This window comes from Ruditapes philippinarum, unplaced genomic scaffold (assembly GCF_026571515.1).
Source record: "Ruditapes philippinarum isolate M1 unplaced genomic scaffold, ASM2657151v2 ctg4834_1_1_1_1, whole genome shotgun sequence".
NCBI lineage: Eukaryota > Metazoa > Mollusca > Bivalvia > Venerida > Veneridae > Ruditapes > Ruditapes philippinarum.
In genome coordinates this window covers 37,132-98,079 of record NW_026858530.1, presented here as the reverse complement: position 1 = coordinate 98,079, position 60,948 = coordinate 37,132, and the positions used below count along the sequence as shown (strand labels likewise).

The window sequence follows — 60,948 nt, the reverse complement described above, 5'->3', positions numbered from 1 at the left end:
TTGTGTTAAGAATGTAAATAAGAAAACTTAACAACTTTGAGGTCCACATCATCTATCCATGTAAATTTGACGCAATACATGTTAATCGACATAATCAATTTTAGTAAATATGACTCTCTTTTGAATGCATCCATTTAACATTGTTTGATAATGAATGAGAGTCCATTTTGTCCGATTGAAATATAGTTATCAGTTAATGTCTTATTAATGTATTTGTTCTTGACATTTAATCGTTTTATCAGTCGGTTCCTTTTCTTCAAAAGTGTCTTTTTACAGACATGAGATGGTGGTTTGCTAAGACAAACAATTTAACAACGGCGTCGCCTCGAACAATTTGTTGTTTATCCTAGCAAACTGTCTTACGTTTGTAAGAAGACAGACATTTGTACAACTCGTTCTTATCTATCATTATTCGTATAATAACAGTAAAATCACAGTAAATATTAAATTATACTTAAAATATCAATTAGAAAAATCATATTCTGATGACTTAACAGACATGTTTTTTTTATTCTGTAAAAACGTATGACTTGCAAATTTATGAATTCCCGTTGAATTAAGAGGAAAATATATTTCACTGGCTCTTGTACAAGTTGTTTACATCATGACTAATTAAATTGAACCATTTGTATAATTAAAATATACAGTATGGAAACTAATATGTACCTTCAACATCTTCTTATGAGCACAAGTACCTTCAAACTATTAGAGTGACCTGGAACATGTGTCTTACACACAACATGTCATCTTGATGTGGTAGACATTTGTGCCAATTTTTTAAACTCTTTAATGCATGACACACTTATTGCCCGGATTCGAATGTGTGTACCTATAATCTCTAATTGTGATAGCGCGAACCTTCAAAATATAAGTGTGACCTTGACCTTTGAAGAAGGGACCTGGTTCTTGGACGCGTCACAACGTTGTAATGAGATAGACATTTGTGCCCAAGTTATGTCAAAATCCCTCAAAACATGACAAAGTAACAGCACGAACCGACATAAGCCTTAGTAGTAGTAACACATCGTCTTGATGTGATAGACATTTGTGCCAAGTTATTTTAAAATCCCTCCATGCATGACAAAGTTACAGTCGGACTTGAATGTTTATCTGCAAACTCGTCTCGAGAAAATGAGTACCTTCAAATTATTAGACTATAATAATAACGTCTACCATTTAATGCTTCTTAATAAAAAAGACAAATTTGCAAGACGCCAAAGTCAAATTTCCCATAATGTTAAAATAAATTATGTAATATGCACCGAAATTAATGAAGAATAAAAGAAATGTTCAATAAAAGCAACATAATGAACAATTATTCTATTACAGATGAAATATACATATACTGATTAAAGGCATCCTCAAAACTCCAAACTTCTCTTTCGCTTGAAGTAATCAGATCAAACAATTTCATGAGCTCTCGAAGGCAGCATTGTCTACAATAAAGCAAACACTGTCTTTTAAAATTTTTTCCATCATTGTATAAGTCTGTATCTCTTATATCTTTGAACAAATTTATAAAGAAGTCTACGCATTGACGTCGAAGCATACTCAACAATGATTCGATCCGTTGATTAGACGATAAAACTTCAGTCCGCTGCATGGCCGTCCGTATATTCTAATCTCCTAAGTTGGTGTTGGTGCCCAAGCAGTATTTTGTAATAACCTGTAGGTCATTATTACTGGTTCCAACTTCAAGCCACGACTGTATCCGACTCCATGAATTGCAAACCCAAAAGGTATTAGTTTATCTTATCCATCGATATGCCAAACGAAGTTTGGACCCGGGCACGAGTACTTCCTCCGAAGAAGCCGCTTGCTTTTTCTTCTTTCCATGCCATTTTGATCTGCTATCCGCATTAATCTTATCACTGTTGACCGATGTGCATTCAGGCAATATTTAAGTTTTTGTCTTTTCCACATTTCTTTATAACCAAAACATTTACCACTCCCAGATAGTTCTCTAAGGACTGCACGAACAATATCTTCATTATTCGGTTCTACTGTTCGCCTATATCAATTTAGTCTCTTTATGATTTTTAATTGACGATAACTTTCTTTCATTCAATGAATCAACAGAAGACTAAATCCAATTCTGACAAACAGATGCACATAGATTAAACACTGATATATATTTTAAACAGTATTTTAAAATGTAAAGATTTGGTTTAGACCCGGGTCTAATTCAGGATAAAGCCTGATTTATGTGTTCTAGATCACCATATATGTTCTTTTTTAACAAACTTATATGATTTATTTTTCCTACAAATTCTTTACAGAATTTAAAATGAAAATAATGATATATTTAAAACTTATATAAGTTAAAGAGCACCAACCATTTTTTCACGCAATTTCATTACCCATTCAATATGGCGACAAATGACGTCACGGCCACGTGGCATATACGTTGAAGTTGAAATCGTTAATTCGTCAAGTTGAAATAATGAATTGGTAAAGTTGAAATCGCAAATTCATGAATTTAAAATCTTGAATTCACGAAGTTGAAATCGTGAATTCATGAAGATGAAATCATGAATTCGTGAAGCTGAAACCGTGAATTCACGAAGTTGAATTCGTGAAGTTGAAATTTTGAATTCATGAAGTTAAAATCGTGAATTCGTGAAGTTGAAATCGTATATTCATGAAGTTGAAATCGTGAATTCACGAAGTTGAAATCGTGAATTCATGAAGTTGAAATCGTGAATTCATGAAGATGAAATCATGATTTCTTGAAGCTGAAACCGTGAATTCACGAAGTTGAATTCGTGAAGTTGAAATTTTGAATTCATAAAGTTGAAATCGTGAATTCGTGAAGTTGAAATCGTGCATTCATGAAGTTGAAATCGTGAATTCACGAAGTTGAAATCGTAAATTCATGAAGTTGAAATCGTGAATTCACGAAGTTGAATTCATGAAGTTAAAATCGTGAATTCATGAAGTTGAAATCGTGAATTCATGAAGTGGAAATCGTGAATTCCTGAAGTTGAAATCGTGAATTTACGAAGGTGAATTCATGAAGTTGAAATCGTGAATTTGTGAAGTTGAAATCGCGACTTTCACGAAGCTGAAATCGTGAATTCGTGAATTCCGTATGTTGAGAACATGAATTGACGAAGTTAAAAATGTAAATTCTTGAAGATGAAGTCAGGAATTCATGAAGTTGATATGGCTCTACCGGTCTTTCGTAGATTATTCTGTTCTGCCACTGGTCTCATAATGCTGATCATTTCTGCCAATTTATCTTAAAAACACTGCAGTAGTTAAAATGTTATGGACAGACACGAAATGAAGACTTTCTTACATTTGACCTGTAAGTATGACCTTGACCTTGGGTGTAGCAATTCAATTAATGCGCTCTTCAATTCGTCCTGTGATGGTGATCACTTGTGCCAAGGTATTCAAAACAATTCAGATGTTTAAAAGTTATAGAAGGAACACGAAATGTAGACTATAAATATATATTTGATCTTTAAATGTGATTTTGACCTTGGGGACGCCATCCAATTATTGCGCACAGCACATTTTCTTATAATGGTGATCAATTGTGCAAAGTTATTTTCAAAAAAAAAAAATCAATGGTTAAAAAGTTCTGGAGCGGAGTTTTTAACATTTGACCTAAACGTGTGACATTGACCTTTGGGGTAGCAACCAATTTATTGAGCTCTGCACATCGTCTCATTATGGTGCTCACTTGTGCCAAGTTAGTTCAAAAACTTTCAGCAGTTTAAAAATTATGGAGCGGACACGAAATGTAGACTATTGATTATAAAATGAAGACTTTTTAACATTTGACCTTTAAGTGTGACATTGACAATGGGGGTACAACCAAATTATTGCGCTCTGCACATCGTAGTCTCATTATGGTGATCACTTGTGCCAAATTATTTCAAAACATTTTTTAGCGGTTTAAATTTTTAGAGCGGACACGAGTGTTTCGGACTGACAGACGGACGAACGTACCAATATTTGATATTCAAGAGGCAAATTAGCTCATTTACACCCGGATATAAGTCCATAAGCTCATAAAAACAAAACAAAAATGATCACAATGTGAATTTTATGAGTTTTTGTTCTTTATTCAACTACGGAATGAAGCTCATAAATCTAATATGTTAGCTTGAACAGACGGACAGACGGATGGACTGACAGACGGAGGCCATGCCTATAACCCAATTTTCCGCTACGCGGAAGGGGGTCAAAAACAAAAGTTGACAATTTTATTTAAAAATGTATGTCTAATAAACATGCGTTGGTTACTATATTTAACATCAAATAATCAAATAAAATACGTACTATGAAATTAAATATAAGGTATATGATTTAACAATTATAGGATAACATACAGGTTTGTTCATTTAAAGGGTATAAAGATATAATCTCTACATTATTTATCAACTTATAATAATATTTACTAAAATTTTTCTTCATACAAACATTTTGGAAGTATTCTCCTTTTTCCAAATATAAACTTATATTCTTGCAGCAGATATATAGCTTTACACACTTTAACAAAATTAATGTCATGATTTTTTTATGTATGTATATAGTTTGTTAAAGTGATTCCACATTGTCAGCCTTGTTTCTTTTCGCTAAGTGGGTCCAAAGTGAAAGTAGGCCAAAATTCATATGACAGCATTGCTCACTTGTAAAATGATGAAATATTTGCAATTGCACTAACAGGTTTATGTTTTAAGGACTATTATAAACAAAAATAAAAACAATAACAAGCAGAATATTTACCTTGAATATGCTAAATTCCTGAAGACCACGTACAGTCTGTTGCATAGTTTAATGCACATTTCATGAATGGCAAAATCCAGTTTAAGGTCTATTTTAGTGCAGACAAAAGCTATTTTTTGCAGGAAATGCAAACCAAACTTAAATGAATGTAAGGAAGTAGTTTATCTGACTTTGATAAAAAACATGGCCTCCAAGCTGTGTAAAAAAGTAGTACCAGAGATATAAACATCTTTTCTCTTCTTCTTGTTAACATGATAGCCAGACACACTTCACTGTCACACAAAAGAATGGTTAATTTATAATTTGAATCCTGTTTTCCTTTTAATTGCAGTTCATAAGTCTATAAATGGTGATGGCCTTCTAGCCTTTTTTTACAAACAATAATGGAGGACATGTGCTTAGACTTGTGGACTTCAGAAATAATTATTAAGCACATTCAAGGTAAATATTCTTATTGTTATTGTTTTTATTTTTGTTCATAATACCACTTAAAACATAGACCTGGAAATGTAATTGCAAATGGTTTAACATTGGCACAATTTGAGTTTTGTTTTGTTGGTATATGAATTTTTGCCTACTTTCACTTTAGACCCACTTAGAGAAAACAAACATGGCTGACAAAGCTGAATCACCTTAATGTAAACTGAATTGGTACTAGGTAACACAAACCAAACTGATTTATTGTCATTCACGTATATTGTCATTCAAAGTGATAACTTAACGTTTCGTGTAATGGTACTCTTTTTATTTTGTCTCGGAAAAGAGGTACCTGTACATGTCACGTTGCTATTTTTGACATGCTTTTTATCGGATAGCATGTCTTGGTAAGGCACATAAGATTAAAAAGCTGTTAGAAATTATTATTATTATTATTATTATTATTATTATGCTGCAATGTACCCTTCACTAGTCCTTACAATAACTGTATAATATGTATGTATTTGTCTCATATTTATTTTCTATACATTTAGCTAATGTTTTTGAACTTTGGATAGAGAGTGGAAGGATAGAAACTTTGCATGTTTGGTTAATATATCAAAATGTTGATATATTAATCTATCTATAAATTATTTTATAATTATTGTATTATCATTATGTACATACTTTTCTCAATATTTGTTTATTAAACCGTTAAACATGGCGATGGACATTGTGAAATGTTTTTACCAATAAAAAAATGAATCTTAAAATCTTGACACCCAAAAACGACACTTAAATAACAAAACAATTTTTATATTCTGCCTTAGGCTTAAACAGGTATTTGTAAAATCAATAACTGATATTGCACAATAATATCTAGTTTGCTGACCCCTCATATTAGATAATCGGTATAACCCTCAATAGAAGTGTAAAACCAGTTTAACACAAATAAACATCGGCAAAAACCTTTCTCATCCAGATTTAATTATGTTTACTATAGATCATAAATACATCATCAAAATCATAAATACATTCAAATACCTAGAGAATTCAAATTGTGATCAACTGCTGAATAATAAAACTAAGTTAATTTATTTGGCAAGTAATAAACGTGAATCATAAATAAACGAAATAATATTGTAATCTAAGTATAGCGAGCTTATAAAAAGACCCCGTTTGAAAGTGCCTTTGAGCTTTGGATCAAGTCAATGTCACTGTTACTAAAAATAGTAAAATACGTTCAGGACAATAACTAGAGTTAGGAATGAGATACTGTAATCAATTTTAATGTTTAAGAAGCCAATATGAAAACTTCAGTAGCTATTGCTTTTCAACTCTCTTTGGCCAAGGTCAGTGTCGCTGGTCAGTGTCGCTAATACTTCAAATAGAAAAACGGTTTCCGTTCCAAAACAATTGATAGAAATTAGACATTGTAATCAAAATCGGTACACATCAAACAGATATCAAATCTCGGGTGATTTTGCTTTAACACCCCCCCCCCCTGGGGTCAATCCAGGCCAAGTTACTTAAAATAGAGGAAATGGTTTCCAGAAAATACTACAGTTAGGATTGAGATACTGTTAACAAGCATGATATGTAACAAGCACAAAAAGGCACCGGTTGGGATAACGCTTGGATCCCCTCGGGTCAAGGCTACTCTGACTTAAAAACGCAAAAAAAAATCGTTTCCAGACAATAAATACAGTTTTGAAAAGGCAATTCTAGTAACACTTGGCACTAAGCAAGGTACCTAGTTTAGGAATGTTGTTGTACCCCTTAGTTTCAAGGTCATTCACTGTAATTTTAAATAAAAGATAGGCAACTATTTGAAATAATTATTGGTTCATAGATTGAACTTCATAAACTATAGGTCAGATTCAAATTTTGCTTCAGACTTCTTATTGTTCAAAAAGTAAAGGTTGATTGTACGGTTATGAATCACGTTTTGCGGAATCTCTAGTTATTTGTTGTTACATAAATATGTATATGACGAAAAAAACTGTCTTCATTTTAACATACAGCGACATATAAACATACTTTCAAATGGTGTTTAGTATAAAAGAATTAAATCTATATCCATTAAATTTTCATTGCTACAAAATGCGTAATATTTTACTTGTTTTGATAGGCATGGGTGAAATAAATGAAGTATAAAGGCGCTGCTTATCTTTGTTATCAATATCTTTGGCAATAAGTAGAAAATACTTGTTCTGCAGTACCTAGAAATTATTTTAGCGGAGATACGAACGCAATATCTCTGTGTAAAGAAATCATTATGTCGAGCGAAGGAGATATAATATTGTAGCCATAAAATAAAAAATAGTGCATACATGCCACCTTTATTCAATAGTAAACACATGATATGTTTAATGTGTATACCAGTAGCTATAAGATTTTAAACTTCCTGAAAGAAACACAACTTTAACTTATTATTAGAGTAGGAATGAATGTATGACATTACACTAAAAAAATGAAGAGACTTAACAGCGTCTATGTGTTTTATATTGGATTTATAGCTTATATAAATGCCGGTCAGTTAATATTTTTACAATAATATTCGATTTGTAAGTAAATCTTATTAATTAAATAGCAGTACAATCATTACATTAAAATGCAATTAACATACGTATAAGCCTGGTCCTGCGTTAACCGTTTGAATTATATTTATATATCGAAAACCAAAAACTATAAATTTCTTCGTTAATCGTCAGTTTTCTATTTCAATTACAATTGTAGGTCATATTGATAGTGAAGTTTTCATTATGCCAGTGCACATAGTATTGAGACTTTATTCAATTAAATCATTTTCATTACAACAAGATTAATATTATACAACAATATAATACTTATATTTATTATAGCATAACCTAGTTAAAAGAGTAAAAAACTCAACTCCCTTAGAATGTATTTATCATTTACATTAAATATTTGTCAATTGAAACGACAAAGAATGGGTGTTTCTGTCTTAGGTGTAAAATTATATTACATTGCACAATTATCTAAATGTTTTAATATCCAAATTATACACACGTTTTCTGAGTTTAATTCTTCATAAAACCGAATATAATGACGAAAATAAAACTTGAAAATTATTATTTCGTTACTCACAATATGGTGTGTTCTTTACCTTAGTTATGTTATTGACTTTATCTGTACATTATGTACATCAACTGTTATGAAATAGGCATGTATTAGGTGTTATCATTCTGATCATAATAGATATCATAAATGATAAAACATAATCTATTTTTACATCATAAGGTCGGTGGTAGTTTTATGGAAGACAATTACTGATAAAATTACATTCTGTACTTTTACATTATGAATTGTAGATTTTATATGCCTACAAATAATTGCGTTCATTGAACCTTTACACTAATTGTGTAATAATGTTTTCTTAAAATGTATCTTGCAGTGTTGTTTAGCCTTTATTTATTATGTTCAATTTGTTGTTCTTTGCTATCGGCCGCGCAAATAAATGCACTGCGCATTAACTATTTTATCAAAGCTAATACTTGCCACAGATTGTAAACAGCCATGCAAACGAACATTTTCCTTGTTCTGTTATCGAAAAAGCATCAAGCAGTTCCACAAAGGCATATTATATCAATAACATTAGTATATACACCCTTTGACGCTTGTCTCATGAATATTCGACAGTTTTCGTAAAATCATTCATTAGACTTTTCATGGATGCTCCCCAAACCTGCGGAAATGCGCGTTGGTAGAAAAATGACGTTACTGATATCAAAAGTGTAAAAATCTGTTTACTTGGGGTCAGGGGAGGATTTAATTAAATGTTTTATTTGTATATATTCGATGAAAGTTACCAACCTATACTATGAAGAGGATATTTGTGCGAAATGTTATAATATATATTTCATCGAATGAGCGCCATGTCCATATTTTACCCAGCGCATTATTCATCAATACCCCGTGGAAATCCCAACTCCAATGAAGCAGTAATCTGCCAAAATTGTAACTCCGCACAGGAAATAGTGCAGAAGGATTTTTATGAATCTATTGGCATTACACATTTGAAAAGTATAGATAATTTATTTTTGTCATTTTTAAAAAAAGTACATACATTAAAAATATTTACAATTAATATGAAAGCGAATTAATTTAAACTTTAGTCATGACTTGTGTAGAAAACACAAAACAAGTTAAAACAATTTCAGTTAAATCATTAAATGTTACCAATCTTTTCTCAACACATTTTGAATACTTCTTTGGATTTAATAAGTGGATTTTAAGTCCATCACTGTTACTGTCGGATGTCATGCGGATCCGTTTTTGTTTGTTTTTGGGTTAGAGTGGCGACATAACAGCACTGCCTGCTTTAGTTTAAACAATATTTTATTTCTATTTTACAACATAAATATATACAGTAAGCATATACAATTACACTGATATAGTTCGTGGATTGGAAAACAAGTCAAATGTGACTTATGTAAATTCCTTTCAACACATAATGTACTTGCGATAAAAGTATGCACGTATTTGGTTAGAATAAATAAAATTAATAATTTTTTTAGAACATTATTATCTAGAGTAGTAGAATAAGAGAACTTCTGTTTCAAGATTGTTTCATAATATTGGGAGATTACGCCAAACAATTTCTATTACAAAGTAAAATATTGTTTTTAACTAGTATTCAATTTTAGTAAGTTTTTTTTTTTCAAATGATTTTGTTTAGAATGTTTCGAAGAAAAAAAGAGACAAAAATATTTAAATAAAGTTTTGAATTTAGATAAAGAATAGAGAATATATGTCTGCACACAATATAATCGGGAAGTGATGGACAGAAAAAGTTGATATTAGCTAGTAAAACGTTTGGAAGCTAGGATAAACTGTTGAACTTTAAGAATGATTTTTTCGTTCGTGTTAAAGCTCAGGCGCTCGTCTCCGTACAAGAGATTGTTAAGTGTCAGGGGACATGGAAGCGGGCGTAAATACATGCTTCTGATGATATCATAACGAGGGCATGAAAAGAAAAAGTAATGCACTGTCTCTATTTCGCCACATAAACATAATGGAGACTGGATAATATACTTTCTATGAAGGTCAAAGTTCAGGGAGGTACAATCTAGACGAAGACGTGCATGCAATATTTGGCCTATACGACTACCTACATTAAATAAAGGGGAGACTTTTGTTTTGTTTTTATTAAGGCACCGTTTAAAGGCAACAACAGAAGATGAGTTTCTTGTATCTACAGGTAGTTAGTTTCATTCTCTTATTGCAGAAGGAAGAAATGATAAGCCATATATTTGTATCCTTGAGTTTACCTGTCAGTGATTTCTAAGGTGGTAGGACTCGTTGTGTTGGGGCAAGAGATCAGTGAGATAGTTTAGAGTAATTCCATTGTACATTTTAAAGAATAAAACTAGTTTATGTTGTTTACGCCTTTCGGCCAGGGTAACCCATTCGAGGTCGTTAAGTAATTTACTTATATTGCATAATTTTGTTGCACCTGTTACTATTCTTGCTGCCTCGTTTTGAACTGCTTCAATTTCATTTTTAATATTTTCGAGGAGTTATCCCATGTAACATCGGCGTACTCAAGGATAGGGCGGATAAAATACATATACATTCTTTTCAAGCTTGAACGAATGAAGAGAAATTTCAGTGATCTCATGATGCCTACTCTCTGCCAAGCTTTTCGCAGTATTATAGATATATGGGTCTCCCATTTAACATTTTCAGAAAGGGTAACACCAGGATGTGTGTGTGTCTGTGATTTTGTACACGTTTGATTGGAATTCCATTCATTTGAATTGGGGGATGGTTAACTTGTTTTATTTTTCGTGAAAATATCATGGATTCTGTTTTGGACGGAGTAAAAGTAACCAGCCAAGCCTTTGACCATTCATAAATTTTTTGAAGGTCGTCATTTAAATGCTTGGCTGCGTCTATGGGATTCTTTACAATGATATAAAGGCTCGTGTCGTCTGCAAAACGTCGTACGCTCGAATTTACATCGTCAACGATATCGTTTATTTAGATCAAGAAAGGCAGAGGTCCGAAGATCGAGCCATGGGGTACGCCGGCATTAATTGATGACCAGTTAGAAGAACAATTAGCGTATACAACGCGTTGTTTGCGATCAGAGAGGGAGCCGTTCATTCCAATAGAGGCAAGCTTATGTAAGAGACCTCGATGCCATACTCGGTCGAATGCTTTAGAGATATCGCAAAACACAGCGCGAACCTCCAAGCCTTCGTCAAGAGCCTTTCAAATATCGTTGTATATGTATGTAATTTGATTAATGGTGGAGTCACCTTTGATGAAACCGGATTGATAAGACGTGAGAAGGTTGTTGGTAATAATATAGTTGTACAAGTACTTGTGAATACATCTCTCCATTAGTTTACCTATACAGCTTAAAAGAGAAATGGGTCGGTAGTTCGCAGGCTTAGATGGGTCATTCTTTTTAAATATAGCAGTGAAATTGGCTATTTTCCAGGAGGTAGGAAAGGTACATTTTGAAAGTAATATGTTGAAAAAGTCAGCCAAAGGTTAAGACAGAATAGTAGATCCTTCTCTCAGTAATCGGGGATGAATAAAATCTGGGCCACAGGCTTTCGACGGGTCGATTAACGATCAAGCATCTTTGACATCTTCTTCTGTAATTGTAATTTGGGGAAGAGATGAGTTTGTATGCAAGTTCAGATTTGGGAGTTGTGTGTTTTGACCGTCAATGTTTGATTGTGTACAAAAGAAATTATTTAGTAGGTCTACCTTCTCTTTGTCAGTATTTGCAGAAATTCCGTTATCAAGGAGGACTGGGATTGCTGCTTTTGATTGTTTTTGTGTGAACGATTTTGTCAGTTTAAACCAGTTTTTCGTTGAAGTATTTGATGAGTTTATTTGTTCAATTAATTTATTTTTATATTCATTTTTACTTTTTCTTATTTGTTTGGTAACCGCATTTCTTATTGTTCTAAATTGTTGCCAAGATAATTCTGTATTCATCTGTTTTGCTTTTTGGGGGCCTTTTTGCGTTTTCTTAATAGTTTACGTATTTTGTTGGTCATCCATGGAATATCATGTGGTCTTATTGTTACTATTTTGTTAGGAATTTTGTTGTCTGCGGCATCTAATATGGTTCTAGTTATTCGGTTGACTGTTTCATCCATATAATTTTCAGTGTTTTTTTAAGGATTGCCAGTCTGCTGAGTTAATTTCATTTTTGTAGCCAGAGTAATCACCCCTATCATAAAGCCATATTTTGCATTTGTATGTGGTACCTTTTGGTTTTGAAAATTTCATTACTGATACGATTGGACAATGAAAACGAATAACATCGGAATGAATGGGTCTGCAGCAAAACTTGTTAAGATATGATTTGTGTTCTTTACAAACATTACATCGAGTAATGAGCAAGAGCTTTCTGTAAAGAAGTGGGTTGATGTAGTAATAAGTTGTTCTGCATTGTAAGAGGCTATAAGATTAGACAGTTTGGTTGAATTAGAATTTAGAAGATTTATGTTAAAATCGCCAGCAATCAGGATATTGTCAGATCTCTCGGAAAATGCTTGATCTATACACTGTTCAAGAAGAAGCCAATGCTGATTGTTAGAGTCTGGGGGTCTATAAATACCACCTAAAAGAAGTTTACGACTGTTTATATCAAGTTCCACCCATACACATTTGATACCACGTACAGATAAATCAGATCTTGTATGAAATCTTAAGCCCTCTCTGACATAGATCGCTACTCTACCACCGACTCTGTCTGTTCTGTCTAAGACTCTGAAGATTTAAACACATAATACTTTACCCACTATTTATAAGCTCAGAAGTAGAAGATGCAAAAGATGAGTCGGCGCTGGAGTTCCTTTCAACAGATGGACCAGGATTAGAATGAATATCTCCAGCACAAAGTAATATTATTGATAGCCATTGAGGAAGTATAAATACAGAGTAAAAAAGGGTGATGATATCCAATGAGTATTTGTCATGGCTTCCAGGTTCTGTCTGTGACACTGTCGTATTTACATGCATAAACGATAGCATTGGGGATGGTATCTAACACGATTAAATAAGTAAGGTATCAGAGACAGAACTGAGGATATATATGTTTTATGTGTCACATCCTCCACGGAAATACCGTGTGATGGTACATTAATAATAAAACTATAAAAATAAATAAAAAATGAATCAATGGTTGTCATAATAAGAGTGTTGGTGCAGCGTTAATGATTAAGATTACTACGGAAATGTGTCTTGAAAATTATAGAGAATTGTTTTTTTCTTTAGTGCCGATAAATGTAACTGTTTCCTTTAAACTTTATATTAAGTTTGTAGCAAATTGCATGATATGAAATAATACTGACACAAAAAGGGACAATTACTAACATTCACAAAATATGGCATGTACATAAAGACAAACAATAAGCATTTTTTACAAAGAAAATCATATACATGAAACCAAAAAAAATACAAGTAATTGAGTTAAGCTTGGATATTTTGATTTTTTGAAAAATGTTTTGTTTCTTGTTAAATTTGAATTAAAAAGAGATGTAAAGACTTAGTATTTTATGCTTTTATGCAAGTGAACTATTTACCAAAAAATGACTGGTGCATCATTACTTTTATTTTAAAGAAAGGACAATATTAATTAGTTCAATAAATATGAAGAGTCTGAAAATTTTATATAAAATTTTGCAGTATAAGTCCAATATCGAAACAAGAAATAACAAGTTAAACAAACAAAACACGAGACAAGATAAGATCATCATAACAACAACAGGGATTTTACAGGTTTATGAAACACGAATATATGTTTGATTCTTTTCCATGTGTCATATTTTAACGACATATATATAACGAGGAACTTATAATTTAAGTAGGTCGGAAACCTCATAAACAGGACAATTACAGTAGTTGAACTAAGTCAACGGAATCAATCCAAATAACAAAAATATAGAGTAAGCAATTGGTTGTGTCCCTTATTTTCGTCAGCGTACCGTCTATTATAATTATACAATCAATATTTGTACTGAATAAACATCGTTTTTATTTGAAATATGTTTTAAAGTTATTGTTATTATATTTCCCGTGACATTTTATTAAATGAAATATTCACTGTATGAAGAAAACATATCTTAAAAATAAAACTACACGTATATAGAATTACGAGAGAAAAATAGTTTATAATCAAGTTGAAGCCGAATTCGTATTAAGGATTCTAAGGCCTTCTTTAATCGAAAGAAAATAATAAGCTGGTATATTCGTAACGGTCAGTTTGTGAAATCTTTGACTTACTGTTATAAAAATGTAAACAACTCAACCGTTAAATGATCGGTATTACAAACACACAGGGTGATCAAAACAAAACAGACACAACGTGACATACTATATTTTATACGTTAAGCCGTCAACATTATAACTTTGACAGAAAAGAGTCTAAGTCTTTTCTTTGTTTCGATGCGGGCTTTGTTGTCAGACTTGTCTTTTATTATTATTACACCGTCTACGGTCCATGTTCCGCTCACAATCTCCACCTGCTTTAGATTCAGTTCTAGCTTTAGAACTATGATTTCGTTTATACAGAATTTATTTTAGTTCGATTGTGTAGGAAGCTATAAGCTTATAGACACATTTTTGAATCTGTTCCTGGAACCAACCAGTACTGAGCAATGAGTGTAAACTTTTTTGCCCAAGGAAACAACGACTTGCCCCTGACTGGGTTTGATCCCATGCATCTAGCGATTATAAGATTACTAGTCCGATGCGTTAACCACTCGGCCATGCCGCAGCTTGATTTATTACCTTGCATGGATAGATTTTGTGTTGAAGTTTTAGAGAATTGAAAATTAATGTGAAAAATGAAATAAACAAGCCTTTATATGCAGCACCTTCACTCCATTAAATGTTGTGGTTTTCAAAAGCTGATTTACTTGGGGCTATGATAGAATTTTGAAAAATTTCTACATTATGAATTGTTCAGTAAGCAACTCACTGGTCAAGTGAAATAACTAAAATGATAAAGCAAATCTAGAAAACCGTCTGCTTTCTAGTTAAGATTTGAGTATTAGCAACGACCCGCTTCCCAGAAAAGAAGCAAGTCTTTGAGAGGTCACCCTTAAAATCCCTTCAGGTATCCGCTTCCCAGAGAAGACGCAAAAGCAAGTCTTTTGGAGAGTCCGTTTCCCACGTCCAATGAGGGAAGCAAGTGTAAGGAGTGCAGCAAGTCTAAGGAGCGTAAGAAGTCCAAGGAGTGCAGCGAATCTAAAGACCGCAGCATGTCTAGTCAAATGAGGGCAGCAAATTTTATACTGCAGCACGCCCAAGGAGCGAATCAAGTTTAAGGAGCGTAGCAAGTCCAAAACTGCAGCAAGTCTAAGGAGCTCCGCAAGACGAAATTGCAGCAATTCTAAAGTCAAAAGTATTGTGTTGAATATCAATAAAAATCTTATAACTTCAAAACCAAATCTTGAAATTACCATTGTTGTGTTCCAAAACAAACACTGTTTTTTTTTTGCTGCTGTAAGGAACCAGGAATTATTGGCAAATATCAATTATTTCAAATTGGGAATTTTCGAGTAATTTGTTTTATTTTTTTTTTTTTGAAGTTTTTTCAACGGATTCCGTTTGACACGAAAATAGTTTTTTCCAATATAATTAACAATAAGTAACATCATGACAACATAAATGCATATTAGCAATTGGAAAATAATACTTCTCTATAATAACAAAAAGGTTTCTTGCATTTTAAATAATATTTTACCTTGAATTATTTGATTTTGCAATAGTCATTATAAAAGTTTTGAAACTATTTTGTGCTTGTATTTATTTGTTTATACAAATGTAGTGGTAATATTACTTATTTTCCATCACTTGAATTATAGAAGTATTTCACTGAAAGTACAAGTTACAAATAGGTCTACTAAATTCTTATCTATATGGGGCTATGCGTGGACTTCAGTCCCTGTATCCACTTTAATTTCTTTCAAGGTGGAAGAAATGTGGCCTGCTTTTTAAAATTGTCTTTTGGCGGCTTTTCTGTGATGTGTGTATGCTTCATAACCTTTGATCCCCTTTCAAAAGTCTATTTCATTTAGTTCTGCCCATTGTTTTTTTTGGTTTAGGATACACGCATTATTTTACTTGGGTACCATGCCCGCCTTTCATGGAATGGCACGAACGTGTAACATTGATATGGTTCCATGATGGACACATCTGCGGATGTTTCAAAATTCAAAAGGCTACCATTCCATGTTGAATTCTGCTTAAATCAGTGACTAAAAAATTCTGGAAACAAAGTGATCCCTCGGAAGCATTAATCACAAAAAAATAACATAAGAATTGCAGACTCGGTTTGATTGAGTCTGTACATGAGGGATAATGAATAAATGCAATATCCCTCACGCCCCCTAGCACCGGCTTGAGCGGTACTCAATTCTCAACACTTTATAGTGATGGCATCAATGATCCCGAAGGACCAGAAAATATAACAACACTGAAGTGAAGTACGGGGGAACTTTTTACGGCTGCCACACGGCACTTGACACCTGCTGTTGTGAAGTACAAAATTCTGGAAACAAAGTGATCCCTCGGAAGCATTAATCACAACAAAATAACATAAGAATTGAAGACTCGGTTTGATTGAGTCTGTACATGAGGGATAAAGTCGGTCCTGATAATAATTTCAGGAAGAAAAAATCTAAGGAGCAACACGTTAAATGAGAGAGGTAAGTGTAAGGCGTGCAGCAAGTCTTAGGAGCGTATGAAGTCTAAGGAGTACAGCGAATCTGAAAACCGAAGCATGTCTTATACTGCAGCTAGTCAAAGAAGTTTAGCAAGTCAAATATGTGCATCGAGTCCAAGGAGCGATTCAAGTCAAAGGATTTCGAAGCAAGTCCAATACTGCATCAAGTGTAAGGAGTATTGTCCTGGATATCAATAAGAATTTAATAATTTCAAAACCAAATCTTGACATTACCGTCGTTGCGATCCTAAACCAACATTGTTTTGGCTGCTGTAAGGAACCAGGAAATATCATTAAATTCAAATTGGGAATTTTCGAGTTATTTGTTTGTTTTTATTTGTAAACATCATTACAACATAAATGCATATTGGCAAATGAGAAAACTATACTTCAACAACGTTTATTTCATTTTTAAATAATATCTTTATCTTGTTTCATTTAGCAAAATAACATATTTAAATATTCTACTCAATATATCAAGTAACAGAATGCCAAATTATCTCCAGATAATGGGCGTAATGAATGAAATTCCAGAACAATTAGTGCTAAAAGGTAAACATAGTAGTAAGCTGGGGGTAAATATGATGTTGAAAACTCGTCCGTCAGGAGACGCAAAGTTGTGTTATGTTCGGATCCCAATTTATTCCGAAAATGATAATATCACGGTATTGAACTGTTCTCTATTCAGGGGAGGTAGTTTGTATTCCGAGGGTCCCAGGTTTGAGTCTCGGTCAGGCTGCACATTAAAAAAAATGGAGGTGTTTCAATCATTACTCATGTAGCAATTTTTTTAGTGAGTTAAGTATGTAAAGGATCAATTGGGAGGGAACTTTTTTAAGAAATCCTCAGATGTTTACTACAATGCTGAATGCAAGTGTTGTATTGCTTTGAAAAGTGAAATCTTATCTCTAATTAGTGTTGTACAACTAAATCCTACCGTCTGTTGAGGCCTTAACTGCCTAATTGTCACCATCGTACCGTCGTACTGTCGCACTTAGTCATCTTATAGCCGTACTGTAAATAGACCATCGTATCTTACTGTTTAACCTCTGGGCAAAGCTTGTAGTTGAAGTTTTTTTAGTTTTAAGAGAAACATTGATTTTAAGCGTGCTTGATTACTAATTTGTCCTTGTAAGAGTCGGATCATAATGATTGTTACAGTTTCTTGTACACAGAAAACAGGTATCTGGTACTGAAATGTAAGAACTCTCGGGCCAACGAGATTAGAAGTATTATGAGTTGAATCGTAGAAGCTAAAGTTTAAAGTGACTAGTTCACAGAAGTCTAGTATATCTGGTACTCAAGATACAATATTTATAAGGCAAATAATTAATTTCGATTTTTTATGGATGTGTTGTATGTTTGAAAATAAATAATAGGCTGTTAATATGTAAATGTAAAGAGATTAAGGATAGGTAAAGCTTTAGAGTAATATTTGGTCAAAAAAATTTTTTGAAAAAATGTAAATTTTAAATGTTTTTTTGAAAATAAATTAAATGATGATTTATGAAGTTATTTTCCAATTATATGGTTCAGAAACCCCAAGGAAATCATATTCATGAATATTTCAAACTAATACGAATTTGTATCCCAAGAAAATTACCTTTATTTGCCTTTAAGCTATCAATAATATTAAGATTGTTTTTTGTAGCAATCTATTAATTTATCCACTCGCTACAAGCTACAATGATAACAGGGGGAGCTGTGTTAAAAAATTTAACAATGACAAAAAAGTTTACAAATTTGTTTCCAAATATTTGAAAAACAATGTCTAACAGAAAGGTTTAGGAGTAACGAAAAGCTGAGTAATATTGGTGCCCATTAAGATTGTAATCCTTTAAAACTCAATGACACTTCAGTAATTATTGTATCATAATATAATATTCTTTTTCAAGGAAACATATCAAATTTATTTGCACTCCTATGTACTTCATAATACTAAAAGGCTTCAACTGATTTATATAATACTGAAGGGAATATCATTTCAATTAATTTCCATTTTAATTTTTATCGAAGATAATACTCGATTCACTTTGCTTTTTATTTGCAACTAATGAACAGACAAACTGTTCCTGGAGAATGATTTATTACAGCTGCTACTTAGTATTATCATTTTATCATTGTAATCATAATTATCATAATTATAGGTACTATTGAGAGAATATACATACATGGCAACAAACCAGCATTAAAAGGAAGTAACATACAGCTTGTATGTGAGATATCACAGTTTAGTAGTAGTGATATTCTACAAGTCTACAAAAGTAGCTCTAAACTTCCATCATCACTTTCTGACGTCACGTCAATGGCTCGGTGTTTGCAATCTCTATGTCTGACAGGAGGTATTGGTAGATATACATTCAGTGCTGACAACAGTAATGTCTACATTAACATATCCAGTGTAAACAGATCAGAGGATCAGAAATGGTGGACATGTGCCATTATTAATCAGAGAAAAGACATGCTGCTGAATGTCATAAGTATGTATACTTTTTCTTTGTAATTATTTTTATCAAGAGTGTATTATTATTATATAGGTACTGTTGAGATAATATACATACGTGACAACAAACCGCCATTAAAAGGAAGTAATATACAGCTTGTGTGTGAGATATCAGGGTTTGGTTATTCTAATTTGGTAGGTATTTATAAGAGTGATATTCGACTTTCGTCATTCCTTGTTGGTATCACCTTGCTGACTGCATGTATTCCACAAGTCTGTTTGACAACAACTATTGCAGTCTATTGGTAGATTTACATTCAGTGCTGACGACAGCAATGTTTTCATGAACATATCCGGTTTTGACAGATCAAAAGATCATAAATGGTGGACATTTGCCGTTATAAATCAAGAAAGGAAGGACTTGTTGCTGGATGTCATAAGTATGTATCTTATACCTTTATTCGTCAAATGTAACCCATTATTTCTATCAAGAGTATATCTGAGCTGCAGATCTGATATAGGATATGTTAGCGACTGATAAAGGTATTTATAATTTGTTTCTGCTATTCAATTTATTGTTTATAACACATTGTGTTACAATCTTACCTGACCATCAGAGACAAGATACACCACTTGGTGCCACAATTATGGTTTATATTTCAAAGAAATTAAATATCGATATTCAAAGATTACGTATAATTTTTTTTTGTGTTTGTGTCAGAAACGCTTTAGTTTTTTTTTCTGCCAACAATATTCGCTTCTACATGAATGTTGATTTTAAATCATTTTTATCCGTTTACATCAAAAAGGTTATGATTAACAATTATAATCCTTTCTTTAAAATTATTAAAATCATGTTCGTTTGTTTTTGTAAAATACAATTAATAAGAGTATTACGTATTTTAAGTTCAAACAAAATATATATAACTGAGTGTTTCATATTACAGCTGTGCCAACATCACTCCAATATGAAAATCCACCAACACAAGATCAAGATCTAGCACAAAATGCAGTACAACTAAAATGTAGTACAGGGTGTTCCTATCCACAGGCAACATTAACATGGTATTATTCTGAGGTAAGAAGTGTTTTTTTTTTCTCTAGCACAAAATATTGTTACTGTTGTCACTATTGAATGCACTTTCCAGGATCACTTTTGAGGCTGTTGAAGTTATACGGAATGGTTATAAAACTTATTAAATGAAAAGAATATACAAAATCATCAGAAGATAACCTGAAGTAACATTTATGTTATTTTGTCTATCAAGAGATTCCGATAAGTGTACAAAACAGGATAATATTGTAAAACAAATGAATTATCGCCTTTGGTATTGTTTCTGTAATGAGTTCATCAATGTTAAGATCCTTAAAAAAGTAAATGTGTTTTTCGCACATTTTGACTACCTCATCAAGCGGAATTCATTTCACTATAATTAGCGGAAAGTTTAGTGACTTATTTTAGCTAGTTTTGAGCTACTGAGCCGCCAGAGCTAAAAAAGTAAAAAAAAAATCTTAAACGACATCTCCAAGAAGGGTTGATTTTGAAGAAACGATACAGAAATAGTCTTAAGGTGGGCTTTATTAAAATTGCTTAAATGATTTCCTGTTTGTCGAACAAGATGACAGCCGCTGCTAAAAATGGAGAAATGTGTTAAATGACATCTTGTCTTCAACTGCCCCATAGATGTTGATGTAAATCTTAAGAAATGATCATAAGGCATGCCTTTACTAAAATCGCTTAACTTGTTCCTGTTGTCTGACGAAAATGACCGCCAGGGCTAGAAATAGGATAAACCCTTAGATCCACTCCTTAATTATTTGTGTAAATCTTGAAACGTAAAATTGAATTTAAACGATAATCTGGAAGCCTTTTACTTAAAGTGCTAAAATATATCGATGTGCTGAATAAAATGATTGCCAGAGCTAAAATATTGAAAACGTTTTAACCACATCTATTTAACTATCGGATAACATTAAAAACCTTAAGCATCGAGAAAGAGTTACTTCCCTTACTGGATGTGACGTGACGTAAATGGGGGATTATACTATACAGACCGCGTAGAACGTTGGCTTAGTGAAAGTTAAATGCGTTCACACTGATTGTTCAATTATGATTATAAAATGAAAAAATTGACTGAGGCATACATAAATTCCATAACAAGATGATAATACATGTAATGATAATAAAACAAGTAAGATTAATTATTGCTACTGGGACTAAAACAGCGGAATTTAAAAGCACGGATTTATGTCAATTAAAGTCCGTGTTCAAAATGAATGTTTCTATTAGATTTTCTCTAATACCAGGGAAAAAATCTAGTAACTAAATAAAATGTTTATATTAATTTTTTTATAAACACCAATACACACTGACATTACCTAATATAAATCTAAATGGTCAGTATCTAGTTTTCTGTGTGATTTTCTGTCATTTAGAAAATTCCGGCGTTTTTTTTGTGGCACACATGAAAATAAGACTGTCATTGTTTTTTAATGATCGTTTTACAAGCTTTCTAACAATAGCATAGTGCATTCTGTCAAGACTTATAGATTTTTTTCATTATGCCATGATATTAAAATCTTTCAAAGAACCAGAGAAGGATATAATTTTATAAACAATCCTGACAGAACAAAACAATCTGGCTGTGACTTTTATAACTTAAGATAACAGAAGAGAATAAGGACAAGTTTGATATTACAAATATAGTATGATTATAAATAAGAGATCTTTTCCCAGTTACACATTTCAAAAATAAATAGATTTGTATCTAGGCCGTAAGGCATTAATCAACACGGTGCATAATGCATATTTTATATATATACAAGATGCACTTGGCTGTACTCGTATTATCATAAGTCACCACGGTGCACATTTAAGAGTTATAACATTACATTACTTTTGTTAGTTGTCAACACATTTATGATCAAAATTCGGTTATGGGACTTTAGAGGTCATGTCTTACCAATTTGATGCTCCAGAATGACTACCAACTGGCTTTAATTTAGTAGTTAAATATGTTAAATTATAATTCAGTTAATAATGAATTTCTGTGTACATTTATCACCACTTGTTTATATAAGTGATTTAAAAAAAATTTGATAAGCAGAATATAGATAACATAAAATATCAAGCTGAAACTATCACTTTACCAACTTTCATAAAATATGCAGTGCATTCAATTGGCGTAATATACAATTTTTTAGAGTGCCAACGCAAACAAAGTATACATGTACTTTCAAAAGAATAGTAACATTTACTTTGAAATTACATGGATGTATATTATTGTTTTTTCTTTGTTTCATTAATGCTTAAATTAAATAAATATTTATTCAATGTGTATCTCACAATTTATTATTACGGAGCCGTTTTTCGAAACTACAGAACACTTAGTAAACATTTTTGAAACTCAAAATAGCTCTTGGTAGCAAGTTAGTACAATTGAACTGCCTGGTATAACCCGGTGCGACAATTTTCATTATTTATAATCAAACGATAATAGTAACCATGATCTTTAACCTAACCATGATCTAGTATTGAATAAAGTCGTTAATCTTATTATAGTAAAAATATATTTATTCATTTGACCATCCGTTTTTATGTAATGTCTTATTCAATTACACTTATTTTTGGCAATTTCAATGTGCCCATCTTACAAGAATAAGGATAAAGATCTTTGTATCACTTTATTATTAATGTACTTAATCGTATCGGCAATTACCACCGTATTCCCAAATGACGTCATCCAATGGCGACAACTTGAATCCGGTCTTAAATAAAATGGTCTATACAGGATTGATCCTTCAATTGTTTTCTTAGATACAATGCTCAAACGGTTCTGCTGAACAATATTGCTGCCGGAGCTTAAAATAGAAAATCCTTAAAACAACATCTCATCCATAACAATTGGGTAGATTTTAATGAAACTACACAGAAATGATAGTTGAATGGTTCTCTATACAAAAAATGCTCAATTGGGTCCGGCCTTCTGATCACAAGCTAAAATATTTTCTTTAAAATGTTCTAGTCATCGTTCACTGTATAATATACTTTGTGTAGAGTTAATTACATGACAGAAAAATATCATTCAACGAATTCATGTTTTTAATTACACAACCCCTGGCACTGAAATGTGTAAATTATATGTTTCTATCAATAATGCAACCTTGTTCATTTGAATCATCTACTTAGATGAGCTATTAAGGGACATCATTGCCTTCTTATTTTAATTTACCTATGGTCAAATTATTGTAAAACAATGAAAAATGACAAAATTTTGAAATTTTACAGCGGACATGATATAAAGAAACAAAAAGCGAAATCATGTGACTGAAAAAGTTCCAAATGTCGCCTTATTATGTCAGAGGTCTTTTGCGAACCATAATAGCCTAGGAAATCAGATTAGCTGATCAACTGAAGTAAGCGCCGGTATTAATAGACTTTAACGTTTTAATTCTTAAAAATATCTGAAAAATAAAATAATAACTTTAATTGAATATTTGCTCTGAAAAATATATGGAATGACGGAAAATGGTCTAACTAAGATAATAATTGGAACATCAATATCTTGAATTCAGTCATTAACACAGTGTCTAAATATAGATTGATTCTTTTTACTCCCCTAAATTGGAAAACGTTCAATATTGGACACAACATATTTTATTGACAACGAATCAATTTCATGCTTTATGTGAGTTTTCTATAAAAGAAAGAATTACGATTATGCATATTTTTTCATTTAACATTTTCGGCTTTGAACATACGATCGGAAGAGAAAATACTACAATGTTTACTTCTTTTTTTTCCGGAGTTCACATGATTTTGATCCATGTAGCGTGTCCCGGAAAAATTGTTACGATAGCCGTGTCAACAGTGAATTTCTTGCATATTTACACACACTTTCGGTCCTTCTAAGTTCTAAAGTGAAAAATGTAGGTTGTGTTACCATGGAGTTAGAAGTCGTTTTTGAACAGTGCCTTTTTATAGTTTCAGAGAAAAAAATATGATATAAAGAAATTAACACAGAAAGTTAACTCTTTTGAAAATTAATAAATTTACAGAAAAATAAAGAACGTCAAAAATTGTTCGACAAACTGTATCAGTCACAGTGTGAGTGATATATTGTATACTGAGTGTGATACGGAATTTGGCCACCATGGTCTAATTATTGAATTTTGGTTAACTTGTCATTATTTTGTTACTTATGTTATATTAAAAAAATGACCTTTAAGGTCATTTTCATGACATCAAGGTGTGTCTAGCTAAGTAAAGGTCTATCCTAATAAATTAATGTGTTAACGTGTGAAGACAATCCATTCAAAAATAACAAAGTTATAGCCACTTATAGCATAACCGCCTAAAATTTAGACATTTGACCTTGAAGGTCAAGACAGTCAATGTTATTCATGATTAAAAGTCAATGTGAGTCTGGTCTTCTTGTAAAAAACAAGAATAAAGATCAACAAGGCAAAGGCAACGTTCACAGGACGCGGCCCCCGACACACCCAAGCATGGCACCCAGAAGGCACCAAACAAAAACCCGGAGTGGTCACAAGGGTGAAAGTCTCGTCCCAATAGTTGTCGTGGTCAAGTACGAAGACAATACACAAAGTCATATAAATTAAAAAGTTCTGATCAAGGATAAAGTTTGCGGACAGCAACGGGAACGCCGCCATGACTGTAACAATACATTTACTTTATTTTATATATTTTTTTTGGGAAAAAAAGTTGAGCTTAAAAGTTAAAACGATTCCTGATTGACCTTTTAAAATATAACAACTTTTTTATTATCATCATCTTATTTCTTTTGTAACAGAAATTTTGTGTCCAGCCAATTACTTAACACGCTAGACCCATCATAATTATGGTTGTGGTTATTCTCAAGAGGTTGTGGTAACGTCCAATTAGGGCTTTGGTTTTCTATACACTAAATTCATGTATTTCTTTTCTGTCATGTTTTATTATTTCATTTTGTTACATATTCAACATAGGCATTTAATGTTCAATTTGTTGACACGAGTCAAATTTTGTGCTTGTTCATCATTTGCTCATTTCATTTTCATCTTTGCATAATATGCCTTTTATTTTTTACAGAAATGTTAAATAGACAATGTCTAATATAATCTTTAAATTTGGAACGTTTGTTAATTATATATTATCCTTTCCCCAGTTGGTTATGAAGACAAACATCACACTTTTATGTACAATTCACCTTTGTTTTTCAGATCAATATTGAAGGTTATGGGCTAATATTTAATTTTATAACGAAGGCATGAATTCTGACTGAATTATTATACCAATTAAAAACTTGGGCGTAAAAACAATAACATACCAAAAACCTTCACTATTAAAACCCTTTTTTTATTTAAATAAATTATGACCCCTCTTTTAAAAAAAAGAAATTAATTTATTTAATGTTTTTTTAAAACCCTATTTATTTGGGAAAAAAATGGGTTTTCTTACACACTTTTTTTTTATATTTAAAACGGTATTTTTGCGGGAAACGTTCCCCAAAAGTTCGTATGAAACATAAATTTAAGGGAAAATCTATTAAGGACTTTCCGGAATAAAAAAAAGATTTTATAAAAGAAATAATGCGTCACATAAACTGGTCGAAGTTACGTTCATTAAAATGCAAATTAACGCTCACCTTATTCATCATTTTCTTTGATAATTTCGAATTCTCTATAAATATTTGGAGTTTGAAATAGAAAAATTACATATTTTAGAAGAAATGTTGCCTTCAAAATAGTTCTGGTGGTTTTATTCCTCTGCAGCAAAAGAATTTTAAATGGTTTTGAAACAAATGATATTTTCTACCCAGAGCCAAATGTAATTCAAATAATATTTTCAGTCAGGAAAAGATTCACATCAGGCTTGGTCATCATCAGGATCAGCTTCAGATACTACAACAGGATGTTCTGACTCTGAGAGAAAATATTCCTCCACTTTATCTCTTCCAAGATATACAACATTCCCTGGTAACATACAGAAAACTGTCAAGTTTAAATGTAGTATTCAGTCATTTACTGGAATGTCACAACCACTGTATGCAAGTTATTCTACTGACATTCAATTTGCTGGTAAGTTTGCAATATAGCTTTGTGGTTATTTCATCAAAAACGCGATATACCTTTTAATGCGCTTGCTCAAACGGCTATAATTTATATTATTTTCGTCTTAATATTACAAAATGTACATGAAATGTTACAGACTCAAGATCACGGAATACATAAATTAACTTTTGAATCTTCCTATTCTATAACATTTGAATACAAAATACACCTGTTAAAGTGAATTGGTCTATAATAGAAAGTTTGTGATAAATAAATAATAATGTTGATACCATAAAAAATCAGACATATTATTATCCAATATTACTTTTCAAGCTGTGTACTTGTCCAAATATATATCTTTATTGTACAGTCAAATGTATAATATCCTTAATATATATAATTATATAGATGATAATAAAATGTTCTAGAAAATTTTGTTTTTGTGGGATTTCTTGCCTGTTTCATTCTTTTTATTATTAAAACATGGTACAGTTCGATAACACATATTAAACAATGAAGTTTAACTTTTGTATTTGGTTATATCTATTTAAATAAGCTTAAATAGGTTTAATTCAATGGTTCTAATTCCAATGTCTATCAAATGTATGGTCAGTGTCATATAGACTGATGTTGTAGTAAATGTGTACTCTGTGTGGTTATCAAAGAGAGAGGGATTTGTTCATATTGCTTTAACTGAAATTAGAAGTCAAAAATACTTGAAATCCGGCATCCATCTATTCATGTTTTTGCGAACGTAGTTTTCCATTAGGTCTTCATATTTGGACAATTTTAAATCATTTTGAATTCCCTAATTATAAATCTTTGGAACATTACTTACGTAAAAACTATTGATTATTTCTTAATTTTGTGTGCCCATTGTGAACATATCAGTGCACTCGTTGTCCGAGTATATTTTACTATATATGAATATTGTAAATATTTAAATGAATTCAATTTATTTTGATAAAAGAAATAGAATAACAGTCAATTGTCTTCTCAAACAGTACTGTGAAGTATTACACATTTATAGACACTTTAAAGTTTTAAAATTGTATCTATGTGGTCACATTAAACTTTTAAACACAATTTCCGAAGTGGATCTAGTAAATAACAGAATAATGATGATGTAAGCAAACTCAATCACTGTATTTCAAAAACGTAAAATGTTATTTTGTTTCAACAACAGCCATACACTTATTCAATATTCACAAAGTTATAAAGATTTTGTAAACTGTAATTAGGTAACATGTCCACATAATTAAAAAAATGAACTCTTTTAGAATTACGAAAAACGGCAAAATGTTGTAGCTGTAGTTTAATTGAGCTCATTTTTAAACAGTACATCTAACATTTTAGTTAATAACGGATAAAGATTGTAAAACCATTCCATGCATGTGACATCTAATGTCGAAAGTTTATGTTCTTGTGATCGTTTCTACTTGCTGCATTTCAAAAGCAACATGGGTCCGACCACTTTATAGCCAAATCTGCAAATAAGGTAAAGCAAATTACATTTGTCATTTGCAAAATCGATCTGGACATGTGTAGATATATTACAGGCTTTTTTACAATCTTGGATCTGCGACATATTTCGAGACCTTGTAAAAAATCAAATTCACTATATGCTATACACTATATATACTATTACTTCTACTATTCACTATATATAATTGAAAAAGACATGAAATATCTTGAGTTTACAATGAGCATAAGTGACACGGTATTTTCTTTCCATATTTAATACAATAATAAGTTCATCGTGCTGCATGTGACTGGCATTCTATTTGTTACTTTGGTAATTAATGCACGAATGATTTTTATCAAAACATCAGTATTAATCTGTAGGTTGGAAACACATAAGTTTTTTTAAGAATATGATGGAAGATTTAGGTAAAAACAAGTCGAGTATTAAAAGAAAAATGAAGTGTTTCAAAAACATTGCAATTTAATGGGTGACCATTTTGAAATTTGGTTCAGTGTATATTGTCATCAATTGTAAAATTACGTTTTTGATCGCACAAAAAAGGACAAAAAACAAACAAGAAAACTGAGAAATACCACAATAAAAAACAAAGAAATAACACAGAATACAATTTTCCTTCCATGCATGTAACACAGGGCTTGTAGTCGTTGATGTTTTACTGTCTGTTAAAATATTAACTGTTCATTTTTTATAACATCAGTTAAAGTATCAAGTGCTACACTCAAAGATGGATCAAGTACAGTATCTGGACAACTACAAGTTGTAAGTGGTGTAAGTAAAACACTAACATGTGATACAAGTGTAAGCAGACCAGCAGCTACAATAGTCTGGTATATTGGAACAGAATCGAAACAGACATCTACATCTAAAACCTTAACGTTCAACCCACAGAACAGTGATCATAGTGAACAGGTCTACTGTAAAGCCTTTAACACACAGCCTGAGAGTCACGCTGTTGCTTCATATAAAGCATCGCTAAATGTGCAAGGTTTTTATAACACAATAATTTGTTTTGTATTATTTTCAATAAAATGGTACAGGAAATATTTGACAGGACATGATTGAAAACAAATTGTCAAAGTTTACATTATTTCTATTGGGGAAAAGGAACAATTAAAGTGTGCATCAAATTGTATCTTATTGATTATTTACTTTTTTAAGATTTAATGTAAGTTGACTTTGTTAAATCTAATTTTGTTTATTGATTTATTTAAATACAGGTCTAAGAAATAATAAAGGGATGATTTCAAAGGGGTAAAATAGATATTTTACCGATATGAGTACATGTTATGTAAATTATGATTATGTGTCTTTTTAAAGTAGAAACGTGTTCTCGCATTGCTTTTAACATTTAAGCGAGGGGCCTGAAAACACATAATACAGAATTAAACTAACAGCTTAACCTTTTATTTATGTTTACATCAGTTCAAGTGTCAAGTGCTACACTCAAAGATGGACCAAGTACAGTTTCTGGACAACTACAAGTTGTAAGTGGTGTAACTAAAACACTGACATGTGAAACAAGTGTAAGCAGACCAGCAGCTACAATAGTATGGTATATTGGAACAGAGAAACAAAGATCCACCTCTAACACCTTCACGTTCAACCCACAGAACAGTGATCATACCAAACAGGTCTATTGTAAGGCCTTTAACACACAACCTGAGAGTCAAGCTGTTGTTTCTTATAAATCATCAATTTATGTTAAAGGTACAGTATTTTTCTGAATAGCAGTTTAGTCTTAGAAATTATTATAATTTTTAGTAATTTACCGCATGATTTACCCCCGAATGACATTATTTATTTTGCGAGTAGTCGTCAAGTACATAAAAACATCACATATTTTCAGGATCCATTTTTAATTCGACCTTTTTTTAAGTATTGCTACAGCCATTGTGGTTGCCATCTGCAGACTTTAACGTTCATCATTACTTTTTCAGTTCAAGGTATATTCTTCATACTTGACTTACAAGTAGAAAATACTAATAAGACATTTAAAAAGACAAGACTAAACTTGACCTTCATTCATAAATGACATTGGTCTTCAAGGTCATATATTGAAATATTGCTTGTATTTTTGCCAATTTTAAGCTTGATTTTAAAAAAGGAAAAAAAAGAATAAATAGTGTTATAGTCCTGTCGCGCTGCCGTTGCCGATGACGTTGCCGTCCGTAAACTTGTACATTGACCATCACTTGGTGTATTATCTTCATACTTGGCCACATCAACCCTTGGTACAAGACATTCAATTATACCAGATAACCTCGACTTTTTAAATAATGAACTAGACTTTCCAGGTTAAATATCTTACTTTTCCTTAATGTGTTCTGATTTTGCTATTAGTGGCTATAACTTTGTTATTTGGTTATGTAACTACTTGAACTCCATTATCGTCTGTATAGACCTTCAAGTAAATCAGAAAACCTAGACCTTTACTATAAATGGCATTGGCCTTGAAGGTCAAAATATTTAAATTGTCATTCTTTCTGCAATTTTATTATTAATGAATGGATTAATTTCGTACAGAAACCCCACATTATTTTTTTAGGATAAAACCTGCATGTATATCAAACTCAAATTGATCTTGGCTCATTTATGACAATGACCTTGCATGTTAATTTATTAAAATTTCACTGATTTTTGCTAGTTTGACTAAAACTTGATGATAAATAAATGAATTGTCGTCTATCGTTATACTTGAACAAACTAACCTGTTTAATTAGACATTCTTAAATGTTGAACTGACTGTAAGTATTTGATTTATACTTTGACAAAAGAAGTTTTGCTTCATATGCAAACATGTTGAACACTTTAGATGAACCTTGACCTTAATTGACCTTGATTATCAAGGTGAAATAAATGAAATTATCTTGTTATTTTCGGTATCTAGTTTTCCGGTCAAATGCTATTTGCTTGAATTATGGCTCTTGAATAAAAAGTTTTTTTTGTTGTTTTTTGTGATGCAAGCTACATAGAAGCTTGTCTTGATTTCTTCTCAAAAATACTGGTGCAATGTGATCAAAACAGTACAGGAATGATCAATACCAGTTGTGCATCTCATTGATATGTTTTGCTTTATTTATTTCCGTCAGAGTTATGGCCATTTAATGACTTTATTGTTTTTAGATTTGTCCGAACTTCTCCTATTATACCACTGATATTTCAAAGAAACAGGATTTACAAGTTCTTGTGCATTTTTACAGGTTTTAGGTTGGTTATTTTTTGGTCAAGTTATGACCAAAATGAGGCAACAGTAATCGCGTTTGTGTTATTTATGCACGGACTTGATCAATTCTATACTTAGACGAAACAAACCTTCTGACGATTTATTTAGTTTTGACATTGACCTGTCATTGACATTGACCGTAAAATTATTAAATATTAGGATTCGTTAACTATCCTTGAAATATGTTAGAAAGGTTGATAAGATAGTTTTTAGCTCAAGTTTGAATATGGGTCACCTGGGGTCAGCTACAAGGTCACACAGTCCAAATATGGAAAAACTTTGTTAACATTCCACAGGTTATATTTTCCACTCAAATATTCTGTAAATTTGTCATGAAGATTGTTTTGATGAGTTTTGCTAAGCTTTGAACATTAGTCTTCCTGGGTAAAAAAAATGTTCACACGGACCAAACGTAGAAAAACCTTGTTTTCACTCTAGGGATTACTCTTTTAGCTAATTTAAAGTAATTTTTAAGCTGATTTAAATTGGTCAGAATGGTTGTTTATGATTCTAGCTCACGTACAAATAAGGGTATATGGGGTTAAATAAATTAAAACCTTATAAACACTATAGATCTTCTCAGATATCCTTAAAATATTTTAGAAAATTTTGTGTTGATGATTTCGGGATTTCTAGCTTTAGTGTCAATATAAGACTTCTTTGATTAAAAACTAAGTGACAGCATATTAGAAAGAACAAAAAAAAGAACAACTTAATCACATTTGCAATATTTTAGGTTCAGGAACATTATCATATCAATTTAAGCGTATTATATTATGTCTGTTTTATTTTTCATTTCATGCTTACAGTATTTACTTGAAGCCTTAATAATTAGATCAGCGATATATAGTTTATAGTCTTCGACAAAAGGTGTATTAACCATGAACCTATGGTCAAAATTAGCCCTGTCCAGGGGGTTACCATAATGGTAACTAATGGCCAAACATTATCAGTAGATTATTTACATTGATGTTTACAATAAACTAATTTACAGTCAGACTTATCTATGTTTTGCTATTTGAACCTTTTCTATGGCAAATGTTTGCTGAATCACTTCAGTTTTAATATGCATCGATAGTCAAAAGAATTAATTTTCTCCATTTATCAACTAGTGAAAAAGTACACGTCTGGAATAATGTGCTGATACCATCCAACAATCATTTAATTATTTCTTATACAAGTCATTGTTTCAGTCTTAACTTTCATATGATTTTACATTCTGCTATTTTGCATTGACAGTTTAGGAATGCCTTAATTGATTGTCTTATGATATCTATCAATCTCGCATTGGGGTAGAATTCTTCTAGCCAGTGTTCTTGTCACTGTCATTCTTTTTAATATTTTCTGTGAAATTGACTTCTTCTACACATTTTCAAACATTTAAATTGGAATGGATCAATAAGGCAAAGTTCATGTTTTGTGGACTTTCAGTGCAGAATCATATCAACATTTCATAGGTACATTGTTTCGAGGAAAAAACATTTTGCATTAACCAGTTACAAATATATTTTGGCAACCCTGACCACAACCTTTCTGCAGTTTTTGCCAAAATACCGCTCAGCCAATATCATCAAAACTTTACAGAAATGTACTTCGGGTAGTCACCTTTTAGAATTATTCAAAGTAATATATAACATGCATGATTCTGGTTACCATGGCAGCAGAAAGAAATGAAAACAAAAATATTTTCTTTAAAAGTCCAAGGAGTTAGAGCTGAGATATTTAGCACGGCTCTTCTAGTGGGTGTATCACAAATTTTCTGAAATAAAAGCAATGGTGTCATATCTGGTCTTGCCCTACGGGGTCATTGATTTTCCATAAAATTTTTAGTAAAATCAAAGAAAATCTTTAAAAAGATAGAGCTAAGAAATTCGGCATGAGATATCTCCCAGTGATTTCTACCGAGTTTATTAAAAAAAGCCCATCAGTTGGTCTGAAAGATTGTTTTGATGATATCTATGTCAGGTTTGAATATGGGTCACCTTGGGTTGAAAACTAGGCCACACTGCCCAAATATGAAAGAAAACCTTGTTAACACTCTAGTGGTCACATTTTTGACTCAATTGTCTTGAAACATGGTCAGGATGTTTGTCTTGGTAATTGCTCGGATAAGTTCGATTGGTCAGGTGAGCGATCTATGGCCATCTTGGCCCTCTTGTCATAACAAACGGTAAATGTTCATTGCAACCATCAAACTTTAACTTTCCATAACAATGATTGTATTTACCACTGAAATTCATAGCAGGCACAGACTTCCAGAAAATCTATTTATTTGTGTAGCAAACAGTGACATCTAATAGAACTATTGTTTTCCCTTAGTAATAGCAACCAGTTAAGGTTTTACACTTGCACTGTTTCCGACACGAAAATGAACTTTGTAATATTGGTTTAAGATTTAGGTTTTATTTCTGCTTTATTAATAGCTTTCAATATTACTTGTCCCTTGTAATGGGCAATATTTATATTCAGCTAAGACTTGTAGGATCATCATGGCCCTTTTGTTTTTTATCTTTAACAAAAGATTGTAGCTTTTAACATTTTTCATTTAAAATATATATGTATACTGCTTCTTTTCACATTCTTTTGCACATTTTTCAGACTAATCACACAAATTTCAAAAAAAATAATTTTAAACAAATACATCTTCAAACAAATATGAACTTGCAGATTAATATAATTCATGCCAAATGAATTTAAATTTGAATTCATTATATAAAAGATATATACATCTTTATGTTAATGTTACAGAGTTGTATTGTTTTTGTTATTTATAGTATATGCAACAACACCTACACTAACCAACAAGACAACTGGAAGTATGATATTGCTAGAGACTGATCCCATTACTATGGAATGTATAACATCAGCAACAAGACCAGCTGCCACAGTAACATGGTGGAAAGGTTCATCTAGTCTAACAAAGATACAAAACACAAACATTAATCAAGGAAATCTTATCTCGGTGAAAAGTGTTGTATCATTTACACCTGGAAAAGCTGATGACAGAAAAGTTATTTCATGTCAGTCTGTTGTATCAGGACAAGACAATAGACCCAGTGCACAACAGACTATAACAGTGTTTTGTATGTATTTGTTGAATCATTAATGCTTTTATATGTATACTATTTTTTTATCATTGATAATTGCTAATAAAATGTTTTTTTCCTATCAGGTCACATGTAATATTTATATACTTTACCTTGTTTATTCAAATTTATTTGCAGAATGATTTTTTTTATAGAATTAAATAGTCATTTTTTTCTCTTTGTGAAGGGAAATAAAAATTAGACACACATCATGTTATTTGTGGTGCAACTATAAGCAGTGAATATTGATAATGTAAAAGGGTGTTTTGTTTGTTTTTAATAAGTTTTCATGACTTAAATAAATTGCTTTGTACAAACATGTTATTTACTTCAGGGCCTCCAGCTACTCCATCTATACCAACATCAGAATTTCCTTTCCTAGAAAATCAGACAGGAAAAAGCATTTACTGCTCTTCTCAAGATTATGGTAATCCAGCATCTACAGCAAGATGGAATAAACAATATGGCACACCTGACAACAGTGATTCAAGAAAACTACATTTGCCAACTATGACGTCACAGATGGATGGTTCTTCTGTATCTTGTCAGCTTGATAATTATTTTACACTGGTCAAAGGATCAACTATAAAGTCTCCACCTGTAAAATTAGAAGTGGAATGTAAGTAACCACCAGTACAATTGTCATGTCTGTTTCCTACAGTTTTGTACATATTTCATAATTTGGTTATAAAGTGAAACATATTAGAGTTGTTAGCATTAGCATTATATTCAGCAGAATAACTTGTTTTTGTCAGATATACAGATAATGTTAAGAAATCCTTGCTTTTTGACTTAGGTTCCTACTTGCTCATCCAGTGGATAGTTCTTGGAAACTGTTTACCTTGTTGCAGACATTGTGTTACCTTTGTAGCAACGACCTGTTCTTAAGCTGTGTTTTTTATGTAGATCAAAGTCTGCATGCATGTTTAACACTGCCATTATTGAAACCTATCAAGACAAAATGTAATATCACATCAAAATAGAGGCATTAATTCTGTAAATCTTTCAATGCCACCCTCAAATGTTTACCGTAAAAAGGATAAATATACATAATTAACATCCAGTGTTACACAGATAATCTGTTTGAAATGTTTATAATTTTCTGTATTGTACCAAGTGTTAAATAATTTTGAATTAGATTATATCATTCGGAATAAAAAGCAGTATTCTTATCATAACAGATAATCCAATAACCCACACTATGGTAGATGGAATAATTACGAAGTCTGTGACAAGAAACGAGGGTCAGACATTGTCAATACTGTGTAATGCCACAGGAAACCCAACACCAACAGTAAAATGGATTAGGCAAAGCGCAAGCAGTTCCAGTTTGACATTTCATGATATTGATCGCAATAATCATGGAATATATACATGTAGAGCTGAGGCAACCTCGGAAAAATATAGAAACCATGATTTTGTTACAGAGACAATTATAGATGTAATTGTTAATCGTAAGTAAATTATCTTATCAATGGTATTGGTTATTTCCATTGAAGTAAATTTAACCCATTGATGTACACATATTTGTACACGAGACAATTACCTGAGTTTATATCACAACCAACTGTATGTATGAAATGATAAATAGTTTCAGACTTGAAAAGATTTAGTTTTCCTCTCGGAAGGATTGGCCTGTTTCATGCTGATAAGGGTAATAGAAATAAGTTTGTTTTTGTAAGACAAATATTTTACACTGAACTCAATAAGAAATAGCTTTTTCGCTCAAAAGTACACAATTGCTCATGGCTTTAGTACACAATTGCTCATGGCTTTTACCTTTGTTTCAACTTAAGGTATTTTTGGACTTGCTTTAACGACTCGAGTACTACGATTAGTTTACCATGTTGTTCTCTTGGCAGTATATAAATATTGCATGGGTTTGTGGGTAACAGTAAAAATATCACCCGCAGGAAAATACTGTTACCAGAGGCGTTAGGGATGATATTTTAACTGTTACTAACAAATCCATGTTTCATATTTTTATTAACCCGACCAAATACTGTGATGATCTGAAATTGTCAACTAAATATACTGTAACAAAATCAAACCAAAAGTAATAATAATTAAACTGTCATTACCGTGTACTGTAGGCCTACTACAGAAGTTTTTTTCTTTTTTCCTTTAGGCAAGTGCTTTTATTTACCAATCATAAACATAAAATAAACTGCGTTTTAGTTAGAAATAAAACACTTACATTTTATACGGTTATGATCTGTGAAATCTGATCCTTCCGTATCTAAAATACTCTTCGCATGGTTTTTGTCAAAGCGCATTTACAAAATAACGATGATATCCTCTGTCGGTCCACCATATCTGTAACGTTTCACTGATTAAAATCGTTAAATAATCATTTGTTGCATGCTTTAATCCTCTGCATAATCAAGGTTGACACATAATTAGTCACATTGCAATTTCTTCCGATAAAAATGTATGTTTACTTTTTGACTATTCAACAAAAATATATAAAAAATAGACCATGTGACCAGATTTTATACTGTTAAATAGATCTGTTACGGTAACCTATAAAACAGTTCAAACGTGTAAGTCACATGGTACACTTGCATCAGCAGTAAGAATAACTCCCAATTAACTTTACGAAAACAGTGAGGGGTAATAATATAAAATATTAAATGTTTTGTAAATTACCAAATATAAATAGAATGTCATTCCGAGGATAAACTCACTATCCACAATATTTTTGTTTTATGTGATTGTATACAATTCAATTAAATAATCGGTAAAAGTGTTAATGGGATTTCAATATTATCTCTATATATTTGCCTTTTGATATCCTTAGCAAACAAATACAAAGTCTGATACAGTGTTATTATATTATCTATTTAGATGCCCCAAACGTATCTGTGCTTATAAGCGAAGCAGATCCTGTAGAAAACAAAAGTTTACAAATAAGTTGTCATGCTTCTGGACGACCAGCCAACTATACATTTACATCGATGGTGCAGACATGGAGGAGAATTAAGATATCAAATACACATTTACCAGGAAATTTTAATGGCGTGATCAACATTCAGAAACTTCAGCTTCAAGATAGTGGAACATATATATGCCATGTGAATAATGGTATAACAGATAGAAACCAGCAACTTGACCAGTTTGGAAAAACTGACGTTTCTGTCAAAGGTTAGTATAATTATTAACCATCTTTTTGTTCAGTTTGTTCTCCATGTTATTTCTATATAGAAATATATTATACGTAGATAAATACGTAAATCTTTATTAAGCATATGGTTTGCTATATAAAACTTTATTTTATCGGATTCAGTAAATTATAAGCAATATCAGACTTGGTTGGATATAGCGATATGGTTTAAGTAATTTTAGATGTAAACCTAAATTAAAATTTCACCTTATCAAGGAGTCCTTTGTCACGAGTTAGTAAATAATGTCTGACTTATTTTAATGCAAAACAGAATGTTACTAAAACCACCTTCGGGCCTGTTTTTCGGTCATTTTATTATTAGTTTTTTTTAATTCCTTATCAATTACAAATTATTTCCTATTGTTCAATCATTTATTTGTTTTTTTTTTTTGTATTGCTTAATATCAGTTACATTTTTTTTATCATTTTAGTGATAAGCCTGTCCGTGCTCTGCCTTGTGCCCTGTCCTGTTTTTGTTTGGGGTCCGCCTGGGCTCCTTGCCAGTGGTTCTTGTTGCTGGGTCATGTGGGGGTTGCGTTCATTAAACCTGCCTTTCCTTGTTGATCTTGTTTATCATATTAAACGTGTTAACATTTTAAATTAAATTGCTAAACGAAATTGATGCGACGAACAAGAAAGGACATTATGTCTGAATGCTGTTGCTGTCACAAAGGTAGAAAAGGTAAATCAGATCGGTGACATATTTTTGGATAATAACTTCTAATTATTATCAGAGACATTTTTTTTGAAGATTAATGTTAAACACAATACTTATTTGAGAATAATGATTAAGGTTAATACAAAATCAAATTTGAAAAGAAAAAAATGATAATAAAGATCAACATGGCAAGGCGACGTTCACAGAATGCAGCCCCCGACACACGCCAGCAGGGCACCTAGAAGGCACATAACTAAAAATCGGGAGAGGACACAAGGGCGGTGACAGGGGGGCCGGGATGTGTAAATAGTAAAATAATAAGAACAAATTTAATAATATACAGTTTCATTTTAGAGTTACAGAACGTGGATCAAGACCATTAATTGTTATTCAAAAGACATGAATTAAGTTTCAGGTCAAACTTACTTTCAGTCGCTCTGAACCTTGGTTTTGCATGCTTTACTTAAACTGATATTTTTTTAAAAGGCCATTAAATTTAGTTTTTATTTAGTCAGATTGATGGTCTTCGGAATAATAATGACTCCTAGTTATGGAACGGAAGACAAATAATAGGTTTCAAGTGAAAACATTCAGATATGTTTTTCGAAAACCTTTCATGACATGCTAAACTCTAATTAAGGAATTTCTATGTTCATAAAGGGTCATCAATAAGGCAAAATCAATATCAAGAGCTTTTGTTCAAACAAATACTTTCAGTAAATTTGAAAATCGATGCTGCTTGAAAACCTGTTAAATTTTCTTTTAAGCTGCATGCCTCCAGATGAACCAAAATATTAAAAAATATCAAACTTGAGAGAAATGTACTAAAAGTAAGTAAAGTAAAATAATCCAACACATTAGTAATAATAAATGTAGCATAAATAACTGACTATGCAGTATTTATCATAAGTTTTTGCATATTGTGACCTCTTCTTACATTGGTCGTAAGTACCATTTGCAATGTGTAAATTATTTTCGGCGTTCACTTCACAATTATATATTTTACTTTTAATAAACTTTAAAAAAAAATTGCAAGAAAAATCACAGGCTGCATTGAGTTCACATTAGATTTCATCAAGTCCAAATCAAAACTTGAACCAGTTCTAGTGAATAAAGTACAAATAAAGGCGACGTTTAGAGAAACGAGGCCCTAAAGACATGTCCCAATTTTCCAGTGAATATCTTAAATATGTTTTAAGATTGATACTGCATAAGTCTTCTTTTGCAGAAAATTCTGAAGTTCACAAATTGCAATGAGTTATTACTTTGAAAAGTTACCACAAATGAGCATAAGTCAGTTTTCAATTTAGGTTACATTTTTTACCTTAACTAGTATTGTTCTAAGTTAGCAACGACTTATAAATGTATCAAAATGCATGCTAGAGTATTTAGCATTTGGCAGATATTTCCTCTTATGGAGGATCTCATAGACATGTGCAAATGACAAACAAATATCTTTGCTTTATGAAATAAATTGTCGATCAAGAATATTCATGCAAAAATTTACCAAAGTGTTCGGCAACACCCGGATAAGTAGTATAACCCTGACCATATTTCCTTTGAAAACTCAAGCTAAAATAACACCAGCAATACGTTTTAGAACAAAAATGTGACAAACAACTTTCATACTATTATTTATTTGCTCAAGCAATCTGTAGGACGAACTAAATTTCCTTTCTTAAATATGTTATATTTTCCCATTTGAGATCGTTCAGCACGACATGATTGTTGTCAGTGCATGTTTTTTTTGTAGTTCTGGTTCTTTTCCTAAATTTGAATACTGTTTAATCACCCTTAGGATATTTTCCCTGCCTATAATTTGCTTGTTATATGCAAGTTTTTTTTATTTACAAAAGTAACTTTAAATAAGCAAAAGAAGAAGATTTAAAAAGAGGTTGTTGGAACTGCCACATGTGAAAGTTGTCTTTACCTTGCGGATCTTTGTTATCCCTTTTTTAAGAAAACATTAAAGCAAAACATATTTGTTCTGAATTGAAATTTGAATGTTTAATGCGACTTTGACTTTCAAAATTCCATTTTATTTAGAGTCGCTCATTGTTCTCTCGTTTAGGGCAAAAACATTCTTTTACTTGGGGAACATACTTCGCTTTTCATGGAATTGCAGTACTGTGTCACATTGAAGGTTCCATGATAACCGCCGCATGAACACGTCTGCGGATGTTTCTAAACTCAAAATTTTACCATTTTCGTGTTAAATGTTGGATTCTGCTTAAGCCGGTGCATCGGGGCGTGGACGGTAACTTGCACTTTCCAGTCTTTCCTTCACTCTTTACAATAAAGGACCAATATAAAAACAAACTCATAAATGCTTAGCCGGACAAGCATGAATTGTTAGATAACGTGGCTCATCATTCGACAACAAAATATTGACATATGAATCAACAAATGATTGTTATTTCTCATGATACAAAACCATTCACAAATTCACAATACTTTCATAATGATCACGGTTGACTCGCCCAGGAAAAACCAGAGACAAAAAACTTTTACTTTTAAAACATTTACTCTGAAAACCTGTTCCCACTTGTCAAATGTCATACCGCTGAGTGTTGGGACTCACTCTTACATAGATGCAACCTACTTATTATCTCATTGTTTTAAACTGAACATTAAACATATAATATAACATTAAAAAGAAAATGCAACATAAACCAATCTGATCAATTTAAATTGATAATATAATTATTTAAGTTCCATGTGTTTGTCTACAATAGCGTAAAATGATGCCCGACATAAACTTAAAAAAGATTTTTTTTTCAATAATTGCAGCAAATAATCAATATAGATATCCAATCCCTGACCTTAAGTCATAATATTATACTTAAAAGAAAAATTGGATAAAACCGACTGAACAATGCGCTAGTGTCCGGTGATTGAGTTAAACCTACTGTAAAATCCTTATATATACTAACACGATACCGCACGCATAACACGTGCAGATACTATATACATTACAAAAACTGACCATTACCATATTGTGTATACGCATCGTTAAGACAATATTTTCACGCTATACTTGAACGAAACGCGTGCAATTTTAGTCTTTCCTTCACTCTTTACAATAACCTTAATAAAGGACCAATATAAAAACAAACTCATAAATGCTTTGCCGGACAAGCATGTAGACATTAAAAATTAAGGACTTTACGTTCACGTAGCGTTAATATGTTTCCGAGTCAATTAAAGAAGAAGCATCTTAGAAACCTCAAGTCGTCTAGACAAAGAATCCGCAACATAGCCATCTTTACTACTATCGGACTTCCACCGACCATGACGCTTCCAACATCTTTCATTTACCCCGGCATTAGCAGCTACAGTAGCTCCACCGGATCTAAGCGAGTGCAAGCCAATATTTTAATTACCCGTAAAAGGACGTAACCTTTCTAAAATGCACTCTCTACCCCTTGTATATCTTAACGGCTCATTCTTTTATAATTACTTCCTGATCTAAAACAAGGCCTAAATAAAAATTTATCATCAGAAACATATTATTCTAGTAATAAACATATACCGTTTTAACATGGTAAAAGGACATGCGACGGTCTTGCCTTTGGAAATAACAACTTCGCTACCTAAACGATATTGATCAGTTTTACATTTTGAAATTTTTAGAGACATATAATCTTCAAAATTTTTTTTACATCATTACATTTCAGTGAACTAAGTTCGTCAAATCTCAGAAAACCCGAAAAACTTAAAAGAATCATACATAGATCTCTTATAAATAAAATATCTCTTGAGTTTTCAAATTCGTTACAAATGCTTATCAATACTTCTGCATTTAAAGGCTCCTTTTTGTTAACTACTTTAACGTGAGTTCGTTTCGCAGATTCTAATAAATTGTTAACAAACAAATTGTCAGTGGGATCCGGAAGTCCCTTTAAACCATGTGCCCATTTAATGCTACATACAGTCGCTGACATAACACTAGCCGAATTCATTTTATCCAAAAGATCAGTCAAATATAAAGCTATGTGTATAGGTGACGCAGGTACAGAGTTTCTTCCCTTTTCCTTAATGAAATTTCCCCACTTTTTAAAATATGGATAAATATTTAACGTTTGTATTATCACTACGTGAATTCGATAGTTGTTCAGCCATTTTACGAGGTAAATCTCCAAAACCTTCTGGAGATACACCTTCCTCATATATGTTGTCGATGATAGCCTCTTCTATTTTCAAACCTGAAAAAATAAAACGAAATTAAACACCTGTTTCTATTCTTAACGCCATCAACCCAAATTTTAAAGGCTTCCCATCAAAAATACAGTTCCTACCCCTACCACGCCTAGTCAACACGCTAGGCTTTCAGAACAGAAAACTGTCTTTTATAAACGAAGCATAATCTTTTCCGTTCGGAAATATTAACGGCCAATAATTTGCAGATCTCCAAATGGGAACAATTAGCGTACAAGTACATATATCTGAAATAGCTTTTTCTATGCATTTAATGATAAGCCTAGGTGGTCGAACCAACCAATTTACATGGCCCGCCCATGTTTGTTTAAAAGCATTTATACCGCTCGTATTCGGACATCAAAATCTCGAATTAAAAGCCTGACACTTCGTTTTAAAGTCGCAAGCAAACCTATCAATAGAGTGGTGCCCCCATTTCTGTTCAAGTGCAAAAAATATCCAATCAAGCACCGCCCACTCATCGCTATCACAGCACCTGCTCAAAAAATTTGCCTCCGTATTTATCGACCTAGGTACCCATTCAGGCAGTAAAATGATTTCACTTCTTCTGCAAATTTTATCTACATTCAAAGCAATTTTTTGCAAATGCGGCTTAAAACTACCAGTACTAAGAATAACCGGTACCTTTTTAGTATCAGTCTTCCATATAACAGATTTCCCCTTTAGACCATTAAGATTACTTAATAGCATCAAGTTCTCTCCACATGGAGCTCGTCATACTCTCGGACTCGGACCAACTTCCGGTGACCTCGCTATCGGTCATACCCTCTATATAGCCCCCAAAACCGACGTCACTTGCATCGATGAACACTGTACTCTCGTACATACAAAAATTAACTGCATTATCTATATCGCAAAAATTCATTTTTTTTACATGTTCCTTCCAGAACAACATTTCTGATAAAGCATCAGCATTTATAGAAACAGGAGCATTCCAGTCTGCCATTTGATTCAAACATGCATACATAGCACGTGACCTCAGTCTCACTATCTGTCCTACAACACTTTTCATAGACATTAACTGGCCAATGAGACACGCCAACTTTCGTGCATGAATCAAAGTTGAACCCTCAGTCACATTCTAAATAATAGAACATAACAAAATCTCAAAACGTTTTATTCTTTCATCTGTAACAGATATATTGCCTAATTGTGTATCCCAAACAAAATCAAGCCAGACGACAGTTTGTGAAGGTTCCCAAAAACATTTATCGTCTGCTAATAAAAACCCAAATGCCTGCAAGTCATTTCTAATAAAATCACTCAAAACAGAAGATTTTTCAAAGGAAACGTCCCCTATCATACCATCATCTAGAAAAAGTACAATCCTATGGCCCATAGAGCGCCAATACTTAACAACTTCCCTTAATACTTTTGTAAAGATATACCCTGCTACACATATACCAAAAGGCAATACATTAAATATGGAAAATGTTTTTATACCACCTTCTTCCCATGAAAACCCTAAAATGTTCGATGGTTCAAAATTCAAAATTTTACTATTTCATGTTTAAATGTTGAATTCTGCTTAAGCCGGTGCTAGGGGGCGTGGACGGTAACTTGCACTTGCCAGTACCGTCCATGAACAGGCTCAATCAAACCGAGCCTGCAACATTTTCAATTTTGCCGTGTTGGGCTTTCTTTAGGGATTCTGTATTTATCTATTTTCTGAATATCTCAATATGGTGGTAAGCAGACTTTAAAACAAATGTGAATAAGTAATTTCCAGTAGAAAATAATGATTTTGCTACTAATTGATCTTTAAATGTACATCTATATTTGAATAAATCAAGATTCACGTGTCTACAATCTAATACCAAACGGGGCTTCCCGGACCTGCTAAAAGCAACGGTTAAAGGATTAACTACATGTGGGGCAGTTGTAACCTCTGAGATACACCCCTTGACTAAAATAATTTTTTAATTTCTTCAAAAACAAAAATACGATTTTCCAGCGCAGACTTATTATTTTTTTAAACTTTTTTTCTCAGGTAAAGCTTTCAGGGGCAGCTTAAAGCCTTCTTTTATAACCTCCGATACAAAGCTACTTGTGCTTGCTTTTTCCCAATGAGAAATATTTTCCCGCAGTTTGCCAACTTGAGATAGAACCTTTTCATAATTCTCTCTTGATCTACTATCAAAAACTGACTTATCCGACAAATTATTCAAAAATGAAACAGGATTTACATAAAATCTACTTATCTGAGACGCTTTAGCATCCTGTACCTCTGAAGATCTCATCTTACAGTCAGCCTGCCAATGCCCTGGTTACCCACAACAAAAACACAAGCCCGGTTTTCGACCTATCGTCTGAATACGAGCGTCACGGCCGATTGTGAACTGGTTGCCGGAACTACATATGGAGTATTCCGCTTTGACCTGGCCCGCCTTTCCTGCTTGGCTTTACGGTACGCATGTAGCTGGGCTCGATACATCCGAATCTTCGGCTAGCGGGTGTGCCTCATATTCATTTACAACCCTCCAGCCCAAATCAGTTGAGTCAGCTAACTTAATAAGTTTTTGACGGTGAATAAGAGTGCTCATACCTTCGACAACTTTCTGCCGAACTACCTCTGCTTTTGACGAACCCTCAGTTACCATGTCACTAAGCTGACCCTCTGCTTCACGTAGACTGCCCAACACTTGAAATTAATCTCAAACTGCTCCTCATTTCCTTTCTTTCGAAATTGATAATTGTCATTGGAAACAAAGCTCTGTTGAAATTTAGCTATCTGAGCCTCAGCAAGCTGTTTCCGCGTTTCACAAATCTTCGTTTCAAAAACAGCCAACTTATTTGAAACAAGAGCCTCCATCCTAGTCAATAATTGATTTTCTTCTGCCACGTGGTCCGCACAACAAATCTCAAAAATTGGATAAAACCGACTGAACAATGCGCTAGTGTCCGGTAGACTGAGTTAAACCTACTGTAAAATCCTTATACAGTGTATATACTAACACGATACCGCACGCATAACACGTGCAGATACTATATACATTACAAAAACTGACAATTACCATAGTGTGTATATGCATCGTTTAGACAATATTTTCACGCTATACTTGAACGAAACGCGTGAAAATTTTAGTACCGTCCATAAACAGGCTCAATCAAACCGAGCCTGCAACATTTTCAATTTTGTTGTGTTGGACTTTCTTTAGGGATTGTGTTTTTCTCTATTTGACAGTTATTTGTTTTCATGTTCATTCAGGTCATACATGTATTTTTCAACATGGTAATTGAGGGTGTGTGCGCGTGTGTGTGTGATTTGTTTTGTTTTGTTGTTGTTGTGTGCGTGTGATTCTTTTATTTTTAACGGATAACAAATAATACTTTAAGTATAAATTAGTGATTACATATCAATATTTCTCAAATAGAATTAGTCAGGACGGCAAAGCCGTTTATAAATTTAATGAATAATTAATTTAATAAAGTAAGTGCTTACACACTTACCAATTAGGCTTTTGAAATTATTTTTATTCACCGTGATCTAATTAAATAGAAAAAGTGATAGAAGCCGATTTACCAAACTAATGATGGTTTTTTGGAATTTCAATACAAATTAATCACAGTTCAAACAAACATGTACAATATTCTCGAATCTACTTTAATGCACTAGTGAAGTACTACCAATTTCCATTGGATCGCATGTTTTTCATGTCCCGTGGCGCACAGAATATAAAAATATGTGCACGGCTGCCTGAAAAGTCCGAAATACCTCTTTATGTACGATCATTTTTTTTAAATATCATTCATCCATCCGTGATTAAAACATGCCATACAAACATTTTGTAAATCCTAAAGGATTTAATTAAGATTAATGAGTTCAAATACAATATAATTTCTCTTTTTGAATTGATATAAAAATAAAATGTAATTAAGAAATATATGAAAACGTAGTTAGAACATCAGCCGTAAATCTGTATCGTTGACCTTTTGTCCATTTAAGAAAACCTGAGCATATTATGTTGAGCATTTCGTAACGATCGCTGTCAATGTTCTGACTAACCACTTCAAAACAGTATTGGGGTTATTTAAGTAAATACTCTTAAATAAACAAAAAGGTTATTTCTTGATCGTCGTTGGTACATTTTTAAAAAAGTATCGAGAACCTTCAAAATGCTTCACAACTCATCATCAATTATAACAAGATTTAGACGTTAGATGAATGACTTTGACATGCTTACAGGAACAGTCAAGAACTAGCATAACCGTGTTCCTTTTTGTTTGTTTTTTTCCTTGTTGTCTTTTTAAAGATCCTGTAAAATTTTTTTCTATGGTTTTATATCATAAATTTAATGCTCAAATGAAGATTTATTAACATTGTAAGTTCGTTCCAAAAAACATAATTTGTAAAAATATTACCGAATTACCGGACATTTCATGTACAGTACGCTCAGCTCGGCTTTTGCAAAACCCTCGTGTCCCCGCGGACGTGACTCATCGCGGACGAAAATTTGCTCGACAGAAAATTTTCACCACCGCGGACATAAATCTACAGCCGTAAGCGTTTACCCCGCGGAACACTGTGGTTAATTGCGGGGGAACGCAGTGGTCAATCTCCGTGGACTGCGGTGGTATTCATCATGAAAACCGTTGAATTTCACAAGTATTTTATGGAACTTGTAAACTTTATGAAAAACATGTAATAGTACAGTTAAGAATTTATATTAGAGTCTACTAAAATAATTTATTTGCCTTTATTTTCCATTTCAGAATGTTTTCAGACGTTAATTTCAGAAGTTTCCCTGACCCCGATTATTTAAGTTAACGTAAAAATGCATCTATTTCCGTGTGAATAGACATATTTTTTTGAAATGACAAGCTGTTCGGGCCCGTTTTAAAAAAAAAAGTTATTTCACCAGGTATTTTCCGTATCTTTCCAGTAAATCCGATCGTTCAATCAGTTACAGGTGTAAACGTATTTTTTTATACAAATGAGTATCCCTATTTACCGACAAGAACCGTCAAGGACCGACAATAACCCATGTGTTGTTAATAAACATGTACTCGTACATATTTAATACATGCAAGGCTTTTTCATTTTCTTTTAATCTGAGTGTTTGTTTTTTGTTTCGTTTTTTTATATATGGAAAATTAAAAATATGGTGACCGACAAGAAAAAAAATCTGATGTAACGCGTGTTACATTCGGAGATTGGCGAGTAAAATTTTTTAACTCTATTCTAATATTTCATCGTAGATTGTAAAAGTTTGGGGTGCTGTTATTTTTGTTGCAAGACATGAAATAAACATGGGGATGTTGTAAGAAATGTACTGTTAAAATTCAGAACTGTATCAAACATTGTAAAATTGAGGGAACACTGTTTTTTTGTAGAAATATGTGTTTTCCGTTGACTAAAACATTCGGAGATTGGCGAGTACAATTTCTAAACTCTATTCTAATATTTCATCGTAGATTGTAAAAATTTGGGATGCTGTTATTTTTGTTGCAAGACATGAAATAAACATGGGGATGTAGTAAGAAATGTACTGTTACAATAAGAACTGTATCATAACCAAAGAAATATCTTTTATATCAAAGAAAAAGCATCCTCAGTAACTCAGGCCGTATACCGGTATCGGTATTAAAAAGCATTATTACGGATAGTGTACCGTGGGTTCTGGCGATGAGAAAATAAACAATTAAAGTTATTTTAAAAATGCAAGGACTGCGTATAAATTACTTATTCTTCATGTTAAAATAAAAGTATATCCACGGTCATAGATTGATGTAAGTTTTTTTGTTTGTTTACTTTTTTCTTTTCTTAGATTAACTTATTCTGACCCCGCGTTACCCCACAAAACTCGAATGACTGATTTTAACGATAATATGACTGCAATCGTCGGATTTTGGTACGCGGTGGAAACAACTAGACCCCGTGGATCGCGGGGGAAATGATTGTTTTTATCGCGGACCTCCACCGCGTTTATCCGCGGTAGAAAAAAATCGTCCGCGGTGGTATCGTGGAAAAGGCAAAAGCCGCGGTGAGCGTACTGTTAGTAAAGGGAGGTAATTAAGAATTTATTTTCTATAAAGTCAAGTTTTTCAATAAGAAATGAATGCATATACTCGTATTTTAATGATAACATAAAATGTGGACAAATATTTGCAGTACATATTTTACATATTCTTCGATGTTTGAAAATTGTTTTAGAAGCATAATTATTTACAAATATAAAATTTACATAAGTGTGGTAACAACATAGGATCTTTAATGTTCGGACAAAATTAACACTATGTGGCTATGACAATATTGTAAATGAAAATATTCCTGCATTATTTCACAACATGTATATTGTTATGATTAATTTTAAAAAAACCTTCACTGTCAAAGTTCCATGTAATGTATACCGTCTATAAAGTAAAAGATATATAACCTCATTCGGCAAGGTTTTTTTAAGAATGATTAATAACGAATATTATCCAAAAACAAGATTGTAAAAGTTCCCAACAATTAACGGGTAACCAAATAATTTAATTTCAGAAAGCAGTACACGGAGAAGTGTGTAACATTTTAACATCGAAATACAATAAAGAAGGAAAAACATGTCATGTTATTCCTTTGCATCGTAACATAAAATAAAATTGTTTTCATGTTTTCAGTTTGTCCTAAAGTCCTTCTAGAGGATGGTTATAAATTTGCTGGAGCGTCAGGAAAGCCTGTAAATTTAACTATACCATTCTTTAGTTATCCAGGCATAAAGGAAGTGAATTTTCAATTTCAAAATGGAACAGTAATCAGGAACTCTAATAAGTATACAATATCTTACACACGTAAATATGTGACAACGAAATTCTATGATAAGACAGTGGAATTGGAAGGATATGTTGCAATACTCAGAATAGAGAAAGAAGAACAAAAAGACTTTGTTAATTACACCCTGGTGCTTAAAAATGGCGTAGGAGAACAGACAAACTGGAATATACATCATATATCAGAAAGTATGTTTTTTATTCATTGAAGGAATAAATATGTTTTACTGTTTAACTTATATATTTCTAAAATGTTGCGACATTTCATCTGTGTTAGCAACGCCTAAGCGATAAAAAAAAAAACAAGAAAAAATAAAGAAGAAATAACAATATGATACAATTGAGTACAATAAAATTCAGCATAGTTTTATAGCTGCATGTAACTGTATAATACTTAAGATACACGCATACAAATCATTTTATTCCAATGATTGCCAATCTGTTTCTTGTAACACCTTTAATATTTAGATTCAGACAAAAATGAGATATGATCGAAACAAATTATTAAAAATAGTATTTTTGTAATTATGTCACAATGTTTTTGTAATTATGTCACAATGAAATAATCATCTTCATTAAATGTGTGCCTTGAATATTAGTTATGCACGTCATCTATAGACATAAATATATTTGCTTACATCACGGGTGTCTTTCGAGGCACTTAAAGCAAAGGATCTTCAAAAGATATTATCCTTAACTTATATTGTTAAGCGTTAAGAAATAATAAGTCTGCAAACATCTAGACTCGGTTGTTCAAAACATTGGTTAGTGATAACCAATGGATGAAATCATTATCTATTGGCTAAATTTTGTCTGTTGGATAAATTCTGTTGTTCAAAAGTTATCTAACGGATAAAATGCGTTATCCAGTGGTTAACTTTTACCAGTCCTATGATCACCTTATAACGCCCTTAACCAGTGGTTAGTCATCATCATTAAAGCAATAAAAATCATTCAAAATTGCATATGAAATGCACAGGATTAAATTAAAACATTTCTGAAAAAGTGCTTTTAGAACTCTGTTTTCAGTCTAAATTTGTTGTTGTTGTAATTCCGAAAAAATCAGTTAAACAGTCATAACTTTCTTATTTTTTGATAAAACATACATAAGTGTGGCAGTACTTTATTTTCCTTAGTTAGAACATTACCCATTCTAATGGAAATTTTCAATTTAAAAAAAATTTGAAAAAAAATAATGTTTTTGATTTTTTTTTTCTTGTGTGTGTCCTAGGGTGAAATATATCGTATCGATACTTTAAAGGCGCTTTGATACACTTTTCTAAAAAAAACATTCTAAAAAACATGCAAGCACAGAAACATGCATAATTAGTTTTTGGATCTTTCCTGATAAAATAAATGGGCCCCCATTTTTTTTTTCCCAAATTTCCACAAACCCCCGGGGCCCCTTTTTGTTTGGGGGAAATTTAAAAACCAGGGGGGAAAAAAAATTACGAAAAATCCACGGGGGTTTAAAGGGGCCCCTTTTTACTTTTTCCCAACTTTTAAAAAAAAAAGGGAAATTTTTTTTCCACGGGAATACCGGGGAGGGCGGGTTTTAAAGGTTTTTTAAAACCAGGGGTTTTAAGTTTAATCCTTTGGGTTTTTTAATTTTTTAAATCCAATTTTGGGGGAAACAACCCGCCCTTGAAATCCCCCTTAACACACCCTAAACTTTTTTAAAAAAGGTTTTGCTGTATTTTAAAAAAACCTTTTTTTAAACTTTCCTTTTAATGAGAAAAATTAAAATTTTTTTTTTAATTTATAAAATTTGGGCCAAAAAAAACCCTTAACAAAACCAAAACTGTTTTTAACAATTCCCCCTTTAAAAATTTTAAACCTTTTTTTTATTTATACTTTAAATGGGAAAAACCTCCCAACCCCTAAAACTCAAATAAATTAAAATTAAAATTTTTGGGGAAATGGGAAAACCTTTTTAAATTAAAGGTTTAAAAAAGAATGGTTCCCCGGAAAAAGAAAAACCCTAAAAGGGAAAACAGCCCAAACTTTAAAAATCAAAAAAAAATTTTAAAACGGGACTAAAAACAACAGTTTTTTTCCCTTTAAAATTTTTTTAAGCCCCGGGTTTAAAAATTTAAAATTTTTGGGTTTATCAAATTTTTTTTTTTTGGAAGAAATTTAAAGAAATTTTGGGGTTTTAAAGGTTTTTTGTTTGGGAAATTTTTTTTTAATGAAAAAATGAAGAAAAACAAAAAAAAAAACCCAATAAAAAACTTTTTTTTTTCCCCGGACGGGTTTTTCCCAAATTAAAGCCCCCCAAAATCGAAAAATTTAAATACTGGATAGGGTTGGGAATGGATTATAATTTTTCCCCTTTTGGGGTTTGGAAAATTTTTAATGGAGGAAAAAATTTTCCCCAAAAACTTTTTTGTAAATAGCCCCCTTTCAAAAAACCACCGTCTACAAAAGGGAAAATAAAAATTTTAGATTAAAAGTAAAAACAAGATTTTTCCCCGAGAAGTTGGTGAAAACCCTTTTTTTAAATTTTTTAATATAAAAAGGAAAAATTTGTCCCCAAAAAAACTACATTTTTTTAAAGATTTTTTTTAGCTAAAAAATACAGTGGGTGGGGTTTAAAATAAAAAACCCTTCGGGCCCTCCAAAAGCCCAAATTTTAAAACCCTTTTTCCCCTCACCCCATCCGGTTTTAAAAAAAAATTTTAAACTTGGGTGAAATTGTTAAATTGCCCCAAATAAAACAAAAACCCAAAAAATTTCCCTACCTCCTTTAAAAAAGTAAATTTTTAAAAATTTTAAAAAAGACATTTTTAAAATTCAAAGTTAAATAAAATAAAACAAAAGCCCCCCCTGAAAAAATCTTTTTTTTTATAAAGAAATCTTTTTTTTTAGGGAAAAACTTTAAAATCAACATCTTTTTTTTTCAAAAAAGGCCCCCCAAAATAAAAAAGGGGGTAAAAAATTCAGTTAAAACCCGGGGCCAAGGTCAAAAAAATATAAAGTTGAAAAATTAATTTTTTTAAAAAAATTTTGGGAATAGGGTTTTTCCCCAAATTTTTTAAAATTTTTGATTTTTGGAAAAACCCCGAAATTCCCTTTTTTAAATTTGGGTTTAACCCAATTTTTAATTACTTAAAAACCCAAATAAATTGCCCAAAATAAAATTTTTTTTTTCCCCCTGCAATTTTTTTATAAATAAGAAAAAACCCAACCCCCTTTTCCCCCTTTTTTTGGGGTTTGTTTTTTGGGTTTTTAAGGGCCCCCAAAATCGCACAGAAAAGGTTTTATAACCCGCGCCCTTTTTCCAGTTTTTAATTTGGAAAAAGGGGGAGCCCCTAAAAGGGCCCCCCCTTCCCGGGGTGCATTTTTTTTCAGGAAACAAAAACGGAAAAAACCCTTATAAAAACCCCCGGGACTTTCCCCCGAAAAATCTAGCTAAAAAATTCCCTTACCTCACATAAAAAAGGATTCCAAAGCCCCCTTGCCCCGAAAACCCCGAACCAACGGGGGGGGAAAGGGGAAAAGGGGTTAAAACCCTTTTGGGAAAATGAAAAATGGTTTTTAAAAAAAAAATTTAAAAAAATTTTAAAAAAACGGGAATGCCCCTTCTGTTTTTTTTTAACTCATTTTTTAAATTTTAAAAACTTTTTCCCAAAAAATTGCCTTTTTTTTTTCCAAAAGTTAATGATTTTTTGCATAAAAAATTTTAAATTTTCGACTTTGCCCCCCCGGGTTTAAAAACAAAAAATGCTGATAAGAAAAAAAATAAAAACCCCGTTATTTTTCCGGGGGAAATTAACTGGGGCCCCGGGCTATTGAAAATAATTTTTTTTATTGCCCGTTATCTCGGGCCCCTTTAAATTGTAAAAGAATGGGAAAATTTTTAAAACCCCAAAAAAGGGAAAATCATTTTTCATTTTTATAAACCTTTTTTAAAAAAAAATTTTAAGGGTTTTTGAACGGGGAAAAGAAAAATATAAAAGAAAACTTTTTCAAAAGAAAAAAAAACAGGGTGAAAATTAAATTTATTTTTTGGAAAACAAAGAAAAAATATTTTTAGTATATCTAAAAAAGGGGAAATATAAATATAAAAAAATAAAAAATATCGTAATCAAAAAATGAAACAAATGTTTCCATAATAAATATGTTTTATACGAAAGATTGAATCAAAGTAATTGCAATGTAAAAAAAAGTCCTATAATGTATTAATTTATATCAACTATATTTCTTTCTTAGGAGACAAAACAATTACAGAAACTGAAGGAAGGTATTTATTTTATAATTATAAAAGTATCATATCAAATTTTTCAGTTAAGCAATTCATTTGATGTTAACGAAGTAGGAAAACGTTTTCTTTATCATATTCTGTTATATTCCATGGTTGGTATTTTTTAATTTATAATAGTTTCTATTGAGATATTTTAAATTTACATAAAGTGATATAGATGTGAATTATTGTAACACATACTTATTCATTTCAGATTGACTTATGAAAGTCTTCAAACGGTATCTGAAGCTCAAACAACATATTCTTCATTATCATATGCAACAGGTATCATGTTTTTGTTACGTTCAATACATGTACTTAATATTTATAATAAGTCATATTCAAAGATTCAACGTGCAGAATATCAGACTAAGATAAATAGAGCCGCGTAATAAATATTTCATTTATGAATGACATCATTGGCGTCATCAGTAAAAAAATAGAACTAAATGTATTTATTAAAGCATTAATTTTCTGTTGCTTGTGTTCTATAAGTTTGGACGTCGTCAATTAACAGTCCTGTGGTTATGGTAATGTACTTTACAATCGCATTTGATAGAATAGGAAAACAGCAATCATGTATTATACTGATGATAGTATTGAACACACTTGAAATGCTCATTATTTTGCGCCATTAATAAGTGGAAATGACAAAGTAGCAAAAAAGTAACTAGCTAAAAGTAGTACATTATTGAAGGTAGCAAGTTAATATAATATACTTTGAAATAGTTACTTCTATGAAACGTAAAATCAGAAGTATATTACTCTGCCATATTCTGCGCATCAACGAATCTTTAAACTCTTTTAAAGTCCCTTTTCATCATCGTTAAGTGTTGAATAATATGGAAAGGGGTCATAACACTTTGGACAGCCTTCTGTAACGTGAAAAGGGATTAAGACAATGACATGACTTAAGTTTGATTCATGAAATGTTTTGGGACTGGTTGGTCCATATTAATCAAAAATGTTTTTTTAGAAGTGTGCACTAAAACTTTTACGTTTCAACAACTGATTTCCAGCTTGAACATGTTTTCTACATAAATGCCGTTGAATTTAATGACAGACAGATTGCTTCAGGCTTTTATTAGTTATAATTTGTGTTTCAACAGATCCCAGTAGGCGACAAGACGACAAAATATACGAAAATTTGCGGATGCAGCAGACGTCATTATCAACAATCTAGAACTATCGTGATGAAGGAATTTTTGCATCATTGACATGAAAAAGCGTATCAAGTAATCAAATATCTCAGGTTCCCTTTCATTTTAGCAAAGACGAATTTTGAAGGAGGAATAAAGTTTCACTTTAAAAACTTGATACTGTATATTGAAAATGTATGTGTTATATAAAATTAATACAAACCTTATTATTCAACATATTGTAATAAAACTTTGCTCTTTATACATTACTTGTGATTCGAATCAAAAGTGCTTTTGTTAATGATGTTTAAGATTTTAGTGTACTACATTTCCGCTTGCCCTTTTGTTGATGAATGCCGCTCTTCCTTGTTGATCTTATTGTTACATCGTATATAAACATGTTGAACACATCTGTTGATTTAAAAAATAACAAAATATTACGGATTCATGTTAATTCTGTTCTGCTTAAACCGGTACCAAGGGGCGTGAACGATTGCTTGCAATTTCTATGTACTGCCGTCCATGAACAGGCTAAATCAAACCGAGCCTTCAACATTTTTATTTTTGGCGTGTCGAGCTGTCTTTAGTTATTCTTTTTTTTTTGTTATCCTTTGTTTGGGGAACATGTCATAGTTACATAATATAGTATTTATATATAACTTATTTATTTATTTGTAATTTCCGTTTATTTTTGAACTCAAAGAGAGAATTATTATTGTTGTATTAGTAAAAATCATAGTCAATTATTCTATGTAACAAAATAAGAGGTGAGTACTTTGTGTTAATTTATGGCAAACGTTTGTTTCACATCTAATTAAGGGCGAATAATTTTAACAAGCAGTCGGACAACATTGATTTCGGAAAACAAATTTCATAAGGACACAACGTGAAAGCAAGTAAGGCACTAAGTAAGACCCCTTTGACTCTTAGACCCCTCTTACTTCCAAACCCCTATTTCACATGAAGTCTCAAAGTGAACCCATTTTTCCAATTTCATGTATTTATTATATATTATGTTGACTTTAGTGCTTAAAGAAACAATTGTTTAATTCATGAAAAGACCAGATGCACCCCGGTTATAAATTGTTTTTGATGTTTTATCTAATCTTTCTTAATTATAAAGACTCACTTTTGGTTAGAAAATACGTAAAGTTATGTATCACAAGCTAAAACAATTTTGTGAAGACATTCTAATTGAAACAGGTTCTATTTACGGAAACTCTTAGGTATATTACAAAATGTAGAATAGATGCTGTGTGGTTACAACAATGTCAACATTTATAATTAAAATAAAGTTTTCAAGAATATAGGAGTTCTGGAAACCTGACTTCAAAAATATGGATTTTAAGGATTTACATTGATAAAAATTGATATTTTTTTATTATTCATATTAACTTCATTCATATAAATATGCGTGTATGTTAAATGAAGTATTCTCTGACAGACTCACTATATTTAAAAAAGCGCATGTAAGAGTGTCGTATATTTCATCCCATCCCGCCTTTTTTCAAAAAAGATTTTTGAAACTTCGGCTCCGAGTCATCTTTATACCTATTTTGAGTTAAATTGTATTAATGTTCTTAATAAATGCTTAAGAGATGATGTGACCCCAGTCGGTACTGGGTGAGTCACAATGCAAGTGAAGAGACGCCTAAAGCACACCTATGGTAAAACCTTCTGCCTATGTACTCGTAATAAAAAAGGAATAAAATTTATGTATCTTAATGAAAAAGCTTTATGTATTGAGTTAATTCTTCTCAAATTACAGAATTGTTTGAATCCAAATTCGTTGTTACATAGGGCCCCAGAGCAGCATCAGTACATAGAGTGTAATACTTAAGTACCAGTACCAGTACTTGCAAAGTTATGCAGTACCATTACCAGCACTAGATTTTAACTCGGTACTGCAGTATCAGTATTTTAGGAAGTAATTAATTATCAATACTAATACTTTTATATATTTATCATATTTGAAATAAATACACACTGTCAAACAAAAATAACATAGTATGCAAATTTACATATTTTAATGATTTTAACTACATGTACAAATTTTAAAACATGCGTACATTATTCAGCCAAAAAATGAAATTATCATTTTATTTAAAATTAATATTACATTCACACCTCTGTCCAATTTATACTAAAGTAAATAACCCCTTTTTATGCAGCTAACAATATCACTTGAAATAGGATTATTTAGAATAGTAGAAGAGATTCCAATGTGTGGCAATTGTTTCGTCACATTTATTGGTAACAAATATCGAATATTCTCTTAAAGCATTATTTAAATGTAGTAAAATTCACAGTTTCCCTTGTCAAGAAATTAAACAGAAACACACATGAATTATTCGTTCGAAGGCATAATGTGTCTCTATATTACTAATATATAATAGATATGATGATATTATTATATTTTCAAGTATCTTTTATTTATCATAATTTATTTCTTCAATTTGTATAAATGCCTTGTTAAACATTATGATATTAATGCTCATATTACATGTTGTATGTATGTTTCAGTAAATAAAAATATACATGTATGTTGTTGTCATTGTATTTGGTTAAAACTCAAAGTCAGTTCAACAAATCTGCATGGTTTATATTTATACTACTACAATAAATGTAAATTACCATAAAATATTCGCTAATTTATCCCTTAACGATGAATCCGTTTCGATAACTGTTTAAAACAGTTGCATAAATTTTAAAACATGAAAAAACAAAGAAAACAATGTAAATAAAATACATAATTCATGTATGTATTATGATTTTTCTATGCTAAATTTCCATGTTATGCACTTTCTTAAGTTCTGGTTTTCTATACAAAATGTAGTTATAAGTAAGATTTGAAAACTTACTTTTTCACAAAAATAAAAAAATACATGGAATTTACATTTTTTTCTATTTTTGAGACAAACTGATGACATTTTTATCAAAACCAAAGTAATGCCCTGTAATGCAGTTCTACTTTTTAAAACAGTAATGCATTATCTGTACCAGTTAATTCAGTATCAGTTCCAATACTTGCAAAATTACTGCAGTACTAGTAACAGTAATGTTGCTCTGGATAGGGGTATACCCAGTCTCAATTATTTTGTTCTCTACTTGTGAATGATCTCAATATTAATTGCCGAAATTTTAGATTAAAATCTACAGAAAACAAAAGTTATGTTTTCAGGAAGTACCTATGAATTGTGAACAGATGCATTTTAGTTATAAATAAAAGAAAGTCAACTCATAATAATAATACTTTTGTCCTAGGAAAATTCAATCCTTTCAAAGATTTTGAAAGATTGCTAAATGCTATTGTCTTTGAAAGATAGATGAAACAATTTAAGTTTTCTGAATAACATCATATGTCCTTTGGTTGTCATTTGAGAGATGATGCAAATCTGTATAATTCTGAACAGAATATTCGTTGTCGTTGGTCACAGCAGCAGTATCATTTGTTGATGGCCTAGAATAATCTTCATCTGTATTGACAGTTTGGAAACTCAGATTTGCGTATGCTCTGCAATAAATTTTGGTAGATTAAATACAGTTTACGTGATAAGTAACTGCAAGTGAAACAGATACATATATATTCTAAAACACATCCCTACAATTTGTTGGAATATTTATCCTATAGCTCTGAGAAACATGACTATGCAGCAAATGACATAAAACGTTTTATCTTATAAGCATAGTATGTTTCTTTGTAATAGTCCCGCACATAATAATGTTTCCTGTGACTGATATTATGCATTTAATATATTTTATAGCCACCTTTTTAACTAAGTAAATAGCTGTATAAAGGAAAAAGAATAAAGTTCTATAATAATGGCGACTTACCTTTGACTTGGCTGTGTAGATGTCTGTGCGTCTTGAGATAATAAAAATTAAAAAAAATAATCAAATAGTTTTTTGACATCTTAATGCAATTACATGTGTATTATTTTATAATAATGTGTATTATTTTATATATATCGTACTATTATAAAATCAAGTTTGCTGCTTAAATGTAAGTCTACATTTACCTTCAGGGGACTTAAAATATATATCAGAACGAACAGTTAAACAATGAATAGCGGGTAAAGGGTCTTTAATGACTGCCTAATGAATGTAAACCTGTATATAAACAAAGTTTAAACAATAAGATACAAAGCATTGGTGAATAGCATGAATTAAACGATATGGTAAACTACAATTATTCAAATTATTCATTGCTGGACTAGCATGTTATCATTTGTTTGGAAGTTTTGCAAGTAAACTTTTTAAAAATTATATATACATGTATATTTAAAAAAAAACTTTATTGAGAATATTTTTAAGTAGTAAAATTGTTCACCTAGAAGTATCAGTTTTCGTTTGAAGTAAATTGACATGCTTATAGCATATATCGTAACTGTGACAAACAGAATGCCGAGAGTTACACTAATAATTAGTCCTGTGCTTTCCAACGTCTTTTTTGAGGGAAGAATGGTCTCAGTTGGTGTTTTTTGTTGCCCTTTAATAAAAAAGATCAGATCTAAATATACATTTTTATAATGCAATAAAGTGTTTTATAACGTTAGATAGAAACTGTGTATGGCTTAAGTGGGTTAAGTGACTTAAATATATAGACGTTTCGTTGAGATATCGACATCTGTATGAATGCAAATTTTGATAACTACAATTATTATCATAGACTATAACACTAAATAAATACTTAATTAAAAAAAAGATAAATATGTTTGCATCCATATATAGATGTGCAATGCAAACAGACCGATTTATTTGAAATACTGTAATAATTTAAAGAATGAAAATAATTATTATGTGTACTTTGATTGTACATAAAAGTTCGTGTTCTAAAAATATGTTTTGTTTTAAATATATGAGAATTGCAAATGATAATTAGATTTTATTTTTTTGTATTTAAGATATTGCTCACCTGTTTCAGTTAAGAAAATGTACTGCTCATATTTGCCGATTTCATTTGTCACAGTTACACGATAATGGCCAAAGTCGGACCTCGATACGTTTTTAATAGTCAGTCTTGTATGAAGACCTGATGAGAGGATAACTACGTCAGCGTTACTCAGTAGCGGTATCCATGTGAAACTGTTTTGTTTGTGCCAGACGAAACCATTCATTCCGGGTTCTGGATATGCTAACGCTGTAAAATTGAGTGTCGCTGTATCATACAACACGCTCGTGAAATTCGTCTTCATTTGATGAAGAGGACGCGGAGAACCTAAATGTACAAAATATATCAGCATGTCATCAATTTCATGTGTTAAACGATCAAGACGAGATCAATAGCAAACCGTTTAATTTGTGATGCACTTAAATGTTTTATCCCCATGCTCGTTTGGAAATTAGTGTAAAGTATTGATCAAACTGAAAAAAAAGTACTAAAGTTATTCGAATTATTTAATTAATTGATGTCACGAAGTGCTTTAAGAATACAGCTATTGAGATCATACAATTGTGCTAAAGTATTGTATCAGTAAACAACCTCTTTGCACCCCTTTTAGTTAAAATAAGGTTATTTCATTTTTTAAATATAAGCATTACATTACATACATATTATTTGAATTTGTTAGTTTAAAACGCAGTTTAAATGCTATCTTATTAGGATAAACACGTGTTTAAGTTTTGAACTATAGTAAACAACATGTTTCAATGTTTAACCTGTTCATTGTACATACATTTTATATGTAACTCCAATGTTGCTATGGCATCGTTCCCAAAATTATACTGATTCCTCGCAGTACAAGTATAAATACCAGATTCGAGACAAGTAACAGCTTTATGTGTGTAGCGTAACGTGTCTGTCATGTTTTGTCTATGAAGTATTTTATCTTGAAATGCTATTTCAATATTTGATCTAGGATTACTGTCTATATTACAAACAAACAGTACATTGTCATTCTCATCTACTGTAACTGACGAAACGTTTACTCTTCCTTGGGCAACAAATGATACAATCGATGCCTTATCTGTAAAAGGATATATCAAAATTTAGTTATTATATGAACAATTTTAAACATTATAGTTTTTAGTTAAATGCAGACAATCGATAACGGTTGCCTTGAGAATGGTAAGATAGATTTGAAACAGTAAACCTTTGAGATACATGATTGTCATTTTGAGCCTTAATGAGCTATTCGAAGCCTCAAAAGATTATTCATAAATGGATTAACTAAAGATGTTAAACAAGAAAAACCATTACCATTGCGTTGCATTTATATGACCATTTAAAACTAGAATTCCTTACGTAATTGTTTAATACATTTATAGCATACAAAATAAAATGAAATGCTCATTCAAAACTTCAGCTGAAACGATGTGTACTTGTAGAGAGTAGGTAGTATTTCATTGCACTATACGATTTTATCGGTGTATACTTGCAGCAGAATGTAAATTACATAATGAAATTCCTTGAAACTTTCCATATGATAGACAATAATGAAGACCCATTTAGAGTAAATAAAAATGTGTCAAAACACTATGTTGCATAGTTGAGGTATTTGTTGTTCCTATTTGTTGTGATCCATCTGATGGAATAATTGAAGTTTGCAATGTACATGTATATTGGCCATTGTGCTTTGCTCCACGTGTAGATATTTGGGTTAGG

The 60,948-nt window shown here is 31.7% G+C and overlaps 2 protein-coding genes across 4 annotated transcripts in view; one reads left to right on the top strand and one right to left on the bottom strand.

Annotated features, from left to right (window-relative positions):
- The first annotated feature begins 7,560 nt into the window (after positions 1-7,560).
- On the top strand, positions 7,561-49,186 carry LOC132753498 (hemicentin-1-like). The gene is made up of 11 exons (XM_060743977.1): positions 7,561-7,691; positions 19,027-19,359; positions 20,270-20,400; positions 26,174-26,402; positions 28,559-28,846; positions 29,284-29,568; positions 33,859-34,167; positions 34,505-34,789; positions 35,352-35,624; positions 37,018-37,314; positions 48,813-49,186. The coding sequence occupies exons 1-11, from the start codon at positions 7,631-7,633 to the stop codon at positions 49,169-49,171; spliced, it is 2,850 nt and encodes a 949-aa protein (XP_060599960.1). The 5' UTR covers positions 7,561-7,630; the 3' UTR covers positions 49,172-49,186.
- A 7,170-nt stretch (positions 49,187-56,356) lies between these two features.
- LOC132753501 (uncharacterized) overlaps positions 56,357-60,948 on the bottom strand; it is a 5,770-nt gene continuing 1,178 nt past the window's right edge. Inside the window, exons 2-6 of one of the 3 annotated variants that reach the window (XM_060743982.1) lie at positions 60,020-60,310; positions 59,260-59,562; positions 58,675-58,833; positions 58,179-58,209; positions 56,357-57,858 (exon numbers count right to left, since the gene is read on the bottom strand). In XM_060743982.1, the coding sequence (XP_060599965.1) occupies positions 57,681-57,858; positions 58,179-58,209; positions 58,675-58,833; positions 59,260-59,562; positions 60,020-60,149 (801 nt within the window). In that variant the 5' untranslated portion in view covers positions 60,150-60,310 and the 3' untranslated portion in view covers positions 56,357-57,680. The remainder of the gene's footprint in view (positions 57,859-58,178; positions 58,210-58,674; positions 58,834-59,259; positions 59,563-60,019; positions 60,311-60,948) is intronic. The other 2 variants (XM_060743984.1, XM_060743983.1) reach the window with 2 other exon arrangements.

Coding starts and splice junctions, on each gene's coding strand:
- LOC132753498 (XM_060743977.1), top strand. CDS start 7,631: ATGAAGAGACTTAACAGCGTCTATGTGTTTTATATTGGATTTATAGCT. Junction 20,401..26,173: donor TAACATGGTATTATTCTGAG/GTAAGAAGTGTT, acceptor TAATATTTTCAG/TCAGGAAAAGATTCACATCA. Junction 34,790..35,351: donor TGTAAAATTAGAAGTGGAAT/GTAAGTAACCAC, acceptor TTATCATAACAG/ATAATCCAATAACCCACACT.